At 36.8% G+C, this 62,513-nt stretch overlaps 1 long non-coding RNA gene across 3 annotated transcripts; it reads left to right on the top strand.

Annotated features, from left to right (window-relative positions):
* Positions 1-3,037: 3,037 nt before the first annotated feature.
* Positions 3,038-32,613, top strand: LOC128005297 (uncharacterized). Of its 3 annotated transcripts, XR_008177970.1 has the most exons (5): positions 3,038-3,177; positions 3,937-4,080; positions 4,225-4,271; positions 4,706-4,854; positions 5,974-7,261. It is a non-coding gene; the product is annotated as an uncharacterized LOC128005297 (long non-coding RNA). The 3 variants fall into 3 exon arrangements; XR_008177964.1 differs by lacking the exons at positions 4,225-4,271; positions 5,974-7,261 and adding an exon at positions 31,912-32,613; XR_008177958.1 differs by lacking the exon at positions 4,225-4,271.
* Positions 32,614-62,513: the final 29,900 nt, after the last annotated feature.

Raw genomic sequence — 62,513 nt, 5'->3', positions numbered from 1 at the left:
ATTAGTACTGAAGCCGGATTTCTGTGTAAAGTAGAAAAGTAAAACATTCTAATGGCTTTCACTCTCAATCCTCCAATTGAAAGGGTTTTGCATTTGGAGAAAGCTTGAGAGAGTTGTTAATGTCTGTGTCTAGCAATGTTATCGCGGTGGATTATTCAGGGTATGAAGATTGATTTAAAATGAATCCGACACATGAATTAAGAAATTAATCACAGGTGTTATGGTTTATCTGGTGACCAACATCTGGTTTCAGGTCCTCTGCTCCAGATGTGATTGAATGACCACGGCAGATTCGTTGTTTCTGAGAGCACAAACTGATGCTATATATGCTGTCTAATAAACGCAGACTTGCTCATTACATGATTTTGGTATTCCTGTAAAGATAAAAAAGAAATTAAAAATTAAAAAAATAATAATAAAATACGTATTATTGGCATGATCGGCCGTAATGGGCTACGGTAAATAAACAAAAAAGTCTTCTTGGCAGGAGTAGGCCTATTTATGTATAAAACAGCAAGAACATCACACAGCCTATAGTTCACAATATTTCAGACATCAAATAAAAACGTCACAGACACAGCATATAACCTCTCCCTGTCTATCCAAACACAAATAGACTCTCTGAGAACTGATTTGTGCTGTATGTGGGTTTGTATTTAATTTCCCTTGAGCCTTACAGGAGCCACTTTCTACCTTAATGTTTGTGAATTCATGGCTGAAAACAAGTGTTCTGTATACCATTAAACAAACACACATGGGGCAAGAGGATTTTTTTTTATTGCCCAATATAGGCTACATGAGTTTCTTCAGTTTGTAATTAAGATGGTCCTGTCTAGAGCATGCAGCTTTACTTTTCAAATCTCCTGAATGATCATCACTCACAGTTCTCTCAGGTTTGAGGGGAACACAATCTACAGAGACAGACATCAGCAGAGACAAACCTGCTCTGAGGTTGCACTCATTCTTTCTGACTCAGTTCTTTTTACCAAATCAATCTCAAACAGTTTGCAGCATCTCACTGCTGGCCCTAATCTCATGTAAACTGCTAGTAATGTCTTTAACTTATTAAGGACATCAGAAAGATCTGCATCAGTAGAGGACACTGACCACATGAGTTATTGTATTGTATGTGCATCTGAAGTGACATATCTCTGAATTTCCTTCCCTAATGAATGAGGTAAACAGTTCCACTGGTTCATTTCAAGTCCAGGTTCTCTTAACTATAGAGTCTTCAGTGACATCAAAAATCATTCCTTTATTTGAATCTAAATGCTTTGATTTTAGTTTCTTCTAGTATTAGAAGGATGTGAATGCTCTCTGTATTGTTCCCAGTGAGTAAAATGCAACATATGGAGGCAAGTTGTCTTAAAGGGATACTCCACCCCAAAATGAAAATTTTGTCATAAATCACTGACCCCATGTCGTTCCAAACTCGTAAAAGCTTGGTTCGTCTTTGAAACACAATTTAAGATATTTTGGATGAAAACCGGGAGGCTTGTGACTGTCCCATAGACTACCAAGTAAGTTACATTGTCAAGGTCCAGAAAAGTCCATCTGCCATCAGCATCGTTGTGGCGCGGCTGACACAGAAGGGCATAGGCATATTCGCGAACAAAAAGTATTCTCGTCTCTTCATAATGTCACGGTTGAACTACTGATGATGGACTATTCTGACGATGATCTGATCTTAAGCATCCCGGTTTTCATCCAAAATATTTTAAATTGTGTTCTGAAGACGAACAAAGCTTTTACGAGTTTGGAACGACATGGGGGTACGTGGAATACCAAAAAGTCACTTTTGGGTGGAATATCCCTTTAATGCTTGAGATCTGAAATTCTGTTTGTGAAGAACTCAATCCTTGCTCAATAGTTAACAAACCTACACACCTGGGAATCATTTTTGAAAGATTGGCTGCTGATGTTTGGGAGTTTTTCCAGATGAAAGTTAATGGAAGCAGATTCTCTTTGACCAGGTTTATAAAAACATCTAGAGAGGATCTTTCCTCAACATGAGCGTCTGCTTTCCAAGGCAGTCAACTGCCATCAGTTTCATCCAATAAGCACAAGCTTCTTATGTAACTTTGTTGTTTTCCAATTCTAAAGAATAATTGTATAACAATATTTTATTTTACACTATAGTATCATTCTATAGTGTATAGACAGTGACACTATTATTTATAGTGCTGTAGTGATAATGGACAGGCTTTTTACTGAATCCCATGAAACTGCATACATTTTTGGGATATTGTTCCACAGAGCCTTCTAGTGCACAGTTTGGTAAGGAAGTTAGTTATGATTAGACAGACACACTGGGCTTTGTGTGCAGCTCCACCTCCAGGTTTAATAGGCCCCATGGTGCTACAAGTGTTAAATCTAAGCCCAGTAAGCCCAGTGGTGCAACTTTCCTTCTGGGTATTGTGGGTTTTATAGTGCTTGTTCCACCTCTGGGCTCTGTGGCCTCATGGTGTAGTTCTCTGGGTTCAGTGAGTCCTGTGGCGCAGCTCTGCCTTGGGTTCAATGAGTCCTGATGTACAGCTCCACCTCTGGGCCTTATTGTGCAGCTCCACCTCCGGGCTCATTGAGCCATGACCAATTTAAAATGTAGGGTAAGTTTTTCCATGAAAAATGACCCACATTTCCGTCTGTTCTGCACACAGTTAGTTTATGGCTTCAGAAGATTATGGTACCCAAGTTCATTTTTGTACAGTTTGACATCGGTGGTCTCTATGAAATCTTGTTGTATGGCAAAGAACTGCATAAATGTTAATAATCAAAAAAAAAAAAGAAAAAAAAAAAGAAAAGATCAGTATCGTTCTACAAATATCAGAAAAATATTTCTTTCTTTCCTTCTTTCTTTCTTTTTTTTCTTTCTTTCTTTCTTTCTTTCTTTCTCCCTCTCTTTTGAGTCAATGCTGACAGAAACGTAGCTCGTAAGTGTTACTGTAAAAAATATTGAAGACTTTTTTTTAAGTTACTGTGAGTAGAAGTCATCTGCATTTATGTTGCGCGTTGAATGTCAGAGGTGTAGTTCATGTGCTGGTCACTAGGTGGCAGCGCTATTTCATCTGTGGTCGACAGAACGACGTGCTTGCTCGAGCACAAACAACTCAAAATATCGCCAAAAACTAAATCGTCTGTAAACATCTGGATGCCGAGGATCTGAAGGAGCATGTGCAGGTCTTTTCAGAGTTGCATATCTTTTTGAACGGCTCTGTTCTGGTTGTATTAATGCATGTGAAACTGAGTTTTTTAGTCTTAACACAATATAGGCCTAAGCAGATAATAAATTGAGACGACACAGCAAGCGAAAGTGATTTTATCCAAAGGATGAGAGGAGACAGTTTTTCTGAAAGGAACACACGCCAATTGGGGAGTAGCATTTATGATTAGGCTATGTTTATGTGTCTCTTTTATTTATTTATTTTTGTAATGAAAGTTTCTAAGATTATACTGTGTGTGTGTGTGTGTGTGTGTGTGTGTGTGTGTGTGTGTGTGTGTGTGTGTGTGTGTGTGTGAAAGATGATAAGTTGTAAACATTGCTGCTTTCATTCTCTCTCATAACCGGACTTGATTACATGAGCCAACTGAGAGAAAAACATCCTCTGATTGCTGCTGCCTTCCATCATAAACAGGAAAGACAGTCTAGATCTTGTATTGAAATGGATATGTTACTCAGCTAAACACCACTGTATTCAGATTACGCTAAATGACCTTTACAGCGTTCTTCTCTATCAAATGACTGAACATCATAGCTGAAAGTGGCACCGGTGGCATCAAAACATAAAGAGTTGATTCATCATAGTCTCGGTTTCAGTGTCTGTCTGTCTGAATATCTCTTCTAAAAATAATCCTCGTTTGTCTGACATTTGCAGTGATGTTGACCTTTCATCTCACCACACTCCTCTCTCAGACTGCCCTCCTCTTTTCCATTTTCAGGAAAACCATCCAATCTCATCTTCATCATCTGCATTTTTGGCCCTGTTCTTCGTTTCAAAAGTATATACGCAAAAGCACACATACTTGGACTGAACTTATGTTTTTGCCATTCGTTGGCAGTATTTTTGAGGTTGAGATGAAAAGGTTGGTTTTATTATAATTTTTTATTATATATAATTTTAGAATTTTCCATATGTGGGTTACAAAAAAGATATCAAGAAGATGATTAAATGTCAAAGAAATGTAATTGATTAAATTTATTCTGATTTTTTTTTTTTTTTTTTTTAGATTATTAAGAAGGATGATTGTATGACACTTCTGAAGAATTTGTGAAGGTCCTTTAGATCATATTTCTCATCGTCTCTCATGTTATTAAGATCACATTCCATCTCTCAGTCCTTCTGTTCACCTTCACCTCTCTCTATCTGTTTCATACTCAGATGTAATGATTAGACATTCATGTTAAGTCTATTAGAAGTCAATGTGTTATACACCAACACAGCTTATGTTCCTTTATATAGAATCACTGTTGACTAAAAAAGCACAGCATCTTCATCTCTATGACCTTCACCTAAAGGGAATGACTTTTTACAGCTTCTTTAGAGCTCACACTGTTAAGAGCATCAACAGTACAGACGGAGAATGCTTGTTTGAACTTATACATTTACATGTTGTAACATTTTATGAGTAAATTCTAATAATATTTATCTGATTTAATATAACAACATGCTTTAACTAGTCAACATATACGTGTTTTTCCTTGTTTCAGAGTCTTTTCAAAGGCTCTCTGGTTTTTGCCTAGTAATCAAGGATCTGAGCTGGAAACACAAAGGTCAAAGTTTGACCCCTGGCATGGATGACACCATTATGCAACTCCGTTAACCCAGCGTTGCTCCTGGAGCCTGCCTGACAATTGAGGTATTATAAGGCACTTTAGACAGAAAGCAGCTATTAAATGAAAAGTAGTCAACTCCTCTCTTCAATCTTCTTGTCAGTTTTTGTCTTCTTCAGAACTTAATATTAGCTCCGATCTCACTGCAATTGATTTCGTTGTCTACCCAGTAGAGTATCTTCTGTTGGCCATATTATATCCTCCCTCCCTTTGATCATATTTTACCCATTTGAGAGAATGAAATGTGAGTCACTGCTGACACTGCAGATCAATCCTCCTGAAATACAATGAAGGAGAGATACTAAAAATGGATGATGGAAGCTGCATCTCTGTGTGTGTTCTTGTGAATCGTGAAAATAATATAGCATAATCTTTGCAGTATGAGAAGCCATAAATAAATAACATCAGAGCAGAACTTACTGTTAATTTAGGACTTGTTCTAAACTGTACAACGCACATGGTATCAATCTGTACCACAGTGGTCAATATTAGAGATCTTTATTTATTTATTTACAATGTTGGATATTTCATTGCACATACTCATTAAACTCTTAAAACATAAAACACTAATAATTTAACTCAAGCAAATTAGATTTTTAGCTCTTCTCAGTATGAAAACAGTATAGAAATCTTTATTTTAATGGTTATGGGCAATAACATACTGGCTTACTGGTTTGACCAGAAGAAGCCCTCTCTCTGTGAGTCTGAGGTTAAAGGCCATTCCCTTTTGCCCTCCCTATGAATTTTCTTCAGATTGTGATAAAGCCTACTGAATCTCAGAAGCTGTGGGTTACCTTGCATTTTATTTCTTGCCTTCGAGGACATTGTTATTAATGTTGAAACAGTGACCCAGGAGCTAATTCTGTACCTTACAGTGTGCCAGATTTATAACAAGGGTCTCCATGACTGTATAATTCATTTTTATTATATAGAGTTTTTGGCATAGTTGAAATCAGGACACGGTGGTACCTGAAACATCAGTTTCAGAGTGGATAAAGCTTCATAATCCATGACAAATGGAGGAGGGCAGACCAAGAAGACCTTACTGGCCCCAGTTGTCCATTCAAAACACCTGTAAAACCCCCTCTTTGTTGAAGAGCAGTGAAAGATGCACACATTCTCATTCTTCTGCTTTGATTTCCCAGAATGAGTTCCAGAAGAAGAGATGTTGCCTCGAGGGTTTTTGGCCTCAGCAGTCTATAGGCCATGGAAATGGAAAACGTCTGTTTGCAGCGACCAGAGGCTTTCGCTTAAGAGATTGATGCACCTTGAAATTCTCTGTCAGTCTTGTCATGAACATATGCATTAGTGTGCATCCTGGTTTTTCTTCTTCTTTTTTTTTTTGTGCTCACACGGCAGCTTTCTTCTGTCTGGATCTGATTTTAACATGCCAGTTTTACTTTTATGCATTTGCCAGATCCTCTTATCCAAATAGACTTAAATTGCATTCAGGGTACACAAGTTATCAGTTCATGCGTTCCCTGGAAATTGAACCAATGTTCTGTAGCAGCGCGCTTTATTGTTTGAACTACAGGAAAGGCAAGCTGGAATTGTAAAGCTTCACCGGCTTCATACTTTGTGGTTCTTGCTTTCCAATTGCAAATTAAGGTGAGACATTCAACATTGAGATCCATTGAGATGAGAGCAGTGAATCACTGTGAAAGAATTATGGCTTTCTGCTCAGTAGGCTGCCTAAAAAGAACAAAGGTCTCTCCGAGTTCACACACTTTCTCAGACAATTGGCCCATAAGCCAGTGCGCATTGTTATGCAGCATAAGGTTATAATGTTTTGCATTTCCTACAGCAAGACTGAAGAGAAGTTGAGAAGTGATGTTATGGGCTGGAAATTTTATGAGCCATGTCACGGTATCCATGGTGTCTTTTATTTCCTCGCTCATTTTGGCACACTACACTGATTTATCAATAATGCAGTGAAATGCTGTTAGCACTGGGAGTGCAGCAGTTAGTCTGCTTAACAGACCCTTGTACTGTCCACCCACAGAGCTCCATCAATAACAGCCATGCCTTTTCCAAGGCTAAGTGATTTATTTAATTTATCTTTTAAATTCTCACTATAATGTCGTACAAACCTCCATAAGAATTGACTTCTATAGAACACGAAGATGTTTTGCAGAATGTACAAGCTGCTTTTTTCCATAAAGTGGAGTAAACTGTAACCAGTGGCAAACAAGTTACAAAAACACAATAAATGCAGTCTATAAGACTTTTTTTTGTAGTCTTATAAATTCATACTATATCTTTGGAAACTCGACTCAAATCTGAAGTTATTGTTTGCCAAAAATGTTATTCTCCGCCATAGTTCTGAAATTGTATATCACCGTTGAAAGGAAGATTTTTTATTTTTATAATATTTTATTCAGCAAGGATGCATTGCTGATATGTTGAAAATGATCAAAAGTGACAGTAAAGACTTGATATTAGAGGTCGACCGATATATCGCTCGGCCGATATATCGGGCCGATATTTGTCATTTTTTAATATATTGGCATGGCCGATATCCGTGTTTAGTAGCGCCGATTTAAAGTCAGGCACGTCGGCGGGCAGCCCCGTGTTATTGGCGCGGTGGAAAGTGCTGCTGCAGCCACTGCATGTGAAGCACCCTGAGTCAAAACTTTTGGAAGATTCAACAACAGACCTGCGAGATAAAGGTAGTCAAAGAATTTCACTCTGTAAATGGGGTGGAGAAGTTGTCAGCTCTTACAAACACTGCAGCGTGATTGAGGGCTCCGTTACTCCGCCCCGCTCACAGACAGCACCGCGCTCTGAGAGACAGCAGTCCTGGAGCTGCCCAGAACGGTGAATGACATTAGTTCGGAAGCATGGTTTGATGCAGACAATAACCAGTTTTCCATCCAACTCATTTGTATTTAGGGATGTCAATATTTGATAATTTCCATGATCGATCGTCGTTTAAATTAACGATCAAGTAATATGCTGCAAAATGCGTCTGCAGCGGTATTATTATTATGTGCAAAAGCCACTTGGAAAAAAAGCTTTCTCACCTGAATTAAAGGGGTTTTAGTATTAATAAAATGCTAGTAGCAGGACTGTAAAATGAATAAATGTGATTATGATCGTTTGATAAAATGAAGAGAGCGCGCCATACGTTTGAGATCATTTTACTTTGCTGAATGTTTTCTGTCAAGGAGACCGCTGAATGCGCCTCTTTAAATGGTTTCGTGGTGCTCGTTGTTGTATTTTGAAACGCAACTGCAATGTTTTCAAATGACACTATAGTAGTGGTGCAACGGATCATCATTGATCCGTGATCCGTTCAAATCAATATCTTCAGTTCGGCATACGCGTGACCCGCGGATTGATTTATGAAAAAAAAAAAAAAAAAAAAAAGTTGCGCATGTTCAGTCCACACTCAGTGATAATGCCGAGCGGAGGAGCTTGAACGCCCCGCGCATTTTGGCTTCCCTGTCAGATATAATGATGAAGGAAAGAGGTTAGAGTGAAAAGATTGTGCCAGATCTTTATGAACAGGAGAAAAAAAAAGTTGTGGATAAACTATCCCGAGCATCCTCTGTTGCGCTCACGACAGACGGGTGGACGTCCAGGGGGTAGTGATGTGTCGTTCTTGAACGATTCGTTCATTTTGAACGAATCTTTAATGTGACTCGGGAAGAACGAGTCGTCTCGGGGAGTGATTCGTTCAGTCGCGCATGCGCATTATTCTATGGGTTCTGTTCTAGTAGTAGTAATTCACCTGTCATTCAATGCAGTCTTGAGCCGGAAAGAGAATTGATTAGTTCATAGTTCGAGTCTATCGGGTTTTTGACTCGTTCCTCAATCACGTGACAGCCCAATACGTTAAACCCAATGCAGCATGAGCCGGAAAGAGAATTGATTAGTTCATAGTTCGAGTCTGTCGGGTTTTTGACTCGTTCCTCAATCACGTGACAGCCCAATACATTAAACCCAATGCAGCATGAGCCGGAAAGAGAATTGATTAGTTCATAGTTCGAGTCTATCGGGTTTTTGACTCGTTCCTCAATCACGTGACAGCCCAATACGTTAAACCCAATGCAATTTGAGCCGGAAAGAGAATTGATTAGTTCATCTCATGAGTCTTCGGGTCGAGTCGTTCCTTAATCACGTGACAGACCCATACGCTAAAACCATAGACACTGACAGTAAAAGAATGCAGATAATTGAATAGTTCATCTTTCGGTTCTTCGGGTTTTTCGTTCTTTTGTACTGTGTGACAACATTGGCTAGAGTAATTAGTTCATTTACAACTTTCCTTACAAAATGGGTGCGTAGTACTTATTTATTATTAGTATTATTTACTCTTACAGTAACGTCATGCATTTCTGGTTTCAAATTGTTGTTTTTAATTTCTGTCATGGTGGTACTTTTCCATAACACTGAATGTGGAAATAAATAGTTGGTTATGCTTAAAATGTTGATCTTTTTTTCTGTCTGTTTGTTTTTGTTTAGTTGTGCAGTTATTAAATCAGATTGTCTGTGTAAACCATACTTTTGTAACATATGACACTTTATAAACATTAAAAACACTGTACATACTTTTGAATAGTTGTTTATTGTTTATTACAGAAAAGCTTTTTAACAAAGAGGACAACTATTCCAAAATAAATTAAAATAATAAAAATGTAAATAATTAAAAATGAAATTAAAATGAAAAGATAATAAAGCCACAGGGTCTAATAACCTTAACAAATGAACTTTAAAAGTACAATATATAAAAAAAAGAAAAACTAAATATTGCACAACAAGCTATTCCCAAAATAATTTTAAACCATTTGAATAAAAAATAAATGAAAATTAAGAGATACTAAAGCAATGGAGCCTTATAACAATAACAAATTACCTTTTAAAATCACAACAACAAAAATATTGCACAACAAGCTAGTCTTTTTCTAAATAAATAAAAATAAATAAGCTTTAAAATAAATAACACACTGTGGCTATATTTTTAGGACTTGCTTTAAGGCATGTTTACATTATTAAAAAAAACAACAAGCTCCCTGACCTTGGATGGGCTGAGTCTGTGAGTTCTTCTATCTGAGATAATCTGCCCAGTTTTAGAAAAAAAAAATTCAGATGGCACGGATGTGGCCACAATGCAAAGTCTTGTCTTTGTGACTTCAGAAAGGCTTGTGTATACTGGTGAACATCTCCTCCACCAGGCCAGAGGGTCTGATGTGCGGGGTAAGAGTGGCTCTGCAAGGTTGGCCATCATAGCATCTGAGATCTCAGAAGAGGTAGCAGAAGGCCTCAAACTTGCTACCCTTTCGTCAAAGTCTTCCCAAAACATGGCCCCTGCACTGGCAGTGAACCAGGATCTGAAACTCCTCACTCTGAGCTGGGTTAAAACTGTTAAAGCTGAAGTTATCATAACCTTAATGTCTTTAACATTTGTCTTTAACATTAATAATTCAAATTCAAAATGTTATTTGCTTTTAATGTATGTCATTATGTCCTTTTTTGAGCAATCTTCTTATACATATATTACACCAATATGTCAAGTCTGCCTAGGAAAAGCAATTATTATACCAGCAAACTCAAAATTGGAGTAAAAATGAACAAACTAGTCTATAAATACTTTTTATTGTAAGCTTGGATTATTATATTATTATATAGCCTAGTGTTTATTTACCGATAGACAGTCAAGAAGACAAATTAATCAAAATTTTATTTATAACAGGGTTTTATTTATTTATAAAATAATAACAAACCACAGATCCTCAACAAACAGTAACAAAAACACAGTGACAAATGTCAGAAATAGCGCATGGGGCTGTCACGTGATTAAGGAACGAGTCAAACTCGACCCGAAAGACTCATGAGATGAACTAATCAATTCTCTTTCCGGCTCAAGACCGCATTGGTTTCGCGTATGGGGCTGTCACGTGATTAAGGAACGAGTCAAACTCGACCCGAAAGACTCATGAGATGAACTAATCAATTCTCTTTCCGGCTCAAGACCGCGTTAGTTTTGCGTATGGGGCTGTCACGTGATTAAGGAACGAGTCAAACTCGACCCGAAAGACTCATGAGATGAACTAATCAATTCTCTTTCCGGCTCAAGACCGCGTTAGTTTTGCGTATGGGGCTGTCACGTGATTAAGGAATGACTTAAACCCGAAGACTTCTTGTCAGATAAGAGGTGAGATGAGCTAATCACAGACTGAAGACCCAGGTAAAGAATGAGTATTTTTTTCTTTATCTCATAGCATTTTATTTTTGTATTGTTTGTCGTGTGATCATCTTTGCGTAAGTACTAGATGTGTTGGGGAGGTAGCACTTAATATTTTAATAACATTTTGCTAAAATGAACGAAATGAACGAAATGACTCGAAAAAAGATTCGTTCATTTTGCTGAACGAGACTCAAAAGTCCGAGTCGGTAAAATGATCCGAACTTCCCATCACTACCAGGGGGACGGAGAGCTCTGTGACGAAAACTGCTCACTTCATTACAGCAGACTGGGAGATGAGAAGTCCTTATTATTATGTTAAAAAGAAGATATTATGCCATGTGCACTAAGTCCATACGAGGACGAGCGAGCGCGGGTTTGAATAGATGTATTTGGAGGTTATTGCTCACGTCTCGTTCTGCACATATCCAAATGTTTCCATATTCGCAATGTATCTGAATGTTAAACTATAATATTTTTTTATGTAAACTAGACGGAAAAATCATCCTCTTCACATGAGCAAAAACGTCCTTTGCATAACAGCAGAGAGGACCGGTATAGGGTGTATTTAAACTGACCAGTGTAACTTTTTAAATGTTTGGTTGACTCTACTTTATTTTAATAATGAACAGACTGCGATGTAAGTTCGAAATTAGAATGCACTTTAGATGTTCTGTGTCATTTATACCAAACACAAATGTTGCTGGTTGCTAGTGTCTTTGCAGCACCACTGTTATTTTTTTTTTTATATTTTTCAGTTTAATTGATTTTTATTTCTAAAATTGTATTTATTTAAATGTATATTTAAGTTTACATTTATGTTCCAACAAACTTGAAAAATTCTACTTGATAAATGTAAATGCTCTAAAACTTTTATGTAAATGATTGACATATATATTACCTGTTTTATATATTTAATACTTGGTCAGTTTATTAATTTGTTTGGTTAACTTTGGATACATTTTTTTTTTATTTTAATACAGCGCAGTGCACTAAATTAAGATGAATGAAGAGATGGTTCAAGTCAGTGCTCAATAAATTATGATAGGTTTAGAAAAAAATGTGTTGTGCATCCACTTATTATTAGTGTGACATTTTAGCATGCAAATCAAGGGGAAAACTCCAAGATATCGGCCCTAAAAATCGGCAGCACATATCGGCCATCGGCTGACCCTGACCTCTAAACATCGGCATCGGCTATAGAAAAACCCATATCGGTCGATCTCTACTTGATATGATATTGAAATGATATTTCGTTTTCAACATTGATCCGAAACGTTCCTTAAGCACTGTATCAGCATATTGGAAAGTTTTCTGAAGGATCAATGTGGATCATCATCATCACACACTGCAGACTGAAGGGCTGCATGCTGAAAATTCAGCTTTGCCATCAATAATAGTATTTGAAAATAGAAATGAATTACTGTTTGTGTGTGTACTGTATGTGTTTGTGTGTATCCCATGGCTTAGTGTTTATTCGAAAGTGTGTTCAGTAACTAAAAAAAGTGATATCAAACTGTAATGCATTCAACAAAACTAAAACTATCAACATAGCCAGCAGTCTGACACTGTCCTGATACAGGCCATGGGCCACCTTTTAAATAACACCACACTGTAACATCAGTTTTAGTTTCTCGACTAATCTGCGAGTCTGCTGTCTTCAGACTTACAGCCCTAACTTTCTTGCGTTAAGATCAAGTAGTCAGGGTGTTAGTGACATTATTTAGAAGACCACCTCCAATCTGCGTTCCTCTTGTATTCTTTCATTGGAAGATTACTGAGGCCAGCAGACCCGGTTGCTCTGCTCCAGCTCACTTGTTTTGACCTCCGCATTTCAGACAACAATGCCATCCAATACAGTTAAATCTGGGACATGGTGGTCCCATCTAATTATGAGCCTGGTTCTCTCATGGTCCACCTCAACTAATCACAGAATTACTCAAAATTATAGTTTGAGCCAAATTTCCATGGGAACCATCAACAGTTAATTTAAGTTTTAAATAATTAAAAACAAATAATATTTCCAGCTCACAAATCAAATTGAATTCTATTTAGTGAATAGTATAAATAAATGGGGTTTAATTCGATTAATTCATTAAATCATTGTTTTTATTTTTAATTTGATAGTCCCAATCACATCTGCCTTAGATAATAAATTCATGAACTCAACTGTCATCTATCCATTTTCAGACATGGGTCACAAAAGCTTTTAAAAACAGTTTGACTGAACTTTGCTGTTCTAGTAAATCTATATTCCAGTCATTCACATTGCTTTGAAGCATAAACCACAGCCACAGAATTGGACACCCCACAACTTCACACAACTCTTTAGGAGGCTCTTCAGTTACATTTCAACTTGTACATCTTTAATAACAGACAAGCTCAGCGGGACCTCATTTAATAAAACCCACCGCTACCAGAATCCCGCCTAAGCATTTGCTCTCGCTGTACTATTACACTCCAAAATCTGTCTGCTGAGGTCTTCGCCAGATCATGATTTCAACCTCTGTAGTGTCATGATGTGCAGCCGAGCGTTCAGCAAAGCTCATTTCATTTGGTTGTCTTTCACAAACAAATTTGCTCCAGTCCATCTCTACTGAACAGATCCCAGATGGGAGTCAAGTCAGTGAAATTATTTTTACCATACAGCAGCCCATCTAAAATCAAATTACATCAGATGTTACACTGGAGGATTCGCCAGCTGCGTTCGTTTGCACTATGGGTCTATGTCCGTGTATACTGTATGTGTTTTGTGTGACATGCGCATGCATACATTGTGTTTCCTTACAGTGATTTGATGAATTCAGACAGAAAATGGTGGGCACAATGAACATCTCAGTGCCTGCAGAGAACTATGGCGCCACAGGATGCCACCGTCTGTCTGCTGCTGTTGTGTTTGAGTGTGTGTGTGTGAAAGGGCACCTTGTTTTGGTGAATAATTAAAATCCTTGTTAATCAGCTCATCATTGGCTGCACAGTGAGTGAACAGGCATCCAACCATGATATAATTATTCACACACACACACACACACACACAAATGGGTGTACACACATGGTAACCAGCACGTTTAATTGAATGATCATCGGTTTCCTACTCCCTGGGTTCAACAATCACGCTATTGTTCAAATCGACACACACACATTTTTTGGGAATTGATCTGATGACCTGGGTTGCACGGAGAGGTCATTACAGATTCTTCATCATTTTTAATCTTGTGTGGATTTTCATTGGAAGAACCTGAGGGCCGAAACATAAAACCTGAATATTGAAACGTCTCGGGTCTCAAGCAAAAAGTCTCTTTTATTATTACGAAAGCTGTCACGGAAGCATAATAATGTTGTTGCGGTGTCTGTCTCAGTTTATGTTTGGTGCTTAAGCATCCGTAGATAAGAAACTCTTCATTCTCTTCAAGATGAAAGCGCTTACCGTTCAGGACTGTTTTCATGCTCTTGCTTATGAAGAAAAACAGCCGCTGGCATATTATGAGGGTTGGTTTATTTGTTTATTCTGCTAGCGATCTTTTATTATTGCTGAGAAATGAAACTGTTTTCATAAAGATTAACATTAGGTTTAAATTAAGGTTGAATGTTTTTAGGATCCTCCCTGAATGAGTAGCAAGCGGCTGTAGTTGAGATCAATGGTCCCTTGTGTATGTCATTTTGTATCTATGCATGTTGATTTATTTTAGTAGGCTGTTAGTTTTTGAAACTGGAGAATAACCATTGAGAGGCAGTCTTTACTAAATTAAAACTCTTTTGAACCAATTAAAAGAGGGAACTCGAGTGCTTTGAATGTTTCGGTTCGATATGAGTGCTGGATCTTTCTCTGCTTTGGGAGATGGGAATCGTCTCAGCACGATATATGATGATCAGATGCTTTGAGCTTCTGTTCCTGATGTGGGTATTGAGTTGAATAAAGGGAAAAATCAATGCATATGAGCAAATCAATGCGGGACCGGGTGTCAAATAAGCTGTAACTGATCTGAACATGTTAAATTGAGATTGCTGTGGGGAGAAAGTGGGTGGTATGGTGGTGGTGGGGGGGGGGGTGTTCAAGATGCAGTTTCTGTTATTAGTGTTCATTTTGAATCAGTGTCTGTGTTACTGTCTGTTCTCTGTCCGATGCTGATAATCTGATCAGTAATGTAATGTAATGATCTGTAATGGCTGATATTAAAATGTATACTATTTAGTCTCAATTAAAAATGCAACACTAAAAACTAAAATCTATTGTTTTGACATCAAAGTGAATCGAGCTAAACTTTTCAAGACCTCCTTTCGAGTTAATTAATTAAATTAATTAAATGGGTTATTGGATGCCTGTTTTCCACAAGTTGAAATGATTCTTTATGGGTCTTAATGAAAAGTCTGTAACATACTTGGGTTAAAATTTCTCAATGGTGGGGCAAAAAACACAATTTTAAACCTGTCAAAATCTGCTCTGTTTTCAGCACGCTGTTCTAGTCCATGTTGCTTTAAATGCTAATGAGCTCTGCTGACCCCGCCCCTCTCTTTTGTGGGGTGACAAGCAGACTGTAAACTTCAGCTGTGAAATTTGCTAACTATCACATTATAAGGAAAAGCAATTTGCAAAGATTCCTAAAAAAACCCTTATACTCAGTTCTTCTTTAGATGAAGCTGGATCGCTATCTTAGAACTTAAATGCATTTAGGCAAATCGGTGCATTTCCTTCCAAAACTAAAGTCATGTTAATCCTCTGCGTCTTCAGAGGCTCAGATGTCGGGAGTAAATGACGGCTGTTTTGTTCATTATTCCATCCAACAACAGAACACCTCAATCGCTTAATCTGAGGAATTCTTGTCTTTCCCTGCACATGAGTCGACACAATGGCAGACAGCTCACAGCTCTCTAAGGGCGGGTCTGAGGTAAGAAGGCCTTGTCAATCAACCATTGTGGGAGGGGCCTGTGCAAAACTATGCCATTCTGACAGGAATCTCAGAACAGCCCAATTTGAGAAAGGGATTTAAGAAAAAAAGACACTGGGTAGGTATTTTATCATAATAGGGTGGATGTGCACACACGTCCAACACATATTTATGTTCAAACAACAACAAAAGTGAATTTTGCATCCGATTACCCCTTTAAGCGAAGCAAATTTTTGTATATGTGTGTGTGAGTGAATGTGTTTGTGCTGAGTGAATTGAGCGCCATAGCCCAACCTGAGAAAACATTCAGTTAGATTTACAAAATTCCAGCATTAATAAAAGAGAATCTGACATTCACAGAGCCGCCCACCCTTCTCCCTTCCTCACTTCTGTACTCCTACTCTCAGTATTGTGTGCACTAATAATAGGCATTAAAATGAGTTTCTGATGCCTGTCTTCCAAATGCCACGCTGCGGCTGAGCGATCACTCAACAGAAACGATTAGATGATTAGACCATCCTCTTGCTGTGTGAATGCACACACCAGCACACACATATATTGATCTTCTGCTTGATCACTGTACAGTAAATAAAATGTACCTCTTGGTGACATCACTCTTAAGTAATAACGATACTGTCACCTGCCTCAACACTGGCATTTCATGCATTAGCGGACTATCCCATTCCTAGAGATGGCATGGAAGATATCTAAAGGATATTTCAGAGAACGTGCTCCCATCTGTTGTGGAGGAGAGACGTGTGCCTTGCAGTGAGGGATCAAACCATTAGGGGGCAGTGCAAGAATGTTTCAGTTTGATAATGGGCTGAAGTGGCCCTCATGGTTAAGACTTATCTGGGATCTTTTTTACTTCATGGGAAGTGTAGACATAAAGCCAAATACTTGTGCCTTTTAGTGTGAAAAAATTAAATTTTCCTACAGTGTTTTCTTCCTTTTTTTTTCTATGAGTTTAGGCCGAGCTGTTTGTTTGTTGCTCTGTGTGGAAGAATTGCTTTTATAAAATGTTGAAACAAATGTTTGCTGTGTGTTTTGGTCTGTAGCATGTAGGTGATTCCTGGATGTTTTTTTCTGGTTTCAAGGTGAGGCAAGTTTGATCTCTTGTGGTTCTACTCCAGTTTCGAAAGCAGAGGACATTCTGGATCTTCAGTATTATGTCAGGCAAGTCTGGAATTAAAATCCATTCTTTGGCTTGGTCTCCCCAAACCCCCACCTCAACCCATCTCTCTCTAGGTTGCACCGTCAGCCCTTTTGTTCTCATTGTAATGCGTTGGCGTGGAAACGATGCTTTCTGACACCTGGCCCACATGAGCCAGGCCCTGTGTAATAGACCTCATCACCACCAATCAGATCAGCTCTCACACAAATCACAACCAATCAGATCACTAGCCTTGCAGACACAGCCGACGCCACAGCGACCGACCACCGACCTAGTTGTGCTCTTAAAGGAACAATACACACTCATCTACAAAACCCTGCACCCACGAACACAGAGGACTGTTCAGTGAATCCTTCATATGTAAATGATGTATTTTTTCATTTGTTGATTGTTTAAATTGATTTCATTCAAAAGAATCAATATTTTCATTATAAATCATTTAGCTTCCAAAATATTTAGGTCTCCAAACTCAAAACACATTACTTCAGGATCCAATTTCAATAATTCATTTGATTGATATATCATGTCATTCTATCATATCTTTTTAATATTTAAGCTGTAAAAATAGATACATCTAGTGCAAAATAACATAAGTAATGACAAATCTAATATGTAACAAAAAATAAAGCTTTTGTGGACATTTAGATGGTCTCTATTGATCACTGTGATTATGAATGAGTTAACTTGAATTGTATTTTTGTTTATTTGTTGAACATATTTGTATGTTGTGTGTGTGGTCAGGAAGTGTGTTTTTCAGCACACTGTGGTCCCCTGTGATCAATTTTCAGCGTTAAAATACGTGCAAATATGGTGCCATATTAGAATGTACACAGGAGAGTTTTTTTCACACCTTACCTCCTCCCGTTGGGTGCTTTTTATGTCAATATGAAAAACAGATGAGAAAACCAGCAACGGTGCATATTTCATATTTGTGACATTTAAATACTCTAACTTTACTAAAGCTTAGAAGGTGCATTTGTGTACAACATATACTAGGATGTCATCTGACATATTTCAGCCTAATGCTTCTTGCTGCTTAATTTCTTCAAGACCCGTTCTCTCTCTCCATCAGATCCACACAGGCCATTAATGTTCTCCGAAAACACAAACACAAGAGCATAGTCCCTTAGAGGAATGCATCACACGTATTACCTGTGCTGAATATTAAGTGTGAATTTTTGCTTTCTCATTGGAGCCGAGGAGGTGGCACTGTTTAGACTGTAAATGTTTCATTTCAGGTTATTATAGTCTCACAGAGAATACTGATGAGTGTGTGTGTGTGTGTTTAAAATAGAGTAAGAGGTGGCCATAATATAGCTTTGTGTGTGAATCCGATATCAATCCAAAGTGAGTGAGTGGATTTTCTTTGAATCATATAGTTATTATTATTTTAAATGTAATGGTCCCAGTGCTAGTGTATTGACTTGATTTGACTGTTTTGTGTGTGTAAGCACATGTGTAAGTAAGAAAAAGTACGTTGCTGTGAAAGTAACAAAAGATGTCTCTTAGATCTCTTATGAAATTCAATACATGCAGTTGAGATTGAGTTTCAGTTGATCCATATCTGTCTCTTCTCTCACAGTGAGAGGTTTGTATGCTCACATCTGAACATCATTTCTCTCTCTTTCTGTGTTTCTCTTTGGAACACATGTTTTCCACTCAATCTTTGACCCAGATGATGTTGGGTCTGCTGGGACTAGGCACTCTTCATGGAATCGCTGTATTAAGGACAGACTGGGGAAACAGAATTTTATATACTGTAGAGTCATGTATTCATATACAATAGCTACTGAATCGAGCCTGTAGTCTGAAATCTTTGTATTTAATGTGTTTATGTTCTCAGTTTGAACATCTGGCACATGATACATTTTTAATAAAACATAATAATATTTAAAGATGTGTGCGGAATATTAATTGTGTCAACAGTATAGTTGGCGAATTATCTGGAGCACACATCAAAGCCGTAATAATATATAAACATACTTTTCATGACTGTTGTGAACACTTAAAAACACGTTTTCACAAAAGGCAACCTCAAGTTTGTTTTCGTGTTTTGCTTTATAGTTCACTTGGTTCAAATAACTCGAAGGAACACGTTTTCTCAGAGGCTTAAATGTACGCTGAAAGTGAAGAATCGATAAATCATGGGCACAAAACTGTTTTAATCTCGGCCTCCCTCCAGACTGACTGATCACCATTTAAGATTAGCTAAATCAAATTTCCTTCCGTGTGTTTTTAGTCTTCCAGCATAGTGCCCAAATATTTCCTCCTCTAAGTCTCTGCTCAGATCATGGCCGGATGCTTAATGGTCCGCTGTATTAACACAAAGGGAGCAGATTTAATTTCAGGTAAGTCATGAACCAGACTAAATGAGATCTAAACGGTGCCCTTGAGCAAGTCGGGTTGCTGCAGGGGGACTGTACTTTCACTTTGTTTACAGCATGTTATAATGCTTAAGTTCTGCTTAAATATCGTTGTTTAAATATTTTTACAGCATGTAAATTACTGCTATTCAAGTTGAGTTTAGGTATTAGAACATGTACAGTAAAAAAAATGGAGAAAAAAATGTTTTAAAATATTGGTGTTTTTAAAGATGAACTTTAATTGATCAATATTAGTATGAAACTCGAACACTAGGGTTGTAGAGTAGATGAGTAGAGTAGATGAGCATGTAAAATGAAATATATAACATTGAGAGTTTCCTGTAAATTAAACATGCTCTAACACTGATTTAGTAATGATGGATTGCACACCCCTGAAGTCTTCTCTGAGCATTAATTACTGATCTGTTTAGTATAACTATTATTTATCATTCATAGTTATGACAGTTAGTGTTATCTACTGGCCAGTATATTTATTCAGGTCATGTTGGTAAAACATTGTCTGTGAATATAAATTGGGAAAATGCTTTGGAGACCCAGACATGGCCTTGCATGAGAACATACAGTGTTTTCCAACCTCTGATTTACAATTCAGTGCATTTGGATTAAATTAGACACGGGTCTCTGGATGATCTCCAGATAATTCATTCTTCTTTATCTTGAGGTAATCCCTCCATACATGAATACAAACTTCTCTAACCAGTCTAACTAGTTAATTACAGACTTGTCCTAGCTCTATGTCAAAGTGGATTAAACATATTAATGATTCATTTAGGTTTTAGTGAGCAGAAATGGTTTAACTAAACCAGACTGAACAGTTTTTACAACTAACTCAAAAGCTACAAAGAGCCGAGACTCAAATCAAGAGGATGAGAAAAATGAACATTGTAAAACAAAAAGTAATATTGTACAACTGGTTTGTGACGTCATGCAAACACTGAATTAAAATTAATTATATTCGGACATGGATTTATAATTTTAAATATCACATCTGATGTGCCAAGAAAGGAAAATAAGAAAGTAATGAGTTGAGCTTAAGACTTAATACCAAACACTTAATACTTTGTCACTTTTAATGTTTTCCGAAAAAAAAGGGAAAGAAAGCCGAATTTGTCCTTTTTGATGCATAAGCCTCTCAAGGATTTATAGAAAGTTTTTGTGGCTCAAAGTTTGGTGTGAAAGTTTTTGGATGTTCCCGTTACTAGTTTGTGTTGAGGACGTGTGTGTGTGTGTGTGTGTGTGTGTGTTTAGGTGCTGGCCTGTAGGGCAGATAACACAGGTGATAAATGAGTGTGGTAATTTGTCCTTGTGCCTTCTTTTAGCTGCCCTATAAATACATTCACACAACCACATTCACATACATACAACCTCCATATTTATTTATAAAATAAAGACATTAATAAAAACATTAACAGAATTTCTTACCCAGGATCATAAATGCACAAAAGCTTGTCATCAAGGCTTTTTTTCTTTTCTTCTGTGGAAACTCTCTGTGTATATTCGTCACGTCTTTTGTGTGTGTGTGTGTGTGTGTGTGTGTGTATTTGTTTTTTTTTCCTCAGCCAAACAGGATATTACTTTTTCCTTTGCTTTTGTCTTTCTTGTTCACTCGCTTGTAATCACTCTTTCTGTTTGTCTTTCTTCTCTCCTATGGCACAGCTCTGACTCACACTCTCTCGCTAGTTTGTGTGGAATAAACAGTATAATATCGTATGCACAGTGAGACTGTGTGTGTGTGTGTTTGTCTCTGTACGTATCTGTGTGTGTTTGGGTGATTAGAGTCTAGGTTTGTGTTTCCTCAGAGGAAATTAAGCAGGCATGGCCTCCAAAAACTTCCAAAACCCCTAAAGCATGGAAATCATATCCAGACCACAGAGCTGTGTGTGTATGTATTTAGCTGTAGTTTGGGGACAGATTGGTCCCTAGAAGCTAGCTAAATCTGACAACACCTTTGAAAAATTTGTTTGCATTTTAAGAAATAATCGTAATCATAAATCTGACAAAACCTCCTTTTGGGGATGTCCCCATCAGTAAAAATAAAATGTCATATTTTTATAATTTTATATATATATATATATATATATATATATATATAAATTTGTATTTATTTATTTTTTTTTTCGTAAAAAAATCAGAAAGTTTTAATTTAGGAGCAGGGTGTATCCAGTAGAATATGGGGTGTTCCCATTAAATAGCTAAGTAAAAGTATGTAAGGTGATCTGTTCTGAACGTTTGTGAGCATGAAGCACTTTACTGTGTCTTGATTGTGTTGATTTACTTACTTGTGCAATAAAAATCTTGATAAAATCTGGACATTACAGTTTGATATAAAATATACTATCATATTGAAAATGTGATTTTGTGATTTCTGGGATTATTCATTCATACTGACTCTTAAACATATGCTTGATATGTCGTATTTTAATCTGGCTGAAGAGGAATGAACTCTGTAGATCGGCAGTTAAAGAATATGGCGGTTGAATAATAATAACAATGACTCTGATAACTACATTGGATTGGCCAGACTTTGGATGTTAGGAAATCGGAGGGTGTCAGCAGCTGCTGTAAATGAGGAAAGTTAGGAGTAGGTTTGTGTGCAGTGAGGTGGTAGGGTTTTCCTGTGGCCAGCAGGGTGAGCTGTGGTGATGTCCTCTCAGCCCGACACTGTCTCTGAAGTGAGGCTTCCCTGTCAGGACTCTCTCATATGTGATATATAAGGTTTACAGCATTCACATCGCACACTGAGCAGTTTGTCATTTCAGATCTGTGCCTGTATCTTCCCCTGCCTTTCACAAACAGACATGATTGGGACTTCCCATTGGTTTGTTGTTATATACTACAGTAGGTTAATGATATTTTCTTATTCCTAAACCTACCCTAACACACACCTTTGGCACGCCATCTTTGTCATTAAGTTGGATGGTCCCCACAATGTATGTTGGTAAATACAGGACTTACTATCATTCAAAAGTGACATGCAAGTTTTTGCACCAAGTAGTTTATTTTTTTATGTTTAATGCTAATAGAAATCAACATCCAGCACCACACAACTGTTGCTTTAAAAATACCCTTTGTCCTGTGAATCATGAGGATGCGTTATATAAATGTCAAAATGTCAAAGCTAAATTGCATGGTGATCACTGACTGTCCACTTTGATGGAATTTTGATTGGCTTGTAAAACAAAAAAATATATTACTCCCGAGTGCCACGGTCTCCTTGCAAGATGAATAAAAACTAGCACTAAACACCTTTACTTTCAAATTGTAAAGCAATAATTTTTTAATTTAATTTAATGTTTTTTCCTCAATGCATCTTAAGCTATAATTACTATAGACTAGTCATATCCCAAACGGTCATTTTTCTTTTATATTTTTTAATAAATATAATTTAAAATATATATTTAATTTATTAATATTTTTTCCAGATTAGTATGTGCTCAAAAGGAAACTGTCATCTAAGGGTAATAATTTGGACATGTAAATGCACACATACACACCCGCTCACTACTTTTAACTACATGCATTCAGTTGCCAGTTTTTATAAATAATCCATTGATTCATAAATGGTTCTTTATGAATATTTAACCATAGGCAGAGTAGTGAAGCGAGTCAGTTTGTCTGCACTTCTGGGTCTTTGGGACATTGAGGAAGCCTGCCTCCATAAGCCTTAATTAGTGGAAAGATCAAATCACATATATGATATGATTGCATTTGGAAAATAATTTCACTTAAGAAAAACAAACAAAAAAATCAATAATGATGTCATTAATAATAAGATAAAATAAGAATGAGAGAATCTGTGTTTTATCTGCCTGGGCTCGATCTTGATTAAATAAGTAAAAGGTAAGAATTCATTATTAATATAACTCATTAGACATTTATTATGTTTTATAAGATTTCATTAAAGTGATAGTTCACCCCAAAATGAACGTTTTTTTTCTTTTTCTTTTTTTTCATGATTTACTTGCCTACATAACGCTCTAAACGTGAATGTCTTTGTTGTGTTGAGCTCAAGGGGTCCAGAGGCAGTCGTGGTTAGCAGTCACAGCTTCATTTTACTAGATAACGCTTGTGTTCCTTTGCATTCATTAAACATCAGTTAAACGTTGAGCTCTTTAAACATAAATAAGGGAACATTGGATGTAGGAGTTCTTGCAAGTAAAAGTTTTATTCAAGAGTTAGCCTGAGTGGAAATGGCAGGCACAGATTGTGTGCTGTAGGTGAGATGTCGTGAGCGAGAGGGAAGAATAGAAACAGAAGCAGCGAGAGACGCGTGCGAGGGCTTTTTGCTGTGGTGTTGGCAGGTTATCAGACAGCTATGAGGTGTCTGGACACTCTGCTTTATGACACTCCAGGACACGTCCTCTCCTTCCTGCTTATAAATATTAAAAACAAGTAGAGCTGACATTACCCACAATCCCACTCAGTGTTACTCAGGGTTTTCTAGGTACCAAATGTCCCAGCAAAGACAGTAAAACCTGATTTCATCTACATTATTTGGACCAGCCACCTGTCCCCTCGAGGAAAACAACTAAATATAAAGCAATACATCTTAAAATGCAAACTCTTTTAGTAAGGTATATATTTAGGGATAGATGTTGCGTTAGGCTGTAGAAAATATAAGCATCTTCAAGTCAGTCAAGTGTATGGTCAGGTTTTTTTCTACATTGTTTGGACTGAAAGTATAATAAAATTGTTTTAAAGGTATTAAATAGTTTTAAGTTTTGGTATTTTAGGCCTGCCAAAGTTAACGCATTGACTGTACAATTTAAAAATGTTTAAAAATATTTAGTTGGTGGCTGAGTGTAAACATTTCAAATTCTGCATTACCATTTAGGGTTGGTGAGATTTTTTTTGTTTACCAAGGCTGCATTTAATTGATCAATAATACAGTAAAACAGTAGTGTTGTGAAATATTATTACAATTTAAGATACATTTTTATATATTTTAGAATGTAATTTATTCTTTTGAAAAGGCTGAATTCCAGCTGCGGTTACTTTAGTCCTCAGTTCTACTGTATATGATCCTTCAGAAATCACTCTAATATGCTGATTTGCTGCTCAAGAAACATTTGTTATTAATAGGAATATTGAAAGCAGTTGTGCTGCTTAATAGTTTGTCTCTTTGTCAGGATTATTTAAATAGAAAAGTTCAAAGGAACAGAATTTATTTGAAATTTAAATCTCATTTGATCAGTTTAATGCAACCTTGCTGAATAAAAGTAAAAAAAGTACTCTGTTTCATCTTAAAAAAGAAACTTTTGAACAACAGTGTATTATATACCTCTTTTTTTTGGCCACTTTTATTTCAGTGTATATAGTTTTGGAATCATAAAAAAAAAAATGTATTTTACTTTATGATCTTTGTTATGAAAAACATGATAAATAACGAAAGTGTAAACAATAGAAGTCGATGGAAATCCCCCACCATGATAGAAAAACAAATGTGTTTTTTGTTTGAGTATGTTTGGATTATGTGTGGTCAATTTCATTCAGCAGAAAGCCATAATGATGATGACGACGATGAAGGCTAGCTATCGATCATGCCCCCACTAAACACAGGAAGAGTGTGTGCGTGTGAGTGTGTGTGCATACTATTACTTGTTTATCTGTCCGGTGATGGAGAGATAGATGATGACCGCAAAGAGAGCATGATCGCACATTTGCTTGTCCAATTATTACAGGCACACAGAGCAACAAGCCAAATAACTGTAAGCTAATAGAAGAGCCAGAGGACAGAGAGAGACTGCAGCTCATTGAATAAATGGGACAGACACTGTATGAGAAGGAAATTGCCTATTTAAACACTTACATCATCTTCACCACACACACACACACACACACACACATTATGACCTTGATCTGTTTTTGGTATCAGATGTCTTTGAAACATTTGTGCATGTGGGATAGAGAGTCTTTGTGACTGTTGTGTTAACACGAGTGAGTATATTTAGTATGTATGTATGTAGATCACTGCATGCAAATTAATGCATCTTTTGTGCTTCTCCAGGCTTGAGTGAAATATACTGTAGCACAAGGTAGAGCATGTGTTTGTTTAATATCCGCTCTAATAATCTTGATGTCAGTTTGCTATATTAAGTAATTGCCACCGGCAGTAGTTTCCACAAGCCCTGTCAGAGTCTCATCAGTGCCCGATTCTCACTCTTGCCTTCAGGGGCCAAAGTATGTTTGTGTGTAGAAGTGACACTTGTCAATAGCTCTCACTCAATTTGACATATTTTTGGGCGGTTTGTGTGTCTGTATGTGCATGAGTGTATATAAACATTATGAATTCCATTTCTGGTGTTTCGTGTGTGAGTCTAAGTTTAGAGATTTTTATCTAAGGCAATGCATATTTATGAAATATGAAATGTTTTACTTCATCATTTACCATATTTATTCTTTGAACACAGAGCTAACAAAGCAGTGATATCCTCTGTGGCTATATACGGTCGGTTTCAACTTAAAAGACATTAATGCCATAATTATGGTCCTGAATCAAAATCCAAAGCAGTAAAATATTGATACAGTTTTAATGATAAGTCGTAAATCGTGCTGTCATACATAGAGCACCTGTATGGCAGCAGAATGCCTCTTATTGCTAAATCAATAGTTTTCTATTAGAAATGAAAGCTGGACAGCCAAAAACATTGTCTTCATTTGGGGTGGAAGAATAGATCAGCGCCGGCCTGAACTTGAGCTGAGAGTCATTAATGTCATCATGGCAGAGAGACTCAGAGATTTAGAGTGGCCTGGGTATGTAAGCTAATAATTCTGCATTTGAGGATTTTTCCTCTTCAGAAATAATAAATTCATTGTGGTTAGAGAGTTTGCTGACTATATTAGGCTCAAAGCAATATCAAAGCACGTTCTCTAATGTTCTAGGGCCGTGGAGGATAATTTGCAGCAATGCAGACACACACACACACACACACACTTCTCTTATGCCGTGTGTGTTTGACAGGTCGCGTGTTTGATCTGACTTAGACATGGTATAATAACTAGAAATACGTAATGATAATTGCTGTGGGCTGCAGTCTTTAAATAATATTCATACGCACATGAATTAGGTTAAATTGTTGGACTCATTTTTGAGAAGTCATTATTAATAACTGAGTCATGGGTGAAACTGGGCTATGGAGGAGTGCGGCTCTGTGCAGTGAAGGACAGGAATGTCCACGGGTCAGGGTTTTTTCATTGCATAATGAATTACAATTTGAAACATTTAGAATGCAAATGAGATGTGCTTGTGTTGAATGCAGTGCATATCTTTTCAAATGGGGTAAAAAAAAACATATTTTGGAACATATTTCATAATATACATGAAATATACTGTAAAAATATATTGCTAATATAGATTTTAAAGTATGTTAACATACTATATATTTATATATTTGGCCATATTATATATATTTTTCCACTAATAGAATTAATAAATATTTTTTAAATGCATTTTACCTTACCGATGCATATTAAGAATGAACATTTATTTTCTTGCACAATTTGTAATATATTTAAGCATTTGATGGGTTAAACTAATTATATCTTTTAAATTTGAAAAATGTTTTTTCCTAAAGCAATGCTGTTTACAACATATATTTAGCATATATTTGAATGCATTTTGGCCAGAAAGAAAACCATTTTTTTTGTTGCTGTATGGGTAGAGTACGTTTCAGTTCGTAAGTAGTTGAAGGTCAGCGCCTACATAATAATGTAATGTGATATGTAATGGGGGTCTTTCCTGGCACCATTCCCGCTGAAACAGACATGAGGTTGTTAAGCAGCTTGGTATATGCCTCTATTTGTCTGACCCTCTATTTCGATCTGTCTGTAGGTCTGCGTCTCTCAATCTATCCGAAAGCCTACACTTCCAGACTGGACTCTCATGTATTATGAAAGCTCCTGGTCTGGCTGATTGTGAGGTTTTTTTTTCCACACCTGCTCCTGCTTGAATGATCCAACAGCCCTCCGTGTTCGTACATCAAATCAATAATGGCTTTATATGGCATCAGATAAGAAAGTCTCTTCTTAACCTTCATGTCATAGGCTGATACCATTATGCTATCAGTTCTGTGTATCTGTTGTGCTACAATTCGTCATGCTTTATTTAAACAAAGGCCTGATAGAGGGGTTTGAGGAGGGCTGGGTCACATCTCATGCAAACTAATAGAACATATTTTATTATAAATATGCAGTTTTTCTTTACAAGACCTTTCAGCCAGCTACCCTTTCTAAATATTTGTGAACAGTTTGAGAGTCAGTAAACTTTCTCAGAGGCCAGATGAAGGACAAACAGCATCTGCAACCATCTGGTGTTGTACTGTCAGTATGCGTGTGCATGTGTTTGTCCTCTATGTGTTTCGTGTCTGGGGATGTTCACGACGTCATGTTACCTTAGTGAAGTCCATCAATGCTTGCAAATAGAAAAGTTGCCTGTAAATATTTGGTTTGGGGGAAGCATTATATGTATATGCTGTCAGCACACCAGCTAAAAGGCACTTTTGGCAGGTCGCTCTGTTTATGACACAATGCAGCGCATTGATAGCATGTAAACTAACCCAATTTCAGATTTCCTGTCAAAGCCAGTGTTATTATTTGCAATCATGTTGAGTGTTTTACACTGTTTTCCTCCAGTTTTGGCTGTTGGAGGAAGGAAGTTTTCTATTTGAAAGTCTAAGAAGTCACTGACCTGGGATCTGTTAAAATGCCTGACCTTAGTTTCAGAGGCAGTGCTTTAAACTTTTGAGCTGGTCTAGAGTCAGCACTTCTTCATCTCTTTTCAGGTTTACTCATTCGAGTTCGGATCTGTTAAATCCTTTGCTTTAGGTTTATATCCAGCGGCAGTTCCCCAGACATTAGTCTGTCAAACGCATCAGCAAGTCAAATGCGTGCTTCAAATATTTGACACACTTTATTGAATCAGTCTGCCGTCTCACACAGAGGCTACTTATTCAGTCAGTCAACTAAAACTTACTGTAAGATGGAGTTCACAGTTACACTTATTACACCGTAGCAAGTTAACCTTGAAAAGGGTCGTGTTTTATGTTGGAGATGCGAGAGGAAATTGAGTTGACGTCTGTTCTGATAACTCTGTCCACTCATCCGCCCGTGCGATTGGCCGTCTCAGAAATGATGTTCCCGGGGAACTCTCCGCTGTTTAACATTCAGAGAGGGAATATTTTACCTTTACCACATAGCTTATCTCTACAGGTCAGACACAGTGTGTGTGTGTGTGTGTGATGGAAAGTGAGGTGCAAGAGGATGAGGCTGGACACTTGAGAAAGAGAGGGTTTGTTTCATGTGTTTGTGAGAGTGACTGTGTGTGTGTGTGTGTGTGTGTGTGTGTGTGTGTGTGTGATTAGGTGTACAGCTGTAGGCAGTATTAGCAGGTGCAGGGTTGAGATTAAAGGCTAAGGACTTTGGTGGCATTGGTATTAGTCAGAGGTAAGGAGATGAGACAAGAAATGTCCACTCATGTTCAATCAATCAACACATGCATACTGTATAATAATACTTAGTGCTGTAAACAATGAACATAGATATGTTGCGCCAGAGCGTGATCTGACAATTAACTTTTCAGTTTTCAATGTAACCTTGGCAACTAACTGAAGTATGCCTGAATTTTGATGAATTGAATCTACTTTCGAATAACCAAAAACAATTTTTTTCAGTTTTTGTATTATTTTGCAATAATGTGGAACCAATTATGATTTTGGTAATGAAAATTTGTTAATACTGTAAAAAACTACATTTTTAAATTACCTGATTATCAGTACTATGGACTATGTGAGAAATATGATGTTGTATGATTTTACTTGTTGGATACAGTCAGCTCCGAGATGTGACAGGCATCTTGTTCAGTTGATAGTTCTTACAAAAGAACAAGGCATTTCTGTCTCTTTATGTGTAGGCCTAACCTTTGCAGAAAATGTAAAACACATTTATGAGTATTTATTTATAAATTAATTATTTGTGATTTTGATCCTGTTATATTTCCTTGTTTCTTTAGGCATTGTGCCATAGTTATATATGCCCTTCTATATAGTGTATTCTTTGAAGAACATTTTGAAGTACCATTTAACAAGTATTGTATAAGGATATGGTAATCACATATGCAGTTATCATAGTTTTTATCGGAGTATTATAGTAGAAGCACTCTTTTATAATGTTATATGAGCAAAGCGATAGTTACTTCGAGAGCATATAACAGCTGTAGGAGAGAAGAGCATTACGAGAGCTTCAGTGTTCTGCTTGAGCGACAGGCAATGACACATGCTGGGTTGTGCAGGTGCTCTGTTAGGCCGTGCTGTAAGAGCTCAAGGCTATAGGCTACGCTACACTAACCACACTATTGCCCTGCCACAAGAGGGTAATGACTACATGTCCACATTGTCATTCATTCTATGCTAGCAGTTTCAGTGCTAGCAGATCCACATACCCTTACATCAGAACATACAGCAGTCTCCATGTGACACACTGAAAGTAGAGAACACACACAGAAACATATGAAAGACAAACACAAAATAGCCAATTTTGAATTCTTTCTCAAAAAAGATCTATTTAATTAATTGTAAACATTTAATTTGTTATTAATAATAAATAAATGACTGGTCACTTTTATTAATTATATAAGTTAATTAAATAATTGTCTATGTGTGTGTGTGTGTGTGTGTGTGTGTGTGTGTGTGTAATGTATGTATGTATGTATGTATGTATATATATATATATATATATATATATATATATATAGATACAAATATATAATTAAAATGTATATTCACATAAAATAAAAATGTAAAATAATATAAAAATATAATGTACCATAATATATTACATATAGATGCTCTTGAGTTCACGCATACCTGTCTGTTTACTACAAGGGAGTGACTTCAGTAAAATGAAAATACAATTGAGTGTTTTACATACATACCGCTGATTTGACGACTTTTTGATGGCTCAGTGTCTTATATTTCCTGCAGAAAAGTGCAATTTGCCCTTATTGAAGGAGAAATGCTGCGTCATCAGGTATGAGGTTGACTGGGTGAGGAACATACAACACCGGAGGGACCAGAGGTCGTCCCATTAACGTCCTTTCAAAGTGGCTAAATAGTGACCTCATTCAACTCAGGAAGTTAGGTGATTTATCTCTAGGTGTTTCCATGGTAACCACTGACAGGCAGGGCAGACGGTGTGCACACCTGAGTTCTATGTTTAGCCTGTGCGTCACTGTGTCTCCTAGCAACAACAGAATACAGTAGATACCTGGGATTACCTGATTGATATACACCCTGAGGCCCTGTTTACATTAGTGGTGTTCAGTTTAAAATGCCTTGCATTTTCGTTTACACTGGTGATTTCCACATTCGAAAATTGAGAATTTTGGAAACGCTGCTGACCCCGTTTTAGTTTGAAAACTCCGGGGTCGTGTTTCAGTGTAAACGGACCAAAATGGAGACTTTCGAAAACGATGGCATGGCTTCCCACGTGATCTCTGCGTATCCTCGATGACCATGTAACTGTATCATGAACATGATCATTTTTGAACCTGCCATTGACTATAAACCAACTTCTTGTTTACACTTTACGCGCATTCCCAGTGTGCATGAATGGTCACATGACATGTATTTTAGGTTATGTAGTGTAGACAGAGATCGTTTCTGAAATGCAGCTGAAACCCCAGTGTAAACACGGATTGTTTTAATTCTAAAACGCCATTTTTAAAATGAAAGCGCACTAGTGTGAACGAGGCCTTACTCCATCTACTCCATTTTTAAATGAATTTGCAAATTAATGACCAGCTGATTGAAACATCTCAGTTTATTGATGGCACTAATTTGTTTACCTCACCCATGCACCGCTGGGAGTTTCAGCGTTATTAGTAACCATCAATTTAAAATCTCATGTATACCAATAACAATCAAACAAGCAGTCTCTTCACTAATTTACATTCATTACTGAGATTTTTCCAGCACTCTGAACATTATGCAGTAGAGCTCTGCATTCATATTTTTAGATTTGTATGCAGTTTTAAAACAGGATGATAATTAAGCAGTATTGCTTCAGAGTTTTGTTGTTCTGAATATCAATTTATAAACAAGCAAACTTGGCTATTGCTCATTGACACTGGGGAGATATGGCGGTTTAATTAAGTGCTCTGTTTATAGCTTTATTTTGATTGTTATTAGGCTAAAACAACTTGTTCCTTTAAAAGCTACACAACTTTAACAAGCTTGTTGGATTCACCTCTAAATCTCCCTTCTTGTGTTTCACTCACCCACACACACATCTCGTTTTTCTGTCACTCTGTCTCATTGATTAGCCTATTGATCTCCGTTTCCTCTTCGCATTTCCTGTAATAGTGTGTCTGAAGCATAGCCAACTTTGTGTGTGTGTGGTTGTGTTCGAGCGCACAATGAAAATATGAGGATATTGAATGTCTGATTTGTATTTAACAGGTGCCTGATAACTTTATTTTTTTTTTGCCGAAGGAAGGCTAAGAGTGGATGTCATCGCTAGGATGAAGCTCTTCCGCCCCGGGGCCGATGTGTGATGTTTATGAGCAGATGCTAGCTGAACAGCTGTTTGTGTTTGTTTTTTATTTTGTAAGATGTCTTCTTTTATGAGTTGTCTGGATTCTTTTGACAGTGTTTTCCATGTTATTGATTTTTTTACAAGCTCACAGTTTTAGGGATGTGGGGGTGTGTGGTAGAATGTGAGAACATGATGGGGTTCTGGAGGAGAATCCAATGGGGGGATCTGAGAGCTGAAGCATTGTAAATCAGCGCGCTTCCAAGTGTTTTGCTCAGATCAAAAAGAGAACTTAAGAATGACACGTTGTCAATGTTTCAAAGCATATATAGTTCTCTAAAGTAATGCTGTAGGAAATCTCAGAACTGACATGTTTCTTGTGTATTTCTGCTCATCACAGTGTTTTGAAGTCAAACTGCTACACACAACCCTCACAAAGTTTGAAATGCTCAATTAATGTTTGTTACCAGACTGATTATTGGAGTCTGTGTTCTGACTACATGAATCATGAAGAATATAGAATATAGAATATATGCATATATATATATATATATAGAGAGAGAGAGAGAGAGAGAGAGAGAGAGAGAGAGAGAGAGAGAGAGAGAGAGAGAGAGAGAGAGAGAGAGAGAGAGAGAGAGAAGACATTATATATATACAAATGTGGCCTCAAAACCTAACTTTTTAGCAGAGCCTTTGATTTGATTGTTTTCATGTGTAGCACTTTGGGATTCTGCTTGAATATAAAGTGTGTTATAAATAAAATGTATAATAATAATAATAATAATGTATATTGCTATCATTTGCAATGTATAATTAAATGTGTGTGTGTGTGTGTGTGTGTGTGTGTGTGTGTGTGTGTTTGTGTGTGTGTGCATTTATATAATAAAAATGGATGCTTATAGGTGGTTTATTTTTATTTAGGATTATTTATTTATTATATTTAGTAATTATTGTATGTGTTGTATGTGTATGAAGATCTATATTTAATGTGAGTTGCCTGGAATGAAAGTTTTTCTTATGAGATTAGTTTTTCTTACAGTGTTTAAACTGTTATTTGTGAATGACCCCCTAAATGATGTTTCCTTAAAGAAAGACCACCTCCATAAAATATAAATGAAGATACATAATTCAAAACAAACCAGTTATACTGCATGTTGCACTTGTACTTAAGACAAGTAAAAGTATTGTCTGCACTGATTTATACATTTAAAGATAAGTAAAATCAATTAAAATGTATTTGCATTTCTATTATTTTATTTTTATTGATTTATCATATTGTTTTAAAGCAGCTTTGTAGAGAATATTACAACTCCAAAAGAACAATCAAAAATGGCAACAATGACCAGGAGAAACTCCCTGGATATGTTTTTCTAAGGTTACTATTTTTTCCTCCATATTATAACTGTATGCATATTTCATACTAATTACAGCTCACATAATTCTTAACTTTTTTACATATCAATAAATTGCTATTTAATTCTAATGCGTAGTCATTTTATTTTAGACTATTATCTTAAAAGCAAAGTCATGTCAAAAAAGAAAGGAAGCCATGCATAAAGTGACCAAATATAGCTCTGTGTCTACAACGATTTCTCAGTCCACATCATTTATCTCCAAGGATTCTCTGAGGTACTTACATCTTTGGCTTAAATGGAACATTATGCGTTTTAATCTGGATATGTGCTTTAGCTGAGATCTGGATTCTGCCTTCACTTTCAAGAGCAAAAGGTAGATATGAGACAGACCCCGCAGGCACAGACATTTAGCATATTAGGGTCAAGATCAAGCCTGCAAACATCATCTTCAGCTACTGGCAGTATAATGAGAGTAAGAGACAGAAAGAGATGGAAAATGCAGGAGAATAGAGCACTATCAGAACAAGATCTGAGCATAATAGAAAGCGAGTGAGAGAAAGATGCTTTGAGGGATGAAAGACATAGAGGGAGGGGAAGAAAACTAGGCTTGGATGGATGGAAAATGAGCTGTAAGTGGCTTGCTGATGGAGTGATCTTGATGGGCTGGAGGTGCTGGGAAGGGAGGAGCACCACGAGGCACCATGCAAACTTTTACTGGCCGCTTTTAAGCTTCATTTACATTAAATTGCTTGAAGGTCAGTTAGAAAATAAGGGCATATGAATACTGCTGTATGGTTTTTGTTCAAATACCTGGATCAGTCCAGGTAGTTTTAGCTCGAACTTCTCAGCAGCAATTGAAATCATGACAAGTATAGGCACAGAGAATATAGAAGACATGTGCAGTGCTCTCGTTTAAGGTCTCCGCAAATGGCCAAGACCTGACACCCACATACACACAGCAGGCCAGGTGCTGGGTTAAGGCTCTGGTGAGTGTGTCTGGAGGATATTTTGCATGTGCAGAGATGTTCAGTGATGGAATGCAGAGTGTGTGTGTGTGTGTGTGTGTGAATGTATGCATATGTGTTATTCAATGCGCTTCGGGCTATGGGCCAAGGGTACCCTAACCACCAGCTGCTTTTAACAGGCTGCAGTCCCCCCAAAAACACTCGCGCAGACAGAGACCTTGTTTCTCAATGAAAGAGACACAGACAACATGTCTTTGTTCATTATTATTATTATTATTATTATTTAAATGAACTCAACTAAAATAACTATATTTACATATTTTATATAATCTAATTTATTTCTGTCATGGTAAATCAGAATTTTTTCAGCAGCCAGTGTTACATTCACATGTATAGAGGACCAAACCTAGAATAAATCACTTGCTAAAGCAAATAGATTTGTGTTTTGTTTTTTTTGTTTTTTTAATGTTAAATTAATCAATTTTTACACTACAAAGAAAGAAAGCCATACATTGAAATTTGTGTAATATATATATATATATATATATATATATATATATACATACATACATATATACAGACACACACACACACACGCACACACACACACACACACACACACACACACACACACACACACACACACACACATATACATATATATATATATATATATATATATATATATATATATATATATATATATATATATACATATTGTGACAATGTAAAATACTTTTTGATCAGTTTAATGCATTTTTGCTAAAAAAATAAAAATAAAAAAAAGACCTAGGAAATCTTTGCTAGTTTAAAATCCTGGCAAAAACACCAACATTACATCCCATTGTGTTTTCAGAAGGGCCGGATTGATTTAGCAAAGGATTCATTTAAACCAGGCTCTATGAAGGGCTAATGTTACTATAAGATGATACAAAATCCAAATGGATTCATGAGGATCTTGATTACTTGTGAGTAGTTTTTTTGGGTCAAGTCCTGCTTGCCTAAAGATTCATTAGGGCGAAGGATTGTTTTGTCCAGAATACTTATGGGCTTTATGTTTTTGATCAAGAATTACTTTAATCTAAGCTAGGATTTGTTGCATTTGCGTAGGACATATGGTTTGTTGATCAGGCTCCCAAACACTTCAGGGTATGAATCAATCAGGCATCGTGGGACAGAGAAAGCCTGTCCCAGATGAAACACACATGCTTGTTGCACCGCAGTAACATAAGTGGACCTGCTTGACACACTCACACAAGTATTCTGAACCATATGGAGCGATATTGCAAATTATGCACTTGTGATATAATTACATTTCACAGATCAGTGAGGTATCATTAGCACTAGCTAATACTAACTGACCATAGCCTGTCACTACAGCATTAGCATGCCAGCTCACATATCTTCATGCTAATCCCCTGTCATGCTAACACACCAACTGGCTCCAAGGCTCCATTAATTCAAGTCTGGATTTTTCCTGGACATATTAAACTTAGTCTTGGGCTAAACTGCATTAGTATTGGGCTAACTGCATTTAATCTGCTGATTAATTGCATTTATCTTGAGCTAAACTTCATTCAAATTACTCCTCTGTGGACCCTGGAATCCCTCGAGTACAACTGAGTTTATTAACTCGTAGTCTATTGGCTTGCTGGATTAAGCTTGAGATGGCAAAATGCATGTCATTCTTTACAAAAATAGTGTTCTGATAAACTGTTGGGGCGAATATTAATTAATATTATTGTTCGTATTGTTTGTTTGTGGCAGATTTAACACATAATAAAGGGGTTGTCAACCCAAAAATTTAAATTCTGTGATAATTTATGTTCATCATATGACTTCCTTTCTACTGTGGAAAATAAAAGATTTTTTAAAGAATATTGGTAAACAAACGGTCAATGATTGTCTTTCATTGAAAGGACAAAAAACACTAAAATATATATACATATTTTTTTATGTTCAACAGAAGAAAGAAAGTTATAGGATTTGAGGGTGATTAAATGATGACAGGATTTATTATCAAATCAAAATAAAACTGTCTTGAATCTTGAAATAAATTACAAGATAATTCCAAGATAATTCCATTAATTAAGCACATAATATACAGTATGGGGCATTTCCTGAAACAGAATAAATTAATAATAAATGAAAGGCAAACTATATATATTTGATATTTTCAAGTTAAATAACTTACATTTTAATAACCATGTTGATACATTACAATTACACAACACAACAATTCCCAAAATGTTTAAATTATTCTCACTTTTTTTTTTTTTGCATTTTACTAAACTCTTGAAACTTACACAATTTAACAGCAATTAAAAAAAAGATTCACAAAAATCTACATTTTAAGACCTTATGAAATATGCTTATGAGAGATTTCTTTTTTCTCAAATTACTTTAGATCTGTGCTTGTGCAAATCCACTAAAGTGGTTCAGGATGTTTCTTTTGTTCTGCAGGTGAACACATTTGAAGGTCTAATGGTGGTATGTGTGCATGGCTTAATACAGTATAGACCGTATGCAGACCATGGAAATAAACACTAACCATGAGTTCATTGTCAGTTGCAGGATAACAGACTTTAGACCCATATTAAAATGCAGGGTGTCGACAGTGTTATTATAACACACTCTCTCTCACACACACACTCAACACACAGTGTGTGTGTGTGTGTGTGTGTGTGTGTGTGTGTGAGACAGTGGTTTAGCTCTGGTCCAGTGTTTAGATTAACAAAGAAATTACCCAAAGAAAAGCATTATAGATAGTTAAAAAATGTTGAACGTAGTGTCATTTATTGAGGTTGTGTCTATTGGTTTAATATGATAAGTGGAGCAAGTTTAATTTCCTAAGGTGAAATAAATAGTGTCCTCTGTCATAAGGACATTTCTCCTTATCGGTTTCATCGGTTCTGCTTGCTGCCTCTTCCTTTTTCTCGCCCCAATTCTGTCTGCTGGTCTTGCACCGGTGTGTGTGTGTGTGTGTTTGTGTGTGTGGTTTGTGCTGACTCCATATTTTTCCTGTGTCCCCATGGTGTTTGTCTCACCTACAAAAAACAACAAACCGTCCTATTTGTTTCTCTGCTCCTCTCGCTCTCTTTCCCCTTTCTCTCTGTCTCAGTACATTGATCTATATCATAATAGGTTTCTGAGGGTTTACACTTGACATGGTATGTCCATTATGGCCCAGTCTACATCCCTAAACCCATATATAAACCCTTGTTCTCCTCTCAAAAGCAGTCTATAAATTCATTCTGCACAAATCTCTTCCATATTTGTTGTATTATCCAGTATCCTAATGCATAAATTAAAATGTTGTGGGATGTGTCGCTGGTTCAGATTATTCTGTGTGAATTTTATTTTTTTGTCAGATGCTTTCTAACCACAGCAGCTCATATTAAGTACAAAATGAGATGTCTTTACTATTAAACATAGTAAGCTTTTTTTTTTCTTTCCCTGCCAGCGTTTGTTATTTAAGTTGCAAGCCTACACCAGAATACATTTTTAGCATTAAAAAAAATAATTAATGGCACCCAGAATATATGTGAACATGCAATATGTCTCTGCTTTAAATAAAAATAAATAAACACAATATTTTATTCTAATTGCATATTTTATTCTAATTGCATATAATATTTTATTCTAGCTTCATGCATTCTTTTTTATCAAAATGGATTCATTTAATGAAAAAAGCTACATTTTGAACAAAAAGCTGAGAAAATCATGTTTTAGGAAAATACTACATCTGGTTCAGAGTCAGAATGATGAACAAAACATGGAATAGATCGCTTCATCAACACATCCAAGGCTTGCATGGTCCTATACCACTTACTCGGTCAACATTTCATTCTTTAACATTAGGCAGATTTGATTTATATGCTGTTTAATGCTTGATGATCACGTTATTTTACATATGCATCTGCTAACAAGTGCGGTCACTTTTTTCTGTTTCTTCTCAGCCGTGTTTTGATCCAGACGTCCTGTACGCTTTCAAAGATGCGTAATAGCGTCTCCTACCATACACCAGTTAAAACACGGAAAGCCGAAAATTTCTGTCAGTGGTGGGTAAAGTTTAAATAAATGTCTCATATTTAGGACAATTTGGACAGTTTTGCACCTTCGTTGCACTAGTTCACACTGTCCTCAGCTATTTTTAGATGTGTTCGTAACATCAGACTGTTGTATATTGATATAAACGGTATTATCTTATCTTTGATATACTGCTATTGATATACTAATTGCAAGTGTGATATTGTTTTTCAGAAACAGTTAATATTGAGTAAAAAGTTCATATTTAGTCATTTTCATTTATTTTCGGTTATTTTATCAGTTTTTGCTCCTTTCAAAATAAAGTCATAAAAACAATTGCGTTGTTGAAAGAATTGGTGTTTTTTTAATGAATTATTTGACTGAATCTATCAATTACTCACTCATAATGACATTCGCTGGTTTCATTCTTGAATCAATCTGTATTTTAATAAATCATTTGACTTGATTTACTGACTCATAAAGACATCTGCCTACTGGTCTAATGATGTAATTTGCAGAAAGAATTACTTAAAAATCACTACTATTATCAGCACTTTTGGTGGAGAGGAACTTACTGTTGTTTAATAGAAACATACTGCATGAAACTGGAAGAACAAATATTGAACCCTCAGTACCAACAGCTGGAGATTGACCCGGCAGAATAAATGTTTTAATTTCTTAAAGATATATTGCCATTGTGTAAATGCAAAATTCCTGAACTTGAGAGTTTCTTGGGAGTGGAATGGATACTTTAGTCTCTGAGTTAGTAAATGTTTTGACTTCTTTTTTCTTTCTTTTTTTTTGATATGGGGGGTGCTGGTTCCAGTAGAATGCTTCCTGTCTTTGCAGTGGGATGTGTTCAGTCTGTTTAGTTGGAAATGATGGGCTCCTAGAGAGTCAAAGTCAAACTTAGTTTTGAAGCAATGGACCACCAGATTAAACAGACCGCTTTTAAAGTGAAATGGAAAAACTCTGAGGGTGTCCTGTCCTGTGTGGGGTCTGGATGCAAATAAAAAATACAACAGCATGTGTCCTGGGCTCCACAGATCCACCCTGACACCACAGCTCTACCCGACTTCCTGATTATAAGGATGTGTTTGTGTGTGTATGCATGTATGTGTGTTTTTAACTATTGCAGCTGAGTAATCAGATCTCAGACAAATGTCTGGGGAGGAAAAGTCTTCACACTCCATTTACCTCAGTGTGAGCAGCCTCCCACATATACATCAACACTCACATACACACAGCAGTGCCCACATACACGTACAGGATCATTTTTGTGTGTAGAATGTCTCTCACATGGATGAGGAAACACTGTGAAATCTTTTAGCTCTGACATGGTAGAGGTTAGTAGCTTCTGGGCTGGTAATGCAGAAGTCGTGAGTTGAATTCCAGCTAGGGGAACCTCTGAACCACAGCGATGCTGAGAGAGCCCTATCACTGGTGTGCTCTTTAGCAAGCCACTTAACTCCAGGTCGTTCTAGAGGGAATTGGTGTAGTTCACGTTGGATTTAAATTCACTTTGTTACCAGTTTAAAACTTGACTTTTGTGATCGAGCACAGAGCAGAACAGGGTCGTGCCGACTGTGAATGCCAGCGAGAACATGAGTGTAGGACGTCTGTTTGACTGTTATTTCGCTGCTAAGGCAAAAAAAAATTAAAAATAAATAAATAAATAAAAATAAAAATTCCTCAGCTCCACAGTCAAGTAACCCACATTCATATAGGTCTTATGCATTATCTTAAAATACCAATGAACAATAACCTAGATTAATAAATGCAATAAATGTTCATTCCTACAAATACATTTTTAACATTTCAAGTATTAACATTTCATTTAGAAATAAATGAGAATGAATTAACACTAAACAATATTCAAGTTGAACCTACAGTATGTGTTACAAGACATTTCACCATATTTAAATCTGTTCCACAGAGTTCCACCATTTCTTCCTCAAAATCTATACAGAAAACATGAAGCCAAAGCCGTCTGGAGATTCTGTCTGTTCCTGCTCATTGCTTAACAGTTCAGTGATTTTATATTTGTTATGAAATGAAAAACGATTACACTGTAGCTATTCCAGCTGAACTCTCCCAATTCCAGACTGTTGGCGGTATTTGACAGGGCCCTTACAAAGTCATTTGTTTTGCCAATGGACACTAACTTCCAGACTTCCTTGGCCTCATAAGACAAAACAAGTCAGAGTTCAGCTATTTAACACATACCAGAATCCTGAGGTTTCGGTCAAGATTATGTCTCTTCAAGGTTTTAAAAATGTGAGAAAATTGCTTCAGATCAGCAACAAACACTCACCCTTGTGACCTCTATCAGTCTTTAGATGCTTGCACTTCCAGACTCGCACAGGCCACAAAGTTTCAGCATCTGCTAAATGCATGAGTGTATGTAAAATCTTTAGTGTGCGTGTCACAGACAGGCATTTTTAGGGTTGCACGGCTCTTTGCCTTTATAGTGTTTCCAAAACCAGGCCTAAACTCACCACAGCCTCCCTTTGCCTTGTGAAAACTGACTCTTTCCTTCTCTTTTCTCTGCTGGTCTCTCATCCGCATGAGTCACTTTCTCCCCTTGCATGCATGTGACTGTCTTCTTCTCTCCTCGTTAGGCCAAAGGTGACGTTTTCCAGCTGTGATTTCCCTTCTGCTACAGGTAGTGCTCATCTTTACTGTTTAAAAGCAGAGTTCACAGGGAAAGTGAGCCCACATATTCTGTTTTAAAAAGCAAGATTTGATGACTGTAATTAAGACGCCAACTTTGCCCTTGCGTGTGCCATCAGGGTGAGTCTTTTTTTAATGATGCGGGCTATTAGACAGGAAGTATTTCATTGTAAATATCAAATGACCTTTGAAGAGGGTCAGAGGCAGAATTCTTGATTGATGACATCAAAAGCGACTAATTTTTCACGAGAAAAGCAAAGATGGAATAGATTTAGCCCTGGAAATCTATAAAGACAAACAACCGTGCAGTTCTAAAGGCGCTGAATATGAATGGTAATGGGGGCCATGTGATGGTTTTGTGTGTACAGTCTCCAAATCTCGAGATGATCTAGTGATGCTGGAGTGCTACATTAGTTCATCTGCTCTAGAAGGTTATGGTGATTTTCTCACAGTGGATTTCAGAGGACTTTTGTCTGGTGTTGTTTTTGATAATGGACTAAAGAGAAGATATTTATGTCAGGTCACCTTTATTTATATAGCGCTTTATACAATACAGACTGTGTCAAAGCAGCTTTACAGTGTTAAACAGGAAAATAGTGACAGTAATGCAAAAAGCAGCTCTAAAAAGAGGACAATAGTAACTGTAGATTTTTCAGTTAAAGGCAGCTCATCGTTGATTCAGTGATGTCATCGTCCAGCTCAGTTCACTTCTCAATTCATGTCCAAGTGCATGCACAGACACACATAAATGCACTGGTTATGTTATTCATTTATGTTATTTAACATGCTTTAACATGCAAAATGTCCACTCTCTCCTATATGAAGAATTGGGGAGTGAAAGTTTTAGAGAATACAAATAATAATAATAATAATAATAATAATAAAAGATTTAAGGAATCATTTGGTTACCATTTTTTTTTTTTTTATTATTTCAAATTATATGGTTTATTTATTAATATTATAAATATTATATACTACTGTTAAAAAATTAGCAGTCAGTATGGTTTCATTATTTTTTATTTTTTAGCAAGGATGCATTACATGTATCAAAGTAGCAGTAAAATCAATCAATGTATCATAGTTTCTGCCAAAAATATTAAGAAGAAAATAATAATAATAATAATAATAATAATAATAGGAATTGTTTTTTGGGGACTTTTCAGGAGAATCACCTGGCACTGAAGATTGGTGGAATGACGGCTGAAATTCAGTTTATCATCACAGGAAAAAATAACATTTTATATTCAAATATAAATCAGTTATTTGAAGTATTTTTATTAAATAAAGCCAGCCTTGGAGAACATAAGAGATTTAGTTACAATTAACGAATCTTATTGACCCCAAACTTTTGATCGGTAGTATATATACAGTGTGTGTGTGTGTGTGTGTGTTTTAACATTTTTAGAGTAGTTGGCTTCTTTTATTTAGTAACTTTGTAACAAACTGCTTTTTCTTTTTCACTGAAATAGTAATCTAACCATTTTTAATTTGTAAAATGTTCTTTTAAAATTAGTCTAATCATATGCATATTATTCGATTTGCTTTAACTATTTAACAATAATAATTCCAAATTGTTTCCATTTCAGTTCCTTCAAAACAGGAGAGATGTTAAAATTCAGCATGCACTTTGTTTTTGCTGGAATCAATTTGCTTTGTTTTTAAATTTTTCCATAGATGATTTATGTCAAACAGTTTGAAAAGAAACTTCCATTCTGAAACATGTAACAAGCAATATTTTGGCTTCTGTCTAATGAAATAAAAAAATGTATTGCACAGTGGAGCAACTGTCTCGTGTCTTTTCTCCAGGTGTCTTGACAAACACAGAAATACTAGCAAGCGTGGATGTGTTAACCAGTTGTGCTTCCAGCAGTTTCCATGGTGAAGGTGCACCTGGGTTTAAGCCTTATGTCATGCATACACGTTCCCACAGTGACGATTGTAAACAAGTAGTGAAATGAAGCATATGGCTGTCAGTAGCATTTACAAGTTCACACACAACATCATTAAACCACATACGCCTTTTTGGGACTCGCTTAAGGTTAATTTGTTGATTCAAACTAGTTGAAAGGAGAAAAAGAGACAAATAATTCATTAAATGACCAAAAACGAGTCGTTATCCCTTTTTGCTTTCATCGCCTTGACTTTATACTTTGCATACTTTGTGAATGTTACTGCAAAATGTTTAGTAGTGGATTTCTCAATCAAAGAAAATGATTTATGTGATCAACAGACTTTAACTTGGATGCCTGCTAGAAAAGTAGAGAAACTTCCTCCTCTGATATAAGTTTTCAGCCAAGATAGAATCCAAAAAAAGGACCATTTGGAAAACTATTTTGATTCAAGATCAATTTTTCAAGCCCATTTTTTTTGTTTAACAGTGATGTATGGTGTGATGTTTGAAGTAATGAAAAACCATAAATCCTTTTTTTTTTTCTTCTTCTTCTTTTTTTTTTTTTTTTGGAGAGGATGTGAGCAATGACTTTTTGATGATGAATAATCAGACCCAACATTCATCAAAGTGCACACCACAGGAAACACTTTCCAAACAAGCGCCCGACGTTCACACTAAATCTAGTAGTGCAAACTTGTTTTGATTATTTAATACAGCAAATCAGACTTTTCTTTATCACACAACATCATGCGGCATGCTCGAGTATATTTCACAGCATTGAATGAAAAGAGCAGACCATCTCTTTTCACCCCAGTGGTCTTTCTGTTTGATGTCCATGGGGGTTCCCCTCTATTCTCTGCCCGCTGAATCCCACCTCGCGGGGAACATGTTTCAGGATGCTTACTGTGCAAGGTTTACAGCGTTCCATTTGAGCAGTCTGAACGTCTGGAAGGCTTCCAAAGAGCCTAAGATCTCCCAGCATTCCTCAGGAGAGCTGAAAGCGAGCTGCGGCCAAACACATGAGCTGGGTGATCAGCAGCACACTACAGCTGTCGTTCACTCCTCCCTTTGGCCTGCTAATTCTTGCTTCTCTCTGTCCTCCTCTCGTTTTCTCTCCATACTTTCTCTGTAAAGCTCAGAGTGAGTTTGTCTGTGGTGTGTATCGCAAGCGGTGTAATCACAGGGGCCTCTCTGCTGGCCAGATGTTCAGGGTATCCATGCAGGCATGGCTGAATTCGATGCCGAACTGACTCTCCCAGCTTTTCTGTGGTTCTTTAGCGAGATGATTGGCTGGGAGACAGCAATCCCTTACATTCTACAACAACGACATTTTCGAAATGGGTTCAAGATTCTGCTGGACAAAAAGCTACAAGGAATCTTTTTCTCACTCAACCTTTAAACTTCTGAACGTTCAATCAACTTTGTTCATTTTGTGTGCGTGCCCGTGTGTAGCTCCAGAACAAACTCACTGGGATCCGGATCACGACAGTGATGAGAGTAATAAAATAAATACTCCTTTTGGTGGTTAGCAACACTTACAATCAAACACGCTACTGAACACAGAACATATAAACTGACGCAAACGTATACCGCAAACCACAAAGTATCACAAGTATTGCATATTTTTGTTAACTTTGATTTGAACCAGCTTAAAGCTGAACTAAGCCAACTCAAATATCAGTAAACGACTGTCTGCAAGTTGATCATTTATTGGTCAAAGAAAGAGGTGGGATGTACTCACTATATAATAAAAATGTATAATAAATAGTGAGATATGTAATTTCATAATTATACACACATCTCACAATTTTACACTTCTGTCACTTTGCACCCTCATTCTAAAACTATGTGACTTTCTTTCATGTGCAGAACACAAAATAAGATATTCAGAGGTTTCTAACCAAACAGCTTTCCTGTCTTCCATTGTATGGACAAAAAATAAATTCTCAACATATACTTTGTTCCACAGAAGAAAGACTTTTCCATATTGTTTTCACATAGTGAATTGTTAGCGATTTTGTAACTTTCAATAATGTGATCCTCTGTGTTTGTGAGATGGAATGATTTTGGATTTTAACACTTTATTCATGTTCAGAATTTCAGCTATTTATTTATTGAGCTATAGACGTTTGAGTGGGACTGCTTTTATATGCAAAATAAATCTAGGGTCCATATGGGATCACTTTGAGAGTGACATTTTTATGTTGACGAGAGATTGAAGATTTAATCCACACATGGATGCAAAAAAGGAGGTTTCACACCAGCCAAACCAAAGTGGATTTAGAGAGTAAACTCTGAATCACAATCATTACCAAATGTGTTACCAGATGATTTTAGGAAACACTCCTAAATACACATTTGTACAAATTCACCTTAACACCAGATTGTAACACACCAAATTTATCTCAAAGAATTTTTAACTCAACACATCACAAATCTTTAAGCAGGGCATTTAATTTTGCATTTCTTCCATTTGATTTAAAATTTTAACCCTGTTAATATTTTTTAAACTATTTTAAAAGCATCCTAAAACACCTACATTTATAGATAATCACAAACCCAGAATTTTAAAAAAGAAAGTTTATCCCATAAACATATTTATTTTTTCAAATGTGTTACTTCTCTATCAGCAATCACACAAAGATAATTTACAAATGATATCTGTAAACAGTTCCCAACTGTAAATTATCCGTGTGTGAGAGAAAGAGAGAGCGAATAAAATTAGACATTGAGATGTCCGGCATAACTCGTAAATATTTGCAATGTGCATATTTCCCACAGGAACATATAAACATCACAGTTAGGAAGGTTTTCATAATGTGTATACTAATACACAGAGGTTTATAGATTTTAAAGATGCAAACTCTTACTTATATAATTACTATAACGGAGTATAAAAATGTGAATAAAATCTTAAATACTTTGTTAGATTGAGAGATGGATGAATGGAAAGACAGATAAATAGATTATAATAGAAGCATTGAAAATCAAGATGCACAGTCCATTGTAAAAATCAGCATTCCGGTCTTTTCGGTCTGACTGTATTTAAATAGGTCATCTATTTACTATGACATTTAGACTAAATCTTTCTAAAGGACTTTGGCCTGGCTCAGACTCGTGGGCTGATTTAAAATTATGTTTATTCAATCTATAAAAGACATGTTATTATGAGTCTTCTGAATAAGTGTTTGTATGTTTGCAGTCAGATTTGTGTTTGAGAGGATGAGAGAGTGTGTGGTTGCATGTTGCTCGCTCTCTATCGGGATGCCACGTGGGCGATTATAAGACATATCACATCTCGCAGACAGGCTGTGTTTGTGGAGGAGCCGATGCTTGTGTGTGTACATTCACACACATGCACGCCGAGAGCTGTGATATTTCTTTATGTAGTCCGACTGACACGGGTGGAATGTAACATTCTCTCTTTCTCTGTGTTGTTACCACAGCTGTGTGAAATAGGCTGGAACTGAGGCGTAATGTGGACAGCTGCTCTTTTCCAACAGTCCTAATGAGAACATACACACACACACACACACACATTGAGATTCATTTGCAGCAGACAGTATCCATATTTGTAATTCATTATAATTAAACATAAAACTTCATGAGATGATAGAAATCCAATAGTTAATCAATAATCCATTCATGTAATAATGGTCTGTGATTATTAAATAAAAAGTAATACAGTAATGATACAGTGTGTTACTTCTAGAGTGCCCCAGTTCAATCAGTCAGCAAACACACACACTCGCAGCAGAACAGATGAACTTGCTGGATTTGATTTAGAAACCACAGCATGAATACAGAGGAAAGGAATCTGAATTACTCTTTCTCTTTCTCTCACTCTCTCTCTCTCTCTTTTTGGTTTAGTATTGTCTTTAGTCATTATGGGCTTTGTTCAAAATTAAACAAAAGAATAAACACAAATAATGCACATTAGCAGTCTCAGCCTCAGCAACGGTATGCTAATTATTCAGAGTAACATGAATTTGTCTAAATCGAAACAATGATCCAAAGGTTCCTGTTGTGAAATACCCATACTACTTTATCCTTATGAGAAATACCCATATTTCACAAAATAAATGTTTGGATTACTTAGTAAACACGGTGAATTTCTGGAGGTCTGTTACTCTAACACACTTCATATTTCTCTTTTGCTTTCTGTGGAATGGTGAAATGTGTGTGTGTGTGTGTGTGTGTGATGTTGGTTAAAAAAAATGCTATAAAAAAATTTTTTTAACAGCTTCCTGACCAAATTTGTACTGTATCTGGTTAGTATTGAAAAGTACATTTTTAATTTTATGCAAAATGTAAAATTACAAATTACATTTTACATTTTGTTTGGTTCGTTTTTTTTCCAAACCATGCCAAAAGCCAGTCTTTCTTTTTTGCAGAGTGTGATATATCCGCTCAATCACAGCGCACCATTTCACACACACTCTAAACGGTAACAACCAATCACAGCACACCATTTCACGCACTCTAGACAGTAATGGCGGCACTTTGAATACACATGGCATCCTAGTTTTTCATCATCCTAGGAACGGCATGTCCTCGTGCCGACAAAAAAGTCCAGAGGAGGGAAGGTGGGGGTTCAGGAGGTGGGCATGGGGCAGCAATGGATAAGAAGCATGGTCCATAGTGTCAGTGCAGAGTGGATGGAGGGGGGAGCCAGGGAAGAGCCCGGAGCACGAGGAGCCAGATGGAACATCAGAGGCCAGCCAGGATGGAGTTAACAGCGGGAGGAGCCATGGTGGAGAAGGGGCGACAACACCAGGGGGCTGACTGACAGAAATGAGCTGATGGATGAGGAGCCCAGGATGGAGCCGGGCAGACGGAGAGCCAGGATGACACAGAGGATACGGAGGGCCAAGGCGAAGTTGAAGGCTCAGGTGGCCAAGGCTCTGGAAGGCCATAGTGGAGCCGGAGCACCTGAGGATGGAGGCAGAGCCGAAGGGAAGGAGGAGCCTGACAGAGCCGGAGGGATGGACTAACTATGCGAAGCCAGAGGAGTGGAGTAACCGCGGCAGCTGATGGTCGAAAACTGACCAAGTAGGAGCCAGAGGGACAAGGAAGCCTGATGGAGCTGGTGGGATGATGGGCCACGGTGGAGAAGAGGGAACTAAGAACCAAAGCAGAGCCGATGGGTCGAATGACCGAGGTGGAGTCCAGGGTTTAGAGGCTGGGCGCGAAGACAGGCGGAGCTGTAGACTGGAAGTCCCAAGGCGGATCAGAGTGACCAGATGGCGCTGAGTGAAGGTGAGCTAAGGGACTGACAGGCACCAGCAGAGACAGGGCTGAAGAAGTGGCTGGTTTAAGAGGAGACGGGAGAGGGAACGTAGGAGATTTAGGGCTGGGCAGAACCAGCAGAGACACAGGAGAACTGGGTAATGCCTCCCCAAACCAGACTATTAAATCCATCTGGAAAAGGTCCATAAGTTCCTCATAGTACTTCCCAGAAACTGGCTGCAGCTCACCCTCAGCTTTGGGAGTGTGGGCGGGGCTTCCCTCTAAGCCCTCAATCTCCACCAAAACTCCCTCGGGAATGGACGATGTTGCTGGCTCATGCACTTGGTCAGACAATCCGAGAGGCTCAGGCTCCTGGGCAGCAATAGGCTCAGTAGCGGTGATGTGCGCTGGCTCACGTGTTGTGGCAGGCTCAGGCTCTCCATCTGTGGTGGGCTTTGGCAAGAGCTCGGTTCAGGATGGGAGTGGGGCTGGAGATGTCCTCATCAGCCGGGCAAATAGAGAAGTATAGTCCATTATTCGGTGCAGCACAAAGAAAAAAAACTAACTAGGTCCGTTCTTCAGTTATGGGCTGGTGAGTTACAAACGTACCAGATAAACAAAGAGGTATTTTAATTAGAATATCCAGGAGACAGGTAAATCAATCCGCATCACAGCATTGAATAAACATCAACAAGAAAATACAGAATACCAAACAGGAAGAAGACTTTAAATAAGGCAGCTGACGAGAGGAAAACAGGTGGAAAGAGTTAACGAATAATGACTAATGAGCAAATTAATCAAAAACTATAGAAACAAACAAGGCAGGAGAAAGGGAATCACAGAAAACTTAACCAAAACAGATCATGACAATAAAAATAGCACAAGTCAACTAAATGAATGTACAGTCACATGGCAAAGATGAATGCACTTTTGGAAATTGAATGTAAGGGAAATGTCATTTTGAAATATCTGTGGTTTAATGGGATATTGTTGTTCATGTTCTTGTTCATGATGAAATTTTATTTTATTGCTGTAATTAATCTATAGCATTAACAAGATGACCCGATGAATTCATTTTGGAAGCGATGACTGATGAATGTATTTTAGTCCAGTGCCTGTCTATACTGTAAGATTAGTATTGACCAAGTTTAGAGGTTGTCATGTGGATCAACTTACTATGTTAAGTATTTTCATCAGTTTCAATATGAAAAATTACTTTCATACTGATTCAATGGATTTATTGCATTTTGGAGAAAAAATAATACAGTTTTATAACAAATCTTTGAAAATCAAAACTGGATTAGAATTTTTTTATGTCAATATAACCTTAAGTTATATTATGCTATGTGAAAGTTTGAAATAGAAAATAGTGGTTTTATTCTTGCCACTTTCTTGGTAAAGAAAAAAAAATTCTTCTCAAATTAATCAAAATGGATTTATAGCGTTTTGGAACCAAACTCTTCATATATATGTTTATGTGTATATAATTGTAATGCCTTTGAAAGAATTCTCGTATTCTCACCATTGCTGCATTTACTTTATCCAAAATGCAGTACAACAGTAATATTGTGAAATAATATTTTCTATTTTTATTTATTTTAAAATGTAAGTTATTCCTGTGGTCTTCATTGTCACACGATCCTTCAGAAATCATTCTAATATTCTGCTGCAGAATATTTGTGTGGAAATTGAAATACATTTTTAATTTAAGATTTTTTTGACGGATGTAATTAATTATTTTTTTCCTCTACAGCACTTTGGTTTCAACATCTGTTGTTTTTAAATGTGCTTTATGAATCAGTAAACGAAACGAATTAAATGTAAAGGTAAAATCTTTGCTTTCACTGAAGCATGTTTAGCTCACCATATAGACATCTCATCAAAGCCCTATGCATAAAGCAGATAAACCAACATATACAAATGTTTAAGAATGAGTCATTTCATTAAATGGCTCCCTCTTCAGAAATAACACCATTAAATTAAGACCTTTCTCTCCTCACCACACCACAGATGAGTAGATTTCAGTCACATAGGATATAGCGCTCTCAGGGGAGTCATTTCAACTGGCCAATGCAAACTCATGTTTAAAAAACCCCACAGTTTCACTTCTTTGAACAATTATATTAAAACACACACAGGCATATCATATCACCTGTCAATCTTCAGAGGCTGTAATATAGAAGTGTTTTTCTTCAACTTGGCCATAAACTTCACTGCACTCCACAGGGTGTTATCACAACACTAAATCGACCAGAAGGTCACACACACACACACACACACACACACACACACAGCTGGTATACATTAAAATATTGCTGATGACAGCGTGCACATGTAAATGTATACACAGACACTCATATACACACACCATGGACAATGAGGATGTCCAATGTGTCACTGCTAATCTGATGAGGACAGTTTCCTCACAAACACACACACATCCTTTAGCACATGCCCATGATGGGTGCAAAGTGGGAAAGACTGGGGAGGAAGTCTTCCATAAGCCTCACATTCCTCACTGAGAGCAGCGATAGAGTGGTTTCATTTCCACAGAGAACAATTTCCTGTCAGGAATTATACCCACATACACACACCACTGGCTATGCATTAGGGAATCACCTTACACACAACGGACCAAAAATCCTCTCAGTGGGAAAATAATCATTTCATCTCAGTAAGAGTAAGAGTGTTTTATGCCTTTTTGAATTGTCCTGTGCATATTTGGACTGCAGTGTGTGTGGAGACTATGAAATCTAAAGGATAACAGTGATTTTCTCTCATTGATGTGCTGGAGGACCGTAAAGAAAAATCCAGAGAATTTTTACTTGTCACCAAATGTCTGACACATGATCACCAGGATCTTTGTGAGATGTGAGATGAAAGGTTTCCTCTACTGATCTTAAGGTCAGAGTAAGAACGTGCACACACCAAGCAGGATAAAGTAAAAGTTGAATAAACAGGATAACATTCAAAAAGATCTCCACACACAATAGTAATGACTGATATCCTTCTATTGAACTCTAAAAATAACCAAGCAATATTTTATAAATAAAAAATATTTCACCTCCTTTTGTGTAAGGATCTAACAGATATTAGCACAGACCCATAGAATAACATGGGCAACATAGACTAAACAATCACATTATTGATACTTGGTCTGACTCCACAATAGAACAAAACATAACATAACTGTATTCATAAATTATTATGCTTTACAAATAGAATATAACCATCTTATTGTTAAATTATTTAATTTTTTAGTTTAAAAATAAAACAAACCTAAAATATACATCCACTGTATATATACACTACTGTTCAAATATTTAAGGCCAGGAAAAGGTTTTTTATTTTATTTATTTATTTTTTCCTGAAATGTTGAATTAGATTTAGCAGAATAAATACAATTACCAATATACACTAATGCTCATAAGTTTAGGGTCGGTTAGATGTTAATTTCTTTATTTAGCAAGGATGCATTCAATTAATCCAAAAGTGACATTGGAGACATTTATGATTTTACAGAAGAGTTTGATTTCAAATAAATTGTTTTCACCTGAATGTTCTATTCATCCAAGCATCCTGAAGAAAATGTATCATGATTGCCACAAAATTAAGCAAAATTAAGCAAATTGATAATCATAATAAATATTTCTTGTCAGCGCAGATGGCCTCTTGCGACCCTGAATTCGATTCCCGACTCGAGGTCCTTTGCCGATCCCGCTCCTCTCTCTCTTCCCTCTGCTTTTCTGTCATGTCACCACAAAGTTATAAAAGCCAAAAAATATAACTTAAAAAAAATAAAGCACCAAATAAACATAAAATATTGGGCTGTTTTCTGAATGATCATGTGTTGCTGAAGACTGAAATAATGTCAGCTGAAAATTCAGCTCTGCCATCATAGAAATTATTAGCATTTTAAAATAAATTAAAATAGAAAGCCGTCTTTTAAAATTGTAATACTATTTCATAGTATTACAGTTTTTGCTGTATTTTTGACCAAATAAATGCAGCCTCTGTGAACATAACAGACTTTTAAAAACATTGAGAGAGAAAAAAGTACGAACCCCAGACGTTTTGAGTGGGAGTGTAGTTCTTGGAATTGACTGGTTAAATCAAGAGATGGAGGTTTTCTCATTGAAGTACCTCATTTAATCACAATTTAAGAATAAAAAGCAAGGTTCTAAGAGATGCCAGATGTGCAAACTGAAACCTCTGTCCTGAAAACTCCTGTTAAACTTTAAATCAGCAGCTGATTTTATAGTTACTTGACATTTGAATGCAATTTGGATAAAGACAGATCATCAGCTGCATTCACACTTGTGTCAAGTCCATTCATCTTTAGCAGTGTCTGTTAAAATGTCTTTCTTAACTTATGAGATGTCTCTTCAAAAGGACAAATGAGTGTAGTTCTTTCCAAATAGAAATTACAGTTAATTGAATGTCATTGTCTATAATTTCAGGTGGGAGTGTTTTTTGATTAGTTTGTTAGTTCAGTAAAATGGACAAAAGAGATTTAAGTCATGATGACCTTCAAGGAATGTACTTTCTACTTTAGAGATTTGGGAAATTGTAAAGAAATGTTATCACATTTGCCTTGGAAATGTAATTAATCAGAGAACTGCTTGAGTCAAGTACATTCTCCAAAATATAAATGGAGTAGTAATGAAGTACAATTATTCAAGTACTTCATACTCCTGCTTGTTCACAAATCTTTCTGAATGTTTGTGCTGACTTTATTGTTTGTGTTGGTTTATTTTTAGGCCACAATTTCTTTGCTAGTCAGCAAACTGGACTTCCTATGTAGTGGCCCACTCACACTCCCACACACCGGCTCTGTTCCAAAATCTTGTGTTGCCTTGCTGTCTATAGCTGCATTCTAGGGCTGCATACTAACTGAAATGAAACCTCATAAGTGACCTACAGTGTTTGGAGCACACTACATAAACAGCAACTATACGTCATGCAGAGAGCACTCCTGACACTTTTAGTAGAGTTTTGCATGTTGTTAAGCTAGTGAACTGTGAAAAAAAAGAAAAACATTATACATATACATATATTATACTTATAATTAATTATAATTATGTATAACTATACACATATATATTGTGTGAACTAGTCATTTTTAATTAGACCAAACTATTTTATAGATACTTTCCAGTATTGAAAGAATTCCAAGTGCTATGACATTTCTTTGCCATTTTGGATGGATCTTTTTAATGGCAATGCTTTATTATAAAATGCATAATTTTGTCTAATGGAGTTATCTCAGAAGCCTGCCTAACTTTTGCACCAGGCTTTATGTCTAAAGCGATCCCATGATGCCTTAAAGCGTTGCATATGCAAACAGCTTGCTGGGTTTTGGAATAAAGCCATACGCATATACTCATTATGCATGAACACTTTAAAACATCCAGCATTTACAAGGGCTAATGGTAATTCATAACACTAAACCAAAACCTAACCCCAGCCCTCTGGCTGCTGGCTCAGCCCTACTTGAAACAGAGCCTCCAACCTTTAGTTAGCAGTCTAGACCCTTCACAGTGAAGCCAGCGTGACCCAGAGCTCTAACAGCTGTTTGCTTTCTGCTAAAGTAACAATGGTGTCATAAAGTCTGCATCCTGATTTCTGTTTTACTAGTGGTCACTGAGACAGATAACATCTTTGTTCCTGTAGAAACCTCTGAAACGGGGATATGGATGTGGCCAAATGAGAGCGCTCATAAACATTAAAGAAAACATCTTGCAGGGTAAGGCAAGTTTTCTTTGGCTGTAGTGGTCAGCACTTGCTGAGAGCGGTAAGCCCCCACGTACAGGCTGGACAGACTCTTTCTCCCTCTCTATTTCTCTCTTTTTCTGTCAGCTCTTCTGTTCATGATCCCAGAGTTTTGCCCATCCAAACACATAAAGTCCCTACACAAACAGAAGCTGTGGCAGAGCTGGACTGCATTTTTGGAGATGAATGAGAGTTGTATGCGCAAATGTCTGTCCGTGTGTGCTCTCAGGGTGAACCCTGACAGATTAATGTTGTTTTCCTGCAGTAAATAGCAGCGATGACCTTAGGCCTTGTGTTTGATGAGGATTGAAATAGATGGGTCAAAATATTTGATTTTATAATATTATTAAAGGCATAATATCGCAAGGGAAAGATTTATATCGGCGTTTATAAATCTTGGATATAAACTAATAAGATGTGAGCAAATTCTTCTCATTTTTATATCGTTAGGATGCTTCATCTATGTCCGTAGGAGACCGGACGGAGAGCGATTATATCGCTGTCCAGCCACAGAGCTTTAAAATGCCTTCAGCATCTTGCACGAGTGTGTGTGTGTGTGTGTGTGTATCACATATGTTTGCAATAACTCTGTGGCAAAGCAAACAGTCTAAAGCCTCTCATGCTCCGTGAAATCTCACCCCCATTTCTCAGGCATGCACTGGCCACCTCAGGCTCAGCGAGGACCCTTAGGGGCCTCTGACCAAGACACATACACTCATACACACACTCTCAGCGCTTTGATCCACTAGTCCACATTATAAATGTGGAGGGAAGCCAGTGGCCGGCAGCTTAGAGCCAGAATGGATCTGTCCGGACTCCAGTTTCTCAGAGCTCAATTGCGTTGGCAGGAAAACGGATGAAGAGGCGAAGGTGATTCTTCCTTTATGAACTGAATTGTGGCCAAGTGTTTTGTGCTATACACTTAGCCATTCATCCATCCTTCCTTCTTTCCGTCATTCAGTCTGTCTATGCAATGGTCACGTATTGTAACTCTACAGGGCTACCATCATTATCGAAAACAAAATTTATTTAATTCATGTTGATTCATAACCAGGATGATAATGTGCTGTGTAATATCTCCTTATGCCCATTTAGACATCAGAAAGAGAGAGAAGCTGCTTGCTTTGTTAACTTGCATGCCTGAAGGCAGATGATTTTTTTTCTGCCGATACGCTAAACACTAAAGCTGTTTAAACGTTACTGAACCCAGAACCCAGGGAGAGCAAGAAATTATCATATTAGAAATGAGCTGCATTTTTCATGGACTACTAACGAATCCGAAGATTTCTTCCTCTACTTGTCAGGCTTGGGCACCTTGTAGAATTACATTTACAGTGGATTTTAAATTCCTGCACAGTTCCTGAATTTGAATTGGTAGTAAAATGGATTCAGAAGGGAAATTTACATTTTAAGGAAGTAGAGTTAAAAGGTCAAATATATTCAAGTGTGTATGTGTGTATATATATATATATATAGTCATGCCAACAAATATTGGCACCCTTGGTAAATATGATCAAAAAAGGCTGTGAAAATTCATCTGCATTGTTAATCCTTTTGATTTTTTATTTAAAAAATTCACAAAAATTTATCCTTTCATTGGATAATAAGAATTTAAAATGGGGCGATTTTAATATCATTATGAAATTAATGTTTTTCTCAAATACTCGTTGGACGAGTTATTGGCACCCCTAGAAATTCTTATGAGTAAAATATCTCTGAAGTATATTCCCATTCATATTCACAATTTTGAGCACTCCAGCATGATTATAAACATGAAATTATCTCAAATTACCTCCATTTTTAATTGCACTACAGTTAATATTGCATCCTGTCATTCAGATTCCAGTTGTAATTTAACATCCTGTGTTTGAGGTCAATTCACATCAAATTCCAAGTCACGAATTGAAAGGCAGCCAGTTATTCAGCTCTGGATGTTCCCCAACCCTGCTGTGTGTACAGATGGTTGATTAAACATCCCATACATTTTTATGCAAATGTCCAATCTCTGCTTCCATCTATCTGTACATCCGGCGATGAATCAAGGGATATACATTGTTTTTTCTTATTGAGTTTCAGAATGTTTTATCTCGGAGCATTCAGACTAATCTTGGATCAGATCAGAGCTGAGCTTAATTGAATCATTTATGAACGCACTGCTGGGGAAACAGATCTAAATGCAAGGCCTCAGAGCAGTGAGTGGAGAGAGATTCTCATCTACAGGTTAAACCTCTTGCCAACAGGGTTCAGATTAGTCAGAGATCTCTATCTCTCCTCCTTTAAACCTATCAGCTTTACACCTTCCCAAGTGTGTGTGCGAGCGTGCAGGTGTGGAACACAATCTGACTGTAAACAGAAGCATAAGCCTCTTTATTAAAAATACATGGGAAATTTTAAGAAAAGCCGTATGGTGCTGTAGCTGTCATCAGCTTTCTGGCAAGAGAAAGACTGAGAGGAAAGTGAGAGAGATGGAGGGTGACAGAGGACAGAAAAAAGACACACTGCATGCAGAGACAATTGAAAAAGGGAAAGGAAGAATAGCGGGGCAGTGAAAATATGGCAGGAAAAGGACAAAGGAGGACAGATGGATAAAAAGAAAACCAGATACATATACTCACACACATACACATATCTTAGTTTCACATCAGGCCAAGAGGAGATGGAGAAATTGAATTGGAGAGGCCTTGAGTGACTCTATAAGTAATTACCATTTGGCCAGGCCAAAATACACGTATACACACACACACACACACACATGGAGAGAGAGAGAGAGAGAGAGAGAGAGAGAGAGAGAGAGAGAGAGATTGTTTTTTGTTTGCTTGGTTTTTTGTAAACATTCCAGTTCAGATTAGAGTGTTTTTTTTTTTCAAACAGGTGCTTTTAATTAGTAGTCAGACAAAGATGAATCAGACTTAATGAAGCAAAGCCGATTTTAAATGTATTTGCTGAGAAAGAAAAGAAAAATAGAAAGAGAGGAACACAAGAAAAGAAAGAGAAACTTGTCTTTATAAATTAACCCTCAGTTTAACCTTCCTTATTAAAAAAAAATAATAATAAAACATTTTTTAATTAATTAAATACATATGAAATGCTATTTCATAAAGATATTATATTTCATTCAGATTCAAACCTTGGACCCTGACTGTGTCAGATTCTGTAGAACTCATTAGCATCTGCTGATATGATGAAGAGCTTGTGTATGAGAGCTGAGGACCTGTAATGAAGGGGTAATGTAAAAGAGAGTGTCCGTGATGAAGGGTTCATATATGAGAGGGTCTGTAATGAAGAGTTCACATGTAAGAGGCCCTCGAAAAAACATCTCTTTAGAAGAGCAAACTTGATGAGTTCAGTGATGAATTTTTACCTCCTCTACATTCACGGTGAACATAAGCGTCAGATTCCTTTGCTCTGGATTAAAAACTTTATGAAGTCAATTGAGAAGTGTAGTTTCCTTTAATGAGTTGACATATTTGCTGTTATACAACAGTCCCTGTCCTTGAATTTAATTGTCCAAAAATTGTTCCAAAATTGATAAATAGTCCAGCAGCACTGGGACTTTACACAGTTTGTGTCACTCCGCTTGATAGAGTTTATTCCCAACAGACTGTCTGTGTATTTGTGGTGGGAATTTTTCAGTGACTATTTATGAAGGTTACATTGTTACACCAGTAGGTGGCGACATAAGTGACTGTCTTTAAGTGTGAGTCACTGAATCATTTACTCATCTTATTAATTGAAAAAAATTATATTTTGTGCTCATTTTTTATACTGATTTATATATTTTTTTTCCAGTAAGTAATTTTGGTTTAGTAACTTTAGTTTAGGGACCAATTCTCACTAACACTAACTATTAACTATGACTTTTGTCTCAATAAACTCTTAATTTGTTGTAGGGTAGGATTAAGGGATCTAAAATATGTTCATGCAGAATAAGGCATTACTATGTGCATTATAACTAAGTACTAATAAACAGCCAATATTCTAGTAATATGAATGTTAATAAGCAACTGCCAAAAGTGAATAGAAGTGTACACTAACATTTCTCAAAACTAACTGAAGCAGAGCACACCCTTCCAATAATCCTAAATCCCCATTATCTTGATGGTTTTACAGATTATTTTATCTGATTTTCCTGTGGTATGAGGTGTGGTAGAACTGACTGAATCTGCTCAGAAAAACATTGGGGTGGCACTGATTTTATATTGTAAATATCCAATATACTGAATCCAGATATCCAGAAAAACATGCATGCATGCTGGAGATTGTATAGACTTAATTTCATAAAATGTTTTCTTTTGAATACATGAACCAAAATACTGAAGTATGGAGAATGGAACATAAGTATATTTTTGGCAGTAGCAGACTGGGTTAAGAGTGAAAAGTTTGTAAAAACTGTTACTTCATATGTCTTTAACACACGCTGCCTTCTACAAGCTGTCATTGACTTCCACTGGTGTTTACTTCAACTGAATCTGATCTGCTTTCTGATGCCAGCAAATCAACTGTAACATATACAGAGCAAGAAAGAGAGAGAGACCTTGAGATTTTCACAAACAAACTTCCATTTTACACCATTCCTGGCAAATAATTCCACCAAAAAATTTAGTCTTGTCTATATCTGATAGACACTCCTCAGTTTTGTCTGCCATCATATGTATTTGCACTGAAGCGTGAAGGTTTCCTGTGTGTATTATTATATTTTGGGCCTGAAGGTTCTGCTGCCGACCAGTGCCAGCTCTAATGTTATTTTTGGAGAAGACTCAGAAGATTAATTTACTATGTGCAAACAATGTGATCATCTAAACTACTGTTTCCCAGATACACAATCAAAGCCATACGGGAAGAACAAAGCTCATTTAGATGCTGTCTCTTCCATTCACTCTCACTTATTCTCTCAGAACTCTCAGATCAAATAATGTGACCTCCCACTTATTCCTCTCTCATCTGTGTGCAGGGTGAAAGCTGTGCTGCAGTTTTGTGTTCTTCTCTGGCAGGAATTCTGAATTTCAACCAGTCTGTTTTCTCTGCCTAACGAAAGGAAATTAGAAGGAGTGAGAGAGAGAGAGAGAGAGAGAGAGAGAGAGAGAGAGAGGCACATTCCTCAGACGGCGTTAGGACAAGCTGAAGGATGTCAGAGAGTGCATGTTAGAGCGGCGCTGAACGGTAGCAACAGCCCTAGGCTAAAGCTATATGGGTCAAATGTGACTCATCAAAAATATTTTTGGCTTGCAGTGGGGGAAAAAAATGCACGCTTCAATCAGTTAAAGTTTGCTGTTGTAGTAAAAGCTTGTGCCAGGTGAATTTAATCTGTGAAGTTTTTATTTTAAAACAGATGTTCAGTATTCGTTTATATTATTACCATCTTGAAAAGATTATAACAGTTTTAATACCAACAATTAAAAAAAAAAATTTTTTTTACCTAAAATTGATGCGTCTGCATCGTCTGCACTCGAGAATTTCAGTGGGCTTAAATAGATCACTCTTTACAACGGATTTAGTTCCCAAAACAACTGACAGTTTTGACCTAAATATGATATTCAGTTACAATAATTAATCCAAAATTTCGACATTAATAACTTACTTTTAGCAACATCAGACGCACACGCTCACAAGATCTCCCGGTTCTTACTTCTGGAGACTCGCACTAAACGGTTCATTTGAATCAGTGAGTGGTCGACTCTAGAACAGCTGCAATCGGATCATTCTAATTTGTAAACGAATCGTTTGGTGCGATTTGCGATCCGATTTAAGTTTATTTTGAAAAGACTCAGTTCATTCATGATGAATCAGACACCGCTTCTGCGTGTCGGAGCACGAGATATATTACAGGGAGTAACGATGTTTTATGAAATGTAGTGAAGTTAAAAGTACGATTTTATGCTTTGGAATGTAGTGAAGTAAAAGTAAAAGTTGCTCAAAATAAAACTACTCCAGTAAAGTACAGATACTTGAAAAATTTACTTATAAAGCTACTCCGTTACTGTCCACCACTGCTTTTTGGGGGGGTATATATTTTTTTCCAGAGATATATTTTATATAATAGTCTGACTACTTTTTAACATTTTAAGGTCATGAAAGAGTCATTCAGTTTTTTTATGGTATCAACATAAATAAACATGTATTTTACAAAGTGTGTTTTTGAGAACTTTGCTCTAGCATTTTAACTATATTTGTAAAAGTTTTATCCTTTTCATTATCTCATGCAACCGTATTTTTCATTGACCTCTATATTAAAAAAGACCAGTTTACAGAGTAAACAAACATAGACATAAGCAGAAACAGACTCTTCCTTACCAAAGCAATGAGCAATATAGACTACAAATTGAGTTAATGGAATTTACAAGCAAAAGTAGCTGAGAAAACAAAACTTGTCAGCCACAGAGGTTGACTTCAAACGACACTGCAGCAGCAATCTCACTGCTAACAATCTAAACATCAATAACTGTCAGCTGTCAAAGATGTCTAGCACAGAGTGTTTGTTAAACGGCTCTCTGAGGATCTTTTCTTTTTTCTTTTTTCTTTTGGAGATTATCATATAATCACTGGCCCTGACCTCTAACCTGTAAACACTGACCAGACAAGCTAGCCCAACTGATAACGGTTCCAGAAAGAAATGTAACTAACTTAACTTCAAGTATCCACTTAAAGTAGCAGCAAAACATTATATAACATATTATATGTTCTGGAACATTTTCAGTGATGATTTTCACCTGATTATCTCTCATTCATTCAATTATTGTAGAAGTACTCAATGGCTGATCTTACAATCATAAAACACTAGGCTGTTTAAATGTAACAATAACTGAAGAAAACTTTAATGGGAATGTAACTTTTTAATGTTTAATAATCTTTAATGTTTCATTAATCTTATTATTAGCTACCAAACTGTGCCAAAGAGAGCATTAAAGAAAATTGATGTCAATAAAATTGCAACAACAAAAAAGAAAATTATGTAAGGAACACTTTTACATAACAATCTAAACTTTTTAAATATCCATTATGTTGCAATAGATGACTGAATTTTACATGCTTGATGTTCTTACAGTGTGTGAATTGTGCTGTAAGCTATCACTGATGCTACATTTGGTGAAAACTACTGCAGCTTTCTGCTACTAAATCTGAATAATAGGTGATTTACACAATATATAAAAAACAAGCATAATGTAGTATTTTCACTTCACTACCCTTTAGGATAGGGCACTCATGGGTAAGCTTATCCAATTTAAATCCACTTATTAGTGCTGCACGCGCACACACACACACACACACACACACACACACACACACACACACACACACACACACACACACACACACACACACACACACACACACACACATTAGACTCTATTATTCAGGCTGAGTGTCTGGACCAAAAGATCAATCAGGTTCAATGGATCAACATGATGAACCTCCTCACTCCATACTTTCATCTCTCTGTCTCTCCCCTCCTTTTATCCTCCAACTCTGTATTTTCTCATGCTGTCCATCTTTATTTTGTTCACTCGTCTTAATGCTCTTTATTGTCTACATCCTCCTCAATTCTTTCCAGCCGTCTCTCCCTCTTGCTTGACCTTTCCTCAAGAGGGATTTTTTAATGACAGCTCAGAATACGTCTGGCCATGTGGGCACAGAGATAGAGCACACACACACACACACACACACACACACACACGCACACACACAGACTGATAAAGTCTTTGTCCATGATTGAGACTATTGTTGTGTCAGATAAACTAATCCTGATTGGATAACAAAAGCGCATGTATTATGATTCCAGAGCTTTCACTGGAAGATTCCCAGGCATTTCGTTCCAGCTCATATGGATGATAATTGTGTGTGTGTTGTATGTAAATGTGTGTAATGGTGTGATTCTTTACCCCTGCCCGGCCATTTCCCAGCATGAGTGTTTCAATATGGCAGGCCCTCAGTGCAGTGTGTGTGTGTGTGTGTGTGTGTGTGTATAATTGGGGTAATTTCTTTATTACACTAATAAATCACTCAGTAAACGGCATGTCCAAAATGTCACTGTTTAGTGTCTATTTGTCCAGCATTGCCCCCTTCTCTTTCACTCTGTCTTCGCTCCTCCTCTCTTCACCTGTGAACAGCACTCACAACGGTTTCTCAGAGTATTGACTCTCAAGCAGGGGTATGTGTATGACCCGGGACATTTGGACAGATTTGACTCTTTCTTTGTCAAAGAAATAAAAACAGAAGCATCTTTTTTTTTTGCAAGTTGAAATGTGTTTTAGGTGTAGCTTTTATGCTAATTAAGTGGTTAACACTCTTAAATATGTGCTTATATATCTCATTCACAGTTCCAATTTTCAGTTTTATTGTCTTGCTGTCTCAAATCACTTATAAATGCACTTGTTAAATAATGAAGATAAACAAAAATGAATGAAATATATAATAACTTGCTTTGTATTGACTTACTGTATGTAACATGATTTTGGCACTTCTCTGCTAATGGTCATCTAAACATACATATAAACATATGTATAATGATTTAATTCATGCTCGTAGAGCTCACATAATAATTATATTCCACTAAAGAAATACTGCAAATGTCTTTACTTTTGCTAAACATCCATCTGGGTTTTAATATAAAAAAATGA

This window comes from Carassius gibelio, chromosome A5, assembly GCF_023724105.1.
Source record: "Carassius gibelio isolate Cgi1373 ecotype wild population from Czech Republic chromosome A5, carGib1.2-hapl.c, whole genome shotgun sequence".
Classification (NCBI taxonomy): Eukaryota; Metazoa; Chordata; class Actinopteri; order Cypriniformes; family Cyprinidae; genus Carassius; species Carassius gibelio.
Note: the sequence above shows the minus strand (reverse complement) of the source record. Positions and strands in the feature narration are given on the sequence as shown.